Below are 72089 nucleotides of genomic sequence, written 5' to 3'. Positions count from 1 at the left end.
GGAATCGTTTTATTTTCCTGAACTATTAAAAAATACTATGAACGGGCTTGGGAACCATGAACATTAGGGAATATTTTCAGACATAGCCAAGTTCCTTCAAGACAAAAAGAAAAAAAAGTGGGGCTCTACAGGGCAATTATAACACACTTTCTCTCACATAAACTCACTCACATCCTCTCCCTCACTTCTGCATTAGCACAATTGTTTTTTCTTATCTAAATATTTTACAAACTGTAAAATATTTTTCTAAATATTTATAAACTGAGTTTGTGAGCTGAGGTGAGCTGAGTTGCTGTTCTTCCATTTTAACCTGATGCAATTTGCCTGCTCTCTGTGGAGCATTCTTTTTATTTTTATTTCTTTCTGTTATTTATCATTCATCTTTCACTCGTGATAAGAAAATCTTTTCACACTTTGCTATATAGAAATGCCCTTGTCTGGTATTCAAATTACGCTCTCCAAACCCAGTTGGGCATCTACTTGCTCCTGGCTTTTTTTGAAAAACATTCTGGAATGGAAACTTGAGGGGAAGATGAGAGGGACTTACTATACAACCCCCTGCCTGCCTTTCATCATGTCCCAGGTTGGGTTTTCTGGCAGTTGCAGGTATTTATAGCACAGCCAGTCAACTAAATCTTGATGGCAAAGTCAATGAAAACTGCTCTGTAGCTGACTCTTATCACAACATGTTAATTGGCTCAATTAGCATCCTCCCTACTCTTTGCAGCTTTCATTACCTTGGGACAAAACAAGGAAATTTTATAAGGTAAGCATCCTACAAATTCAGATACATACTGCATCACTTGTTGTTCTACTTTATGTCTCTTTGGATCACTAAGGAGATATATACAGGTTGTTTTTTTTCATATGGGCTATAGATGGGTAATTCATTCCTGGGAACATTTTGATTATCCTTACTAGAGAGAAACTCATTATTTATTAAGTACGCAGAACTGTCTGAGTCTAGGAGAATCCCCATTCACAACCCCATGAAGTCCTTCTTAATATTGTTTGAGTAAACCCAACATGAGAATACTCTGGACTCAATCTAAACAACAACTGTTATAAAATATTTTTACCATGCAAGGAAGAAGTCCCCCTCCCCCTCAGCCAAGCAAAAGGCAGACATCACACACAGCCATTTCAAAGGGGAGAAAGGACATGTCCATGCCGTACATCCCAACCCATCTGCTTGATCAGCAGGAAACAAACACTCAGAACAAACACTCAGAATTTCTACCGTAACTTTTAACTGAGCAGGTATAGAAGTGTATTAACTTCAACAAGATTAAATTTGATAGGCATTTAAGCATTTATTTTAATGCTCACTTTAATAGCATAATCCTGTTAAATTTAAGCTCCCTGAACCTTGTAGACACATGGCGTATGTAGATCTGGCTGATTAGATTATAATTATTGCAACACATGCAAGGTTATCTTTGGTATATCTAAAAACAAATGCAAAAGTACAGAAACAGCAATTAATATGGTATGCAGATCATAGTTCATCAACATTGCAAAAGGTAACATTTCAAATAGAATTTGTATACTGAAGAGAAAAAATGAGAAAGTACATTGTACAAGACATTTATTATATTTTCTAACAGGCTTTCTTTTTTTCTTTCTTTTTTTCTTTCTTTCTTTCTTTCTTTCTTTCTTTCTTTCTTTCTTTCTTTCTTTCTTTCTTTCTTTCTCTTTTTGAAGTCTCTTATCTCACATGATGCAAAAGTAAGCTATTGTTTTTCAGCAATTGCATTGTCAAAATCCCAGATCCCAGAAGGATTCAAAATGATTTTTATATTCTCTATGTCTATGAATCAGGTAAACACACTATACTTTATTTTGAATCAGAATGATAACTGTTTCATATCTTGCTTTTTAAAAAAAAAATAGCACTACTATTATTTTACTATCTGGTATGATTTATTTTTTAATGCTTTTTAATTGACCTTTTGATGGTTGTGGTATCTCAAATATATGTGTGAGCCCTTGGGATGGCTAGCAGCTATCATAAGATATAGGTATATGTATAGATGTATAGCTATATAGATATTTGTCATGGTTACTTGCCATCTCCAGGGCTCATACTTGATGATGGACAGATGGATTATTAATGTCTTAAATAAATAAATAAAACACCTCAGGGTCTTGGTGTATGAATTGATTAATGCCATGGCACATGGGCTTGTCAGCCCTGATAAATATCTTTAAATTCCATTGGCTGCCACTTATATGCCTTGCTATAATTATGACGTGGGAAAATGTCTAGCTTCAATAGAAGAAATTGATGCTTTTTGTTTAATTGCCATGCATGGTAAATCCCAAAGTAATCAAAACAAAACATTATTTTCTTTTCCCTCAAGAATTGTCTTTATGGAAGGTTGGCAGAAGAAGTACAATCTCTGAAGGCATTCAGCACTGGGATCTAGTTCTAGTTGCTTGAACCAAGAGATGATTTTCTTCTGAGGAGTGCATATCTCCATCAGAGAGAAAAATTTTAGAATAATAGAATCATGGAGTTGGAAGGACATTAGAGGTGTTCCAGTCTGACCAGTACAAGAATCCTCAGACCATCCCAGATAAATGGCTTTCCAGTCTTTTCTTGATTTTGCAAATCAGGTGTTTCATAAAAGTTTTTCCACCAGAGAAAAGCAACAGTAATAATAATAATAATAATAATAATAATAATAATAATAATAATAACAACAACAACAACAACAACAACAACAACAACAACAACAACAACGGCTTTGCTTTGTTGCTTAAAATGCATGCCTAGGAAACTAATACTAAAAAGCATACTAAAAAGCAGAGACATCACCCTGCCAAGAAAAGTGCGTATAGTCAAGGCTATGGGATTCCCAGTTGCAATGTATGGCTGTGAAAGTTGGACCATAAGAAAGGCTGAGCGCCAAAGAATTGAGGCCTTTGAACTATGATGCTGGAGAAGACTCCTGCAAGTCCCTTGGACTGTAAGGCAATCAAACCGGTCAGTCCTAGAGGAGATCAACCCTGACTGCTCTTTAGAAGGCCAGATCCTGAAGATGAAACTCAAATACTTTGGCCACCTAATGAGAAGGAAGGACTCACTGGAGAAGAGCCTAATGCTGGGAAAGATTGAGGGCAAAAGAAGAAAGGGATGACAGAGCATGAGGTGGCTGGATGGACTCACTGAAGCAGTAGGTGTGAGCTTAAATGGACTCCAGAGGATGATGGAGGAGAGGAAGACCTGGAGGAACGTTGTTCATGGGGTCGCAATGGGTCAGGCATGACTTTGCAACTAACAACAACAAAGAAACTAATATGGAAAAATAGTAAGGTTGACATAGGGAAGGAAAGGAGGTAGCAGGTAAGGAAAATAGAACATAAAGCAATATAATGTTTAAAATGTAAGGCAAGAACAATATCCTCGAAAGTTAGAAATCCATGTGTGTTTATTATGTCGTGTATTTTGTTTTAATAAGTAAACTCACAGGTTTATTTGTTTTTTTTAAACAAAAACAAAATTAGCTAGGCAGACTATCTCTTTCTCTCTTTCAGCTTAATATAGATGCTGTAGTGTGTATGACATGGGTTTCATTCTGTTTGGGGGAAGAAAAGACCAAGTGTGTAATCACTAATGAACTACCTCACCCTCTATATTCTGCCTGGCCTGTTGCACCAGATATCCAAGTTATGTACACAATAACTTCCTTCAAGAGGCCATATGGCATTGTGTGGGGTTTTTTTCTCCTTTCCATATTAGATTGTTGATAAGGAAAGACTATCCATGTGTGTTGCTTAATGTGGAAATAAGCAAGTTTTGCAGTGTTCAAATTAGTCCTAAGTGTATCTTCTATTTCAAATAACTCATTACCTCATTACTGAGCCATTAAGTTAAAACATATTCTGAGTAAACAAGCCTTTTTATTTTGAAAATGATATGGATTCTTGATTGTATTATTGTTCTAAGAACAATGGTGGAGTTTTATATTCCTAGCAAAGCTATGTCTCAGCAGGCCCGACTTGGAGTTCAGATACTAAGCAAGGTTGGCCCTGGTTAATAGAAGAAGGACAGTAGACTGCTTGAGAATTCTCATCCAGTTAAATTATGCTTCCCAAACTTGTTCCTTCATTACCCAAAACTGCTTATCAGAAAGTCCTTTTACCCAATATAGGTAAAACACTACAGTTTAAATGCCCCTCTTAGATTGGGTAATGAGTTCATGTGTCATTACTCAAAGAAAAAACACTTCTACCCAATTTGGGGTAATTTACCCAGGTTTGGGAAGCATTGTATTAAAGAGACTTGGGAGTTCTGTAATACTGCCAAGAAAAACAGCCATGGTGCTGTCACTAAGTGTAAGCTTGATCGGAAGGACTCAAACCTTCACATTTTTGTCTAACCACATTGGAGTAAGAAGTATTGAATTGATCTTAATATGAATCTTCTTTCATATTTTGTTATCAAGCTCAGTTGTTACTTTTATTACCTTATTGCTCCATCTGTCATGCTGTGTCATCATATCAACTCTGAAAATTCCAGTTACATATGTTTAAAGATAATCTGTGCTCCCTCTGCTGGTCTTAAAGATAACATAAATAAAAAAAAAACATTAAAAAAGCATTAATTTTACCAGAAAGTAGACTAGCACATTTGTTTTTAGAGAAAATAAGTTTGTGAAAAGATATTTGACCATCAATTGTACATGCATCAGGCCCAAAACACTAGATTCACACCTGAAGGTTCATTTAACTGATTTAATGCTAAAGGCCAATGCACAGGAATCTTCTCAACTAATGGTCAGCGTTTGGTTAGAATTAGATAAGGGTCAATAGTAGTCAAAGGGGATTGGACTTGGTCCATTTGTGACTACATAGTGATTCTAGGCTTATCCCTCTTTTCACCCCTTCCCCTAGGTCTGCCAGTCCTCCTTCTACACATGAACTGCTATAAAATTATATAGCTTCAAAAAAACTGCCAATAAAAATAATAGTAATAACAATAGAGGACAAACTTTGGAGGAAGAACAACATAGGCTGAATGACTACCTTAAGAAATGCCAAGAACCATTGCTGAAGGAAGTCAGAGAAAGCTCTTGAAAACAACAAAGGTGAAGGCTGAATATAGAAAAGAAACAGTTGGAAACTGATTTGTTAATTTGAAGAACAAGCCAATGCATAGTCAGTACTTGAACATGGAAAAGCTGGTAAAAATAGCTACTTTGACTAAGATCAGAATTATTAAAGAAAAAAGCTGAAGGTTTTACAGTGGTATCTCAATACTCATTGTTAATTGGTTCAGGGAGGTGTGATGAGTACTAAAAATGATGAGCATCCAACACATTTTCCCAAAAGGAATAATGTAGTGGGTCGCAAGGCAGCCACACTGACAAGCTAGCTTGTGCATTGAGTACCAAACAAATGATTGGAACAAAATTTTTATATCAAAACTTGTTGAGTAACAAATTTGATGAGTTTCAAAGCAATTTACTACCAAAGTAAATTTTAACAGTTCAAAAACAAGCTTTGCCAACAAATTTCATGAATACAAAAATTCAACAAGTCAACTTTGTCAACGGTAGAAGTCAATTTTGCAAATGTAAAAAACATTTCAACAGTAAATTGGAAACTTTGGATTTGAATGTAGTAGACTACTGAGACCATCAAGTTGAGGAGGTTTTGGAAAATTGGACTTTAAAATCCAACAGACAGGCATCCTGTTCATAAGATATAATTTTTGAAAAGAAGACAGTTTGATTCACCAATATTGCTATACTGGCTGATGCTAGGTTGAAAAAAAACAATTGGGGAAAAAATCACAAAATTTTGGGACTTGTGATTGGAGCCCTCGGAGCAATTCCTAAAACACTGTAATATCTGTAATTATTGAAATTTTCAGACATAAGCACCCTGATTTTACAAAACAACAACCCTGCTAGGAATTGCCTATATTCTTTGACTCTCCTTAATAATTCTTTGATCCCTGGTTAGAACTTGAATTATTAAGTTTCCACCATTCTAAGACTATGACTCTAACTATAGATTACCCATACATGTGGGTAATAAATGTGCAAACACAATGTTCTTTGACTTGCAATAAAATGAGTTTGGAGTTATTTGCTGAATGGCCAACATGAATACAATTAGCTATATTACTTGAAGAATATCAAATATAGTTAAAAGTGGGATTTAAATATATTCAACAAAGGGAAGTGAGATTTTATATCACCCAAAGCTGATACTTTAATCAGACCACATTAACTACAGAAGTATTTTCTAAGCAGTTTGATTGATATTTATAGCTAAAAGGTTGTCCAGAATTTTTGATTCTCTCTTCTTTTTTTCACATGCTGAGACTCAATATCTTCAACCTCAACTCCTCCCCACCACCAATGCAAATTTGCCTTCCTGTGTGATCAAAAATGTAGAAGAAAACATTCTCACCAGAGGTGTCTGCCAGGTATATAACAAATACCAGGGTGGCATCCAGATGCATATGACACACATTTTTAAAAAATGGGTAGAATTTTGATTGCACAATGACAACTGCCACTTTGACTTTTATAACTATGTCCTGAGGACAGCACTGATTCTCATTCTGTGCTGTATAGCAGAGGTCTCCAACCTTGGCAACTTTAAGACTTGTGGACTTTAAACTTTGCTGGCTGAGGAATTCTGGGAGTTAGTCCACAAGTCTTAAAGTTGCAAGGTTGAAGACCCCTCCTGTATAGCATCCTTTGGGTTTCCCTAAAAACAGTACAGTGGTCCGACGTTATGGATGGGCTTTGAAGAAACAGGATAAGAAGACACTTTCTCCAGCTGGTCAAGAATGCGGCTGCGCAGTGGTTATGGGCGCGACTCGGCGCACCCACGTAACACCCCTCCTGCACAAGCTGCACTGGCTCCCGTTGGTCTTCCGAGTGCGATTCAAGGTGTTGGTCATCACCTTTAAAGTGCTCCATGGCTTAGGACCGGGGTACATATGAGACCGCCTTCTGCCATCAACAACCTTCCACCGGCCAATACGCTCCCACAGAGAGGAGCTTCTCAGGATGCCATCGGCCAAACAATGCCAACTGGTGACACCCAGGGGGAGAGCCTTCTCTGTGGGGGCACCAGCCCTTTGGAATGAGCTGCCCCTAGAGCTTCATCTTAGCCCCGACCTGCGTACTTTTCGCCACGCTCTTAAGACCCTTCTGTTTCAGCAAGCCGGACTGGCCTAATATGAATTTTAAATGGGCGTATGTGTGTTTTAATTGAGGGCCAAATTTTATATATTTGATTTTAATTGGTTTTAAATTTTATAAATTTATGTGTTTTAATATGGCTGTACACCGCCCTGAGTCCCCTGGGAGAAGGGCAGTATAGAAATCTAATAAACTTTCAAACTTTCAAACTTTTGAACGTTTAGGTTGGAGAAGATTTCTGAGAATTATGTGGATGGCTAAGAAAACAAACCAGTGGATCATCAAACAAATCAACTCAGAGACACAAGTGACCAGGCTCAAGTTGTCCTAATTCAGACACATTATATGAAGAGTCAACTCTCTGTACAAGGCTCTCATTCTGGGAAAAGTGGAAAGAAAGAAAAGGATGAGCAGTTGCAAGGTGGATGGTCTTAGTTATATTGCTGATTATTCCACCTTTGAGAGACCTGAAACAAGAGGTTAGCAATAGATCATCATGGGGGGGATCTATCTATTAGATGCTAGGAGCCACAAACAACTTGATGATACATATTCAATCACATTATGGAATTTGAGATTTACTTTCTAAAGATTCATGTGAAGTACATATGAATGGGTCTGCAGTTTGTATAATTCATGTGACTCCTAGTTGAGTATTTCTATCTCTGACTCTTAAGATAGAATTGTGTGACTGTGACAAAATCCCTATCTGTTCCTCTAACTGTGTAGCCTGACAAAGATTTGCCTGCTTATCTCACCATACACATGCAAGATCACCAAATGTGGATTGCTAACTGCTCAACACTCTTTCAGTTCCTCTATCACACTCCTAAAGCGGAATGTTTTTATTATTCTTATGACTGTGGTGACATAAGCGCCATGACTTCCAGTGATGCTGTGTACCCACAGCTACAGGACAAGCGAAGCATTCTCAGAGAATCAGACCATATTTATGTACTAGATGCTTAAATACCATGCTGGGTGCTTGACTGAAGGGAGCCAGCTTGAACCTTTTAGCTAAACACTTCCCCCATTCCCAGGCATCTGAACTATTTCCACTTTCAAGTGGACCACTTTCTCTTGACACTTGTATCATTTGGCACCAAGCACCAGTGGCACTAGAATACATCTTCTGCACTCGGTTCCAAAAAGCAAGTGAGAATGCCCTGAAGTTGCAAGCCAAAAGATGGGCCAATCTCTTCCGCCTTCCTCCCCCCCCACCCGCCGCCCCCTCCTCCAAGTATGCAGTGGGTGTGTATTTTCAAGGAGTGTGTGTGTTTTGGATGAGGGAGAACATCAGCTGCCTGGTATCAGTGCTCTGGCTCCGGCTGGGCGGGATGGAGTCTGAGCAGAGCCAGGCTCGGGAGGGTCAAGTACAGGTTGCTGAGCAGGAAAAAGGCAGGGGGAAGGGGGGCTTGGGTCACTCCTTTCTGCCTTTCATTTCCCCCCCCTTCCCGTCTTTGCACAGGGAAGGGAATGTTGGGTCTATTCCATCAGTGTGGTATGTCTGTATAAACATCATTAGCCTGTATGAACTGACATGTCGTAGATTTTCATTTCTTCTTACAAATTGCTGCTCTCCACAATAAAAATACCAGTTGTATTAGATGGGATACAGTGGGGGTGGGGAGGAAGATGGAGATGTTTATTCTTGCTCCCTTTGATCTTGAGAAAGCTGGGCGCTGACTGCAGCCACTAAACACTATAGAGACAAAGGCGAAAACGTCACTGGCAGGTTCGGCATTGTTTTCTCCACATCAGTATGCCAAACAGTGGGTCCTGTTTTGAAGACAGGTAGGAGGTATGCCAGCTTGATTCATAGCAGGGTCTTAGGAACGATGTAATAAATTATGTAGGGCTAGGCGCAGTCTGGCAGCCGAAAGCAAAGTTGGATCCCATTTGCCTTGTTTCATCAATCCTCCTCCGTATAATCCTAATTTAGGTAGGAAGTTTAACTAATGGCTGTACTTTCTGAAGAACTTCCACTTCTTGGAAGAACTTTGGGCTTTTTAATCCTGAGTTGTTAAGATCCCTGCAAATGTTTGAGCATTTTCAAGAGAAGGTATGTTAGGGCTTGTCTCCTTGAGAACTTCCAATGCTACAGCAGCTTCTCCAACCAGGTTCGGCACACAATGTGTATGATCACCAATCACAGAATCCTTTGTGGGGAAAAATAGTTCAACCTATCTAGTGAGCCCAATTTAGGAAGACTATGCTATATAAATAACAACAATGCTGATAGTTAGAATCCCTGTGTCTTAGAAAGAGACATTAGTCCAGTGATATAAGGTGGCAATTTCCATTTCCAGTCCTATAATCCTTAAAATATGGTTTTAAAATGCTTTCATTTAGACTTCCATAGAAAAGAGAATAGAACAACACACCCACAGGTCTTCTTCCAGGAAGCCTAGAACACTGGTTGACCAGTTCAGTAGCAAAATCATTCCTCCCACACATTACAGCTATTAATCATTGAAGGCCTCTGCCTCAGTGTGTGAAATGCCAATGCTGGAATTACCGAATGAAGGGGAAATGGAAGGGGATTCTTTAAACAACCTTTTAAGACAGTGACACATCATTAATGTAGAAGTGCTGGAAAGAATTATTGTCCCGGATATTAATTGGGGTGTACTTGTACTTTTCTCTGTGTAGAAGAGCTGAAGGATCATAATTCGCTGTCCCTTCCTGAACATGAACATACATAATTTGCCACATGTCACAATGTGAATCCAGGCTTCACAATACTTTGCTCTGTGCAAGGAAGAAATGTAGAGAGATAAATAATTACACTCAGTTCACAGTAAAATAAAATACATGCCTGTTTTTGTACTTGTGTAACATAATGAGATTTTTAGCTTTATGAACATCAGACATTATATCTAACTTATACTATAAGATCTGTACACAGTTAAACTTTGTGTTTCATATAACTGGCTGTATCTCACTCATCACCTTACTTATTCTTTCACATACAGGAATTTATAATTACTGTGTGATTTTGAAGTTATGTTTATGCATTTCAGTTCTTTCTACTTTGATTTATAATTGAATCTCTCTACAATGTTTCACCAGGATGTATTCATGTGAAGAAAGAGTCATATGAACTGAGTTTTCAAGGAATACAGCTGTTTCTTCTCAAGGGCAGAGGCAACTCCTTAATTACTTGAACTGAAAATATTCTGGTTCTTGAACTATAAAAATAAAAGCTGATATAAAACATTGTCTGAACGTATATGTTTCTAAGGAAATTTGAAGAGTACTATGTGGCATAATTCTTTCATCAGACTTCTTGTAATCATCATGCCTGGCTTTCATATCATTTGGTATGTAGTGAAAGACAATAGCAAGTCTCAAATAATTGTCTCAAGGAAAATACAATCATTGTGGACCTGGTTATTCGCCTTATCATGGTCAGAAATCTAAGAATACACAATCTATGAATTCTAGGATATAAGGGTACAACACTGACCAAATCACTGATTTGGTTAATTTACGGTATATCTGATTTCATTTGGCTTTCTGAGACAATAGTCTACAGTTGTCATAGCCAAAGAAAGCTCATTTGGAACTGTCATCACGCATTGAGAAATCTGCTTAGGATTTCTGCCTTGACTTTACTTGCCTTAACTCCATTTACCTACCTGATCCTATCTGCTATGATCAATTTATATCAACAATTTACCCTGCTCTGATTTCAGTTTGTTAGATTCTATCAGCTTCTCCTGAAAGACTCAGGTACCAATATGAATAGTGAAAAACCTAAATAATAAAAACTAAGTGATATAAACTATAATTTCTATCAATTTATCTCTGGCAATTAATTGTTTGCTTTCCAAACATTGAAAAGAATCAGTTATTTTAAGGAAATAAAGGAAAAAGAGCTGTTAAGTACTCAGTTGTCAGCAATTAGCCTTTGATCTCCAACTCATGCAGAGAATTCAGAATGATTCCATGGTCCACAGTCCCGAAGACTATTTAAAGATCTAAAAGGACTTGGGGGAGGGGCTGTATTACCTCCATGTAGGTCCCAGTAAAGATAATTGACTAGAAAGATCAATGCTATCTTTGTCCTTTGCCCCAGATTGAATCTTGCCTAAAAGAGATCCAGATAATTCATTTGAAGAACTCTGCAACTGAATTCCTACAAACTACTCAACAACCTTCCCTAAAGGTTTATTCTGCAATACTGTTGTATGGCTATTTGAAATCAGGACTAATGCAGGAACAAAAGATTTAAACTTTTCTGCCAACCATGCTAGAACCCCTGTCTTTATCAGGCACTCCAGAAAATGAACAATATCACCTGTAATTCAGCTTTCACTCATCTCATGACAATTTGTGAGCTATTCCTGAAGGTGGGATTTGCGTGTTGTTCAGCTTTGCCTAACTGTGGTGTTACAAGAAGCAGGGAGAACTGATGGATGCCTCCTGTTCCCATTACATGTAATAGACATTACCTCCTTGTTTTCATTTTCACCTTTTTTGACATCAGAAGCTGCCTTGCAATTTCTTCTTCTTTTTTTTTTTTGATGAGTGCCAAGTTTATCAAGTTTTAACGGCTCACTTTTCATAAAATTTCATTCAGCCCTCCTCTTCTCTTGTTCTTTTCTTCCTTTTATCTTTGTTTTTATTAATGTGCTTATCCCTTAACACTGTTTGCTGGAACTAATACAACAATGTCGCAATGTTTCTCAGTGGTTATAAAGTGCTTGTCTCCAAATGAATATGGCTCAGCAGGAAATCTTACATCACTCTTGCTTATATTGGTGTGAGTACATGTGTGTGAAAGAGAGAGAGAGAGAGAGAGAGACTGAGTGTGTGTGTCTTAAATGTGGCATAAAGTGTTGTATGCTACTCAGGTCACTTCATGTGAGATGAAGGACTATGCAAATATGAGAAAGAGAGAGAAAGAGAAAGAGAAAGAGAGAGGAGAGAGAGAGATGATGGATGGATAGATAGATAGATAGGTAGATAGATAGATAGATAGATAGATAGATGGATGGATGGATGGATGGATGGATGGATGGATGGATAGATGGATGATAGAGCAAGTTTGTTATGTTGACTTTATAGCAGGGGTGAAATCCAGCAGGTTCTGACAGGTTCTGGAGAACTGGTAGCGGAAATTTTGAGCAGTTTGGAGAACCGGTAATGGAAATTTTGAGTAGTTCAGAGAACCGGTAAATACCATATCTGGCTGGCCCCAGGAGTGGGAAGGGAATGAGGATTTTGCAGTATCCTTCCCCTGGAGTGGGGTGGAAATGGGGATTTTGCAGTATCCTTCCCCTGGAGTGGGGTGGGAATGGAAATTTTGCAGTATCCTTCCCCTGGAGTGGGGTGGGAATGGAGATTTTGCAGTATCCTTCCCCTGCCACACCCACCAAGCCATGCCCACAGAACCAGTAGTAAAAAAAATTGGATTTCACCACTGCTTTATAGATAAGCATTTATGGATCATAAGCAGCAGGTGAAAATACTCATGAAGCCTGATGATATTACAGATATCCTCTTTGGGATCCTTTCCAAATTGGTGCCTTCAAGATATAATGGATGATGTGGTCTTTACAATTGCTGTTTTTCTAATAAAGTAATTTTAGGGTTTTTTAATCACCAAAAGTAAATGGAATGCTGGTTCATCCCACCTGGAGGACTCTCAATTGCAACCAGTTGAATGAGTTTTCTTTATAGCATCTCTGCAAGTAATTTGTTGTGAATTCTTCCTCTGTGGTTAGAACATATTAATAATTATCAGCAATACAATTTATTTAACACAACTTAATATTGTTATGGGAAGATATCATCCAATTTTATTGGAATATCTAGTTAATATTATCAAAGTTTCAAATTTCATCAGTATAAAATTTGCATCTATAGGTCTTGAAAGTTTCATTTCATTTCAGTTTGAAACTAAATATATTGCCTAATGGAAACAAAGTTCTAAGCTTGCTAGAAATTGGAGATCTTTACAGTACAGATTTTTGCCTAGAGGTAGTGCTGATTACAGTACTTTTCATATTACTCCTTCACTATCCCTTTTCAGTCTGAATAACACTTCCTAGATTTATGTTATCCTGGTGCTTCTTTAAAATGAAAGTCATTTTATTTGCTCCACTGTCAACTGCCTCCAATTGTTTAATTGGTTTTCATATAAATTTTATATTTGTGTGCAGTTTTACATCTATCAATCGGTATAAAAGCTAATGTTGATTGATTAGCTTTTCTCTATTCCCCTACCTCAGGATGCCTGTACAAGCATATTGTAAATTCATGCCTGGATGAAATAGACATTTTCTGGGCCCACATCTGGACACAACAGGTGTCCAGCTGGGCATGGGCCAGCTGAAATTGCAATGTTCAGTCCATGCACAGAAAATTTTATACATCCTTATCTATCCCCAAATTCGTAGTTTGATCAATACAGTCTGGGGCAGAATACATTCCATAATAATTCAATGTGGTTTATACTCCTAGGCACCCTTAAATCTTGTTCAGTTCTTCCAGCAATGAGATGGAGAGAGTATTGGGAAATGGTCTTCATTCTGATAGCCTACACAATGCAGATGTGCTGGAATTGTATCTCTCCAATTTGCTAGCCACAACTTTGTGAAGGCTAGAATGTTTCACCGACACAGATTTACTTAGCTTCATGGTTACTTAGCTTACATTTTCCAATTGGAAATTGACATTTAATTTATTTCTTAAATTAATTAACCACTAATCAGTTAGCTTTATATCAAGGCAGGCCATTAGTTTCTCTAGTCCACTGTTGCTTTTAGGGGCGGTGAGGGGTGGCACAGTAGCTCAGTGGTTAAGACACTAGGCTTGTTGACAGCTTGGGTTCAAGACCTGAATGCCACGAGTGCCACCTGATGAGGTGAGCTCCCATCCTTGCCCCAGCTCCTGCCAAGCTAGTAGTTTGAAAGCATGCAAATTCAAATAGATAAATAGGTACCACTTTAGTGGGAAGGTAACAGTGCTTCATGATGTCATGCTGGCCACATGACCATGGAAATGTCTTTGGACAATGCTGGCTCAATGGCCTTGAAATGAAGATGACCCCCTAAAGTCAGCAACAACTAGCGAAGTAAAATCCATAGGGACTCCTTTACCTTACTGTTGCCTACTATGATGATCAGTGACTTTGTCAAGGTCCCAAGCAAAGGCCTTGTTGCAGCCTACTATCTGGGATTATTCATTTTGGGCATGTAGTGGCACAGTGTTTCCTTATCCAGGAAAAGGGGCTTTCCAAGATGTTACTCTAGGGGTAGTTCCTCAAATAGGAAATTGCCCAAAGATCAAAGAGCAGAAAGGGAAGGAGATGCACACAAAAAGAATCCTGCCTCTTAGGCCAAAGATCAGTCAAGCTCTTTACTCTGTATCACACAGCAACCAGAATTGGGGGAGGGGGAAGGGGGGTTGCTTCCCACTATTGCTCCCTAGAACAAAAAAGAAAAAAAAGAAAGAAAATAAATAACAGCAGATATGTCTGTTGTACATTACATTAATACCCTTATTCTTTGTACACTGACCAAAGAATAAATATCACTGTATTAAGTGGGACGACTGAATAAATACCTATGGGCTTCAGTTCTCCACATTTTAGTGTAAGCTTCTGAACTTGAATATGTGTGTGCGGGTGTGTATTAAATTTTTTGGCAGCTTAAACTTTAAAACTTCAGCAAAACATTTAAACTTTTAAACTCTGAACCCATTTGAACTATGTTTGATTTATGAATTATTAAACGTGGCACTAGAATTGGCTGTCTTCTCTTTTCAGCTACAAGACGTTTCAGTTTAAAAGCTGTAGGCTTAAGAAAATCACTGTGTGTGTTGGGGTGGGGGTAGGGAAGTAGAAGACTGACCAAGCCAAGAGGCACTGCTCTAATTTGTTTGGCAAAATCTCAGGAAAATTCCAAGAGAGAAGATCTGGAGGAAGGAAGGAAGGAAGGAAGGAAGGAAGGAAGGAAGGAAGGAAGGAAGGAAGGAAGGAAGGAGGGAGGGAGGGAGGGAAGGAAGTTCAGTCTTAAAATTAAGTACAGAGATAAAGAGACATCATAGGTAGGTGGTGTGGAACTTGGTTGTTACAGATACATGTTCCAGGTATCTCCAACTACATTCAGCCCAAACTATATTTTATATCTTGCCAGCCATTGCCTAAATAAATAGAATTTCTTTAAAGCTTTAGAAATCTTTTTCTTCACAAAATCTGTTGAGAGTCTTAAGGTTGGGGTAGAAATGTGGGCAACCAATCAACCAACCAACTAATCAATCAATCAATCAATCAATCAGTTCTTGAAATATATTAGCATCTTCCATACATTTCAATACATTTTTTGTCTGGTATTCCAGATTTCACTTGCCCCAGCAGGCAAAAGATTTAAGTGGCAAAAGTAGTCCTCAACTAATGACCACACTTGAACCCAAAATTTATGTTGTTAAGTGAGACATTTGTTAAGTGAGTTTTGCCCCATTTTATGACTTTTCATGCCACAATTGTTAAATGAATGACTGTTAAATTAGTAACACAGTTGTTAAGTGAATCTGGTTTCCCCACTGATTTTGCTTGTCAAAAGCTGATCACATGACCTTGGGACACAGCAACGGTCATAAGTGGAGCCTTGGTTGCACTTAGCTGCCAGCTGCCTGCAATTACTGCAAGTTCAAATCTCACCAGGCTCAAGGTTGACTCAGCCTTCCATCCTTCCGAGGTAGGTAAAATGAGGACCCGGATTGTGGGGGCAATAAGCTGACTTTGTATAAAAAGAACACCGCTTTGGGGGGGGGGGGCATGAAAGCCCTACTAAGCAGGTATGTACAAAAGTATGAAGGCTATTGCTTAACGCATTGTAAGCCGCCCTGAGTCTCTGGAGAAGGGCAGCATATAAATCGAACCAATAAATAATAATTAATAAATAATAAGTGTGAATCAGTTGCCAAGCATCTGAATTTTGATCGCATGATCCTGGGGATGCTAATAGGTTGTAAGTGTGAAAATGGTCATAAGTCACTTTTTTCAGTGGCATTGTAACTTTGAATGGTCACTAAATGAACTGTTGTAAGTCAAAGACTATCTGTACTAAGTCCATCCCTTAAAATATACATATACGTGTTATATATTATATATGTTTTTTTTTAAAAAACTGCTATAACTAATATCATATAATCAATGCAGGATAGTCACAGTTTCAAGCAAAGGTCATGGAAGCTTTTTGAAATGTGTGCCTGGCAATTAATGTCTCACTTAATAATCAAGCATGTGTTTTTAACAGTGTATTTATTTTATTACTTTTAAAAGCATTACTTTTAAAATCATCAAGTCTTTAGAATCAATACTAAACCAGTACTCAGTAGTTAATATTTATCAGTATTTAGCACTAAATAGCACAACTTTTACAAAAGAAGGTGTCCTTCAAGTATAATCAAATATATTTAAAATTCTTAGTCTTCTATTGCAACCTTGGCAATGTGTTGAAAATGTCACAAATTGGCAAACAATCATTTCATAGATGAAGTAAGTGAAAATAAATGTGGGGCCATCCAGGGAATAAAATTGCAATTTAAAACTCATTTACTAGCCAGATTAATTTTGGAGAGCTTTACTTCTCAACAAACTTGTGTTTTAATAATTGCTTTAATGCCATGCTCAAATCCATTGTTTTGTTTTATGCAAAATGTAACAAATTATGGTGAAACAGGATACAGTCAGACATATTGTTGGATGGATCCATTACACTCCAGTATTATTTGATTGTTTGTTGTGGCACCTAGTCTGATGTGTGAACAGAGCCAGAATATAAAACATAGCTTGTTTTAAGACAATTTTTGTAGTTCTCACTTACCAACCACGGTGGGCACCGGCAACTCTGTTGTTAAGGGGCAGAGTAATTAAGCATGAGGTCACATGACTGCACCACTTACAGGATCACATCTGACTGCAGTCATGAAACAAATCATCCGTGGTCATGTCAAGTGACTGCACCTTGCAACTTCCTGCTGGCTTCCCCATTGACTTTGCTTGTCGAAGCGATTGTGGGGGTCACAAATGGCGCTTGTAAGACAGGGAGATCTCTTATGTCAAAATGGAAAAAAAAGGAAGATAATCATCCAGCCACTCTGGATTCCAGTTCTAGCCATCACTACTTGTGGGCCACAGTGAATTTCCTGTGAATCAGTTTTTTTAAAAAAGATCTTTAAGATAAGCTTGACTCCTCATGATTTCATTAATATAGTACATCCACACAGATCCCTTGGGAGCAATATGGAAGTTGTTTGTCACTGCCTTCTTCCAGAATGTCTTTCAGTCTAGTCTAAAACTCTACAGTTCCTTGAAGACTTATTTTCCAAATGCTAATCATCCCCAACCTTGCTCACTCCCCCCAGTTCCCACTCTCTCCACACCACAAACCCCTTTATGCAAAATTGGGTCTAAGTATCAGTTCTGATGTTTAAAATGATTATTCTGCTCCTCTTGCAAATCCTTTTGTCTAAATACATTGTTTTTAATTCTCCGTTCCCATTTCTAAAGTTGTAAAGTTGCTTGCAATATGGTGCCAATGTGGGTTCATAAACAGTGAAGATTCTAGTATGTTAAAATGGTACTCCACAACTCGTTAAGTCAGGACAATGCTCCTTAAAATAAGCTACTAGCCACCAGATGGAGCTCCAGCTACCCATAAAAACATACCAGCATAAGGAAGCACAAAAGAAACCCATTATCTCCCACTGATTTATTTAGAGTACATGTGCAACCACTTTAGCCTTGAAATCAGTGTAGGAGGAGAGTTAGTTTGTAGCAGTCTAAAACCAGAAATGCAGCACTTTTTCAAAACAACACATTTTATTAAAAGGCCAAAAGCTGTGTCTTTTTAATCAATTTGATTAGCCTGAAAGGGTGCTACCATTTTTGTGAGACCTTACAGTGGCTTAACTGAGCTATATTATAGTTGGTAGAGCTCGCAAAAATCTAGCTAATCTCAATATATGCAAGAAATATCAAGATAAAAAAATTAGTAAAATATTTTTCCTCAGAAAATTAAGTGTCTGCTCCTCGGGGCTTATCACTCATACACACAAACACAAACACACTTAAATACTTGGCTGGCTCTTGACTTTTCGACATATGCATAACACACACACACACTTTATTATAATTATTTTTATGATACTGCAGCTAACTGGAATTGGCTATGTGTCTTATAAGGCAGTTTCAGATCTGTTTTAAAGTGGAATTTAGGTGGTATACTACCCAATGCATCAACTGTGTAGGAAGAAACAAGTCAGAGATCTCCTACTGCTATTAGCACTGCAGACTTGAAGAGCTTACTTAAAAGAAAGAAGATACAATTTGCAAATTATATGCATATCCCTATGCAAACATATCTGGATACATATATGAATGTGTGAATGCCAGCATGTTCAGAGGACTCTAAGGGGAAATCTTTCTGCTGTTATTGCTAATCACTAGACAGGAGGAACTAACAGCCAGAGTTTGAAAAGAAAAATCTGAAATGTGCTGTCGCTTAAGAAAGAAACAGAGAGTGAAAAAGACATTTGCAAAGGAAAAAAGAGAGGGAAGGACTCAAGGTTTTGTTTGTTTGTTTTTCAATCTACTAAAAATGTGGCTTGAGTAGAAATGGAAAGAAAAAAAATTGCTGCTGTTGAAGTTTAAGTAGGCAAAATACTTTCATCTTCAGTATGCATTCTTTTTCACTCTGCTCCCATCTCCAACAATTTGTGACCTCTGACTAATTATTTAACACATATGGTGTCCCAAAATGGAAGTAATTGTTTAGCCCTGGATTGAATCCTCACACTAAATTTTTTAATTCACCAATTAGACCAGTAGCAATAGAAATGGATATTACTACACAACTGGACGTAAAAACAGCTCATTTCTGCTAACAGCTATGTTTCACTAGGCTTCCATTCCCTTCAAGTGGATTATTCATGATCAGCCTTTGACTCTCATCTCTATCCTATGATTTTGACTTTCAGATTCTATTCTCTGTGATGAACTGCATGCACTTTAAGACCTAAATAATCTAATGTACTGGTCCCTAACTTTTCTGACATCAGTGACCGGTTTCATGGAAGACAATTTTTCCACAGACTGGAGGTGCTGGTGATTTTGTAATGTTGGCAACTATATGTGTCTTTTAAATAAATAAATAAAAGATAATGCGGAGTGCTCCTGTCTGACATTTCATTCACTGTCCCTTGTATAGCCACCTCAGAGAACTTCAGTGAGTGAATGAATAAATGTATAAAATCTTCTGTAAATTCTAACACCCGTTTTGGCTAACACACATCAACTGTCACACAGTGACAGTTAAAAACAGAAATAACACACAAAAAAGAAGTAATTAACACAAATATCAATCTCATAGTTATTCCATCATTTTCATGTACATGTCCATATGTTGGAGAATTAATTTGTTTCCATTTTCCAATTTACCTCACTTAAAAAACGGAAAAGATAAATAGAAGTCGAACCATATGGACTATTTTTAAATAATTTTCCAGTAAAGATTCCTGTCAATATATTATGTATTCAAATATGGTACAGAAACAAGCTCTTCAGGCTACCGATGACTTAAGAAATTGGGTATCTTTCACTCCATGTAATGTCAACGATGTGCCTTTCTAAGAGCAATAGAAAACAGAAAATCAGTTCTTTTCTTCTCCTACCTTTTTTTTTTATGACCTCCATCAGATGCTTCTTTAAGTATTAGTGAAGGGAGAAGGTAACAATTGCTATGTGTGTTTGGAATTGTATTAGTTGGACATGTTGCCTGGGAATATTAGGACGTGTCCTAGTATATTGTAGGATCCTAGCCTGTGGAAACCAACTTTTTAGTAATATTCCAAAATGAATTGTTTGTAGACATCCTAAGAATTTGGATGATTGATTTCAAGTTCACAAAGTTTGCAAATGTGAAAATGTTGCCTGAGATGTGTTATTTTCTTATTAATTTACCCTTTTGTTTCATTTTAGACTTAGTTTTGGAATTCCCCAAAACTAAATAAAAAGACCAGGGATATCTTGAAGCTCAGAATACAATTCAAAGACCTTTAAATCTAATTAAATGTGCGGAATAGAACTTAACTTTAAAAGAATAATTTCAGTGAGCAACAGTGTGATAAAAGATGGAAGTGGTAAGGGGAAAAAAAAGATGGACACCAGAAAATGAAGATACCGCAATAATTTAAAAGGCTTTAACCTTTAATTAAAACATTTTTCCTCACTACCTTTCCTTATAGCAACAGTACTAAAGAACATCTCCCTCTTGCATTTTGATTTTTAAAGATGGATTTTATTACAGGTCATTGATTCTGGCGTCGTATTAATTATGGAAATACTGGTGTATGACTTCACTCAAAAAAATTAGATGCTGCTTTGATGCTATTGAAATTGTGCACTAAATAAGCCTGCTGAAAAACCTTGGATTCATCATCTGGAAAGGAAGATACTTGAAATGTTGATAATTTACAAAATTAAACATTAAAAAAATGCTATGTGGCATCTAAATGAGGTGATAGTAGAAACATGATATTTTCTTCCCAAATGCTGTGTTTATAATAGTGGCTGTTTAGTCAAATTCATTACTTTGACAGAACTCTGAGTGCAGGACTGAGTGTGTATACACACAAATGAAGCTAAGAATATCCTTAATATTTTAGCCACATGCCTATTCTCAGCATTTAAGAAATGTATTCAATGTATTCAAATAGACATAGATTTCCAACACAGTACATTTATTACTCAGTTACTATGTTAATACACAAGATTATTAAAATTGTGTTTAGGCTTTGTACTTTTACTACACATCCACCATAATATATTCTTGCTAGAAAAACTTCATTATCCTCTCCTACATCTTTATTAACACAAGCAGATATACAGAGATTTGGGGGATTATTGGGAGTGTAACTTCATGAAAATGAACAGTACAGGATATATAGTTAAATTGTGCTCCATCTCTCCTTGAACCAGAAGAAAATTACTCTGATGTAATATTTATTTTTCCATGAGGAATCCCCATCTGGCCATGGACATAATGCTGGGAAATGGTACTATCCTTATTTACGGAGCACAGTGCATTTTATAAGCAGAGCATGCTGAATTCTTTGTTGCCTTGCTTGTCTATCGAAAGTCACCAGGCAGTGGAAAAACATCCACCAATTATTCTTCTTAACATGGATTAAGGAGAGCTTGTTTTCTATAGCTTACTGTTTCTCTCAGTTTTTTGTAAGGATTTGGTGAGCATAGGAGGATTTCAAAACCAAAGCCAGGTACACTTACTGGCGGCGGGCATCCTGAAAGGTTGTCCTGCTCAGAAACAAATACCTAGATTGTAATTAGCTTAAAGAGAAATGTTCCAGTAACTACTGCCACCTCAGATGATCTCTACTGAGAATGATTTAGCATGGAAGAAGAAAGGAAGGAGAAAACCAGCTAACTTGGTTCCACTCATACCAGTTGATTAGCATTAATCATGGTTAAAGGCATAAAGGCAAGCTTAGGGAGACCAGCAGTGACCCTACTACTCTCTGGAAGGAGAATGAGTAGTGAGCTATGCTGGGACCACCTACGTAGAATAGAATAGAATAGAATAGAATAGAATAGAATAGAATAGAATAGAATAGAATAGAATAGAATAGAATAGAATAGAATAGAATAGAATAGAATAGAATAGAATAGAATTTTTTATTGGCCAAATGTGATTGAACACACAAGGAATTTGTCTTGGTGCATATGCTCTCAGTGTACATAAAAGAAAAGATACATTCATCAAGAATCATAAGGTACAACACTTAATGATAGTCATAGGGTACAAATAAGCAATCAAATCATATTAGGAAACAGTCAATATAAATCGTAAGGATACAAGCAACAAGGTTACCTACAGTCATAAGTGGGAGGAGATGGGTGATAGGAATGATGAGAAGATTAATAGTAGTGCAGTCTTAGTAAATAGTTTGACAGTGTTGAGGGAATTATTTGTTTAGCAGAGTGATGGCATTCGGGGGAAAAACTGTTCTTGTGCCTAGTTGTTCTGGTGTGCAGTGCTCTATAGTGTTGTTTTGAGGGTAGGAGTTGAAACAGGATGCGAGGGGTCTGTAAATATTTTCACAGCCCTCTTTTTGACTCGTGCAGTATAGAGGTCCTCAATGGAAGGCAGGTTGGTAATAATTGTTTTTTCTGCAGTTCTAATTATCCTCTGAAGTTTGTGTGTGTGTTGTGGGTTGCATAACCAAACCAGGCAGTTATAGAGGTGCAGATGACAGACTCAATAATTCCTCTGTAGAACTGGATCAGCAGTTCCTTGGGCAGTTTGAGCTTTCTGAGTTGGCCCAGAAAGAACATTCTTTGTTGTGCTTTTTTGATAACGTTTTTGATGTTGGGTGTCCATTTTAGATCTTGAGATATGGTAGAATCTAGAAATTTGAAGGTCTCTACTATTGATACTGTGTTGTCTAGTATTGTAAGAGGTGGTAGTATGGGAGGGTTTCTCCTAAAGTCTACCATCATTTCTACGGTTTTGAGTGTGTTCAGCTCCAGATTGTTCTGGTCACACCATGAGGCTAGTTGTTCAACCTCAGGTCCGTATGCGGATCCATCATTGTCTCGAGTGAGACCGATCACTGTTGTGTCATCTGTGAACTCTAGTAGTTTAACAGATGGATCAGTTGAGATGCAGTCATTGATATAGAGAGAGAAGTGGGGAGAGCACACAGCCTTGTGGGGCCTCTATGCTAATTGTACAGGTATCTGATGTGATTCTGCTTAGCTTCACCTGCTGCTTCCTGTCTGTTAGGAAGTTTATTGTCCCAATTTTACTTCCTAAAAACAATCCTGAGAACCCACCCTTCCAGGTTCATTTTATATTTCTGAAAAAGAAGGAACAACACTATGCAAATATGTACCCTTTGAGGGACCACACAAAATGCTTATTGCCAGAAATGTTGTTGAAGTTCCATGAACATAGGAGAAAAATCAGATGCAGTGCAGTTGCACATACGTTTAGATAAATCCTCAATCTGGGATAGGGATGTCATCTACAAGATTATAATCAATCAGTGATATCCAAATTTTTGGTGACCTTATGAAATTTAATTTGGTACTTTTAAATATTGCTAATTGCTTGGCTAATAAAGGAACAAATCATATTTTCCAACTGCATTCTGCACAAAAATTTATCTATAATTGGAGATGCTGTATTGTGGAACCTGATTATTTAAATACCTAGAGCATTCCCACCTATTGCCCTCTGGACACATTGGATTACAATTCCCATCATCCTCAGGCAACATTTCCAACATTTCGTAAGATTATTGAAACCATCAAGAAGGCTTCAAGTTATGGAAGGATGTGTGGGAAAAAAAGGAAACCACTCATGTAGCAAAATCAGTTCAACTATCCAACATAGTGTGAAGCTTTGGGTAGCTTTGATAATAACTTTATTTATCTTGCTTATTTAAAACAATTCCTTTAAATCCAGTGGGCCCTAAAGGCAATGCAGGTTTAATGTAAGGTAACTACATACCTAAAAAGTGAAGTAAAGAAACAAAAAAAAATGATGCTCAGAAATATGACTTGCTCAGAGCAGAATAATGAAGTTACCCAATCATGAGAATACATGCTTCAACTTATACACAAGGCTGCCCCTTGTCCTTTGATAGCTATCAGGAGACACGGTGGAACATATTCTTTCAGTTGGTTGCTACTTAGCTTCAAGGCTCAGTTTGATGTATGGATGCTTCCTTTTGAAGCTCCCTGTGACCAGGAAGATACATAACTCCAGATCTTTCCTTCCCAACCCTCACATTCTTCAGGTTGGGTCCTGTTCTCCATCCCTTCTCTTACCCAGCTTTTCCTTTTCCTAAGGGCCTTTTCCTGGAGGCTGTAAGATGACCTTTCTGATGAGATTTGGGACTGTTCCCCCCCCCAATACGAGCTTCCCAAAGGCAGTGAGGAACCCCAGTCATAGAAAGATTGCAATAGCTGTAAAAAGAAAAAAAACACATAGGAAGAGAAAACTCCAAAAATACCAGCTGAGTATATACAGCAAAAAAGATGGCATTAAGCCCAATATTGTTGTAAAAGTAGTTTTTTCTTAATGGATGAACAGGGCTAGTTGTCCAGCTGGGAGACATCACAGGAACAATCAAACAGTACTGTCCTACTTTAAGTGTGAACTGCCCAGTTCCATTAAGAGGTGTCAAAGGCATATAGTTTAAAAAGTCAAGATAGTTGCTCCAATAAATTCTTATTTATTGGAGCAGTATTTATTTATCAAGCTGGTTTCACATAAAAATAGGCAGACCTTCAACTGCACTGTCACAATCTCCATCCTAATCTTTTGGACCAAACCATGCAAATGTCCCATTTTTCCTCCCTGATATCACTGAGAGAACAGAATTCTCTCCAAGTGATCCAACTCATTTATTATTTGTAGAGCAGATTCACCCTTGTGAAACATTGAGGCATAAGCAATGTTGCAATTTAAAGATATTTACTGCATGACCATACTGCCAAAAGAGTTGCTATTGTTGATTTAAGTATATTACAGCTCATGTCTTCCAGCAGGTTTTTTGATTCTAGAAAATGGCAGAGTTCATGGTCCTATTAGAGCTTTGGTTTTCTTACCTTTGTTGTTTCTAAACTCTTGTTGCAAATCACCTAGTAATTCAGCGAAGAGACATCCACATGTTTGAAATAAATAGCATTCACTCATGCATCCTCCTTGCTCCAAGTCATCCATGCAGCTCATCTTGAGGTGAGCTCAAGATAAGCTGCGAGAGTCAAGTATTTCTTTTCTGCAAGAAGGTGGAAGAAAACCCTATGGAGATCTCTTCAGAGAGCCAGTGACCTGCTGGTCTTCAACTGGCCCACTTTTCTTTTCTGGTTGGAGACCTCTGCACCTCCATGGGCTGTTAGGTTACCAGAGATTTTGGACATATCATCCAGGCAGTCCATTTTCTATTTGTTTATTTGGTCATGAAACTACTAATCCTGAAGAAGATTCATAGTATGATAGCAGACTATGAAGCAGGTCGCTGTTCTCTAATCAGCTTCATTGTACCCATGTTCTTCAGAGAAGACAATCAAATTATTTGTATTAGTTTCTATACAAAGGTAGCTGTTCAAATTATGTCTTGCATGGCACAACTTTAATGACTGAATAGTGGAACCAAACTCTCTCTCTTTCTCTCTTTCCCCATACCTATGCCCAAAATTCTTCATTAGTAAATGATAAAAATTACTTAGAAGACAAGAGAACTGTGGGGAGATTCCTAGCTAGGCAGAGAAAGGGCCAACTCTATATTAGTAACTTCCTTCCTGTCATGGATAGTACTCCCTCCTGTATATAGAGCTTTGTTGAAAGAATCTATCAGGTGATCCCACTATGGTGAAGGACAAAGGAAGGAAAAGACTGCAAAGAGTCATTTTGTACACACTCAGAGGCAAAGAGGAAGTGTTAATAGCTTTGAACTGTTAATGGTGTGCCTCCGTTAACTGTTAACAGTAAAGGAGATGTATGTGAGAATTCCCTGTGTGTGGGAATTCCTGAAGTTCTGAAAACTCCTGGAGAAGTTAGTTCTACAGGCTCTTCTCATAGCCAGTTTTACCCAACTGGATGTTTTGTAATTAGAGGCAGTGGTATTTGCATCTGAAGCAGAATAACATAGTTCATCACTTTCTTTAACCATTTTTGTGATTGTGCCTCTGGAAGTACAACCATGGTCACAGAAATGTCTACTATCTCTGTCAGGGATATCCTAGCTCAAAGTAAGGAGATAGGCAGAATATACATGGAAATTCTTTCTATAAATAAAGCATTGTGTTGGTTACATTGTTTTGAAAAAAAATGGCATCAGATGAACTGATTGGAGCTTATATCAGATGTAGGATGAGTAAGGCCACAATGAAAAATTCAAACGTTTGTGTATTTTTGACAGGACCCAGTAATACAGTATACTGTTGTATATGGAAATTTACTCTAGCCTACAATGGATATAGTGCTCCAGTTCAAGATATAGCATAACTAAGATTATAAACTGGCAACTAAATTTAATTTGTGGACTTTAAATTCTGATTGTTGTTCATGGGCATGAATTCACAAAGTAACTTATTCTATCTCAAAGATACAGAGTTTCTGAATTCTTCTGGGGTCACTTTTGATAAAGTCATAACACCAAACTTGAAATGGAGCAGATCATGGTTAGTATTACTATTACCACTGGATATGTGATTACATTATTTTTTTGAGCTATTTTTGCTGGACCATCTGAATTGACCCTTGGTAATTTGAATGAGGAGCAAGTTGCAAGGCATTGCTCATAGTTGAAAGCAATAGTCCTTGTGGAATGCAAATATTCAGCGCATCAGCATACTGATCTTGTGAAAAGTGTCCTTAGGCCTAACATATTTCACTGTGGATGTATGTTGCTAATGTCTGAGCTCTATTTGCTTATTCCCAGATTATCAAGATCTAGATCTAGAAGAAGAGATGTGGACTGTAATAAGAAGACCGAAGACTGTGAGAGTCTGGCAATATGAGACTTTATGTCTGGCATTGCTTGAGAAGAAGGAAGTTTGACTTCCTCTCTTAAACACAAGAAAACATATGTGTACAACTAAAGAAAACATTTGTTATTTGCATGTCCTTTTCCCGTTCTTAAAGCTGATGTATGGTAAATAATTTAAAACATGGATAATACAGTAATCATTTTAAGAACATTTGAAAAAAAGGGAAGAGAAAAAGTGTCAGTCCCCTTAACTGATCCTTGTCAATTCATCTGAAAATATATTCCCCACTTTTCTGAAAAGTGAAGCATGTGAACCAGTCTTAGGTATGGCAAGCCTAGGTTTTACTCATGTCTTTTTCTATCTTGTTTGATATTCTGGGATACAGGGTAGAAACAACTTCTACAGTTTTCATAATGTCTCAAGAAGAAGTTACTAGTTAATTCTTTTGTTGGGTCCATGGTGGTCTCAGAATTGGGTAGTTTTCTTGCAGATGTTTCAGTGCCACTCTAGGTAACATCAACAGTGTTCACCTGGTTTGTTAATGAAACATCTGCATGAAAATCACCAAACTCTGAGAGAGCATCAAGGACCCTACACTTCAAACCTGAGATTCAAATATTCTCCTCTATCAGTTATTCTTTTGCTTCCGGGTTTCCTTGTGATAAATTACATTTCTCATGGAAAAAGAATTTGGTTCCCTATAACTTTCAGGAAAGTATACACCAATGAACAAGTAAATATATATTTTGCTTCCTAGGATGTCATTCTAATGAAAGTCTGAAGTGTCTCTTGTTGCTAGGATGAGCTCAAACTACTACCTTTTAATTGGCAAGATCCCAGTCTCTTCCAGCAGAGCTTTTCCAGAGAACACAGAATGTGCTCTTTCTACCCCAAGCCATTTGTTTCCTAATTTAATTATGAATCAGTTATGATATCTTAACTGCATATCTTGAACAATCATAAAACCTAATGTGCAATAGTAAAAATTATTGACTGCAAAGCTAGAGCCCTTAGAGGTTATCATAGCATGTTCTTAAGAATAGGTCAAGCTACTGGGTGCATGGAAATATCAGCAGCAAGAAGTATAGATGTCTGCCTTTCTTTATTAATTAGAAACATTGTAAAAATTAGATTAAGATGGACAAAGAAATTATTCTGAGGATGAAAGATTGAGAAAAACTAGATAGGATGATTGGTCTTGGTAACAATCAATATGCAGGTGGAATAGGACCAGGTAAATTCTTTGGTAAAAGAATTTCTGAATAATTCTCATGACCACAGAAAGTATACATGTTAACTACTAATATCTTCTTTTTCACTGAACAAACATCTCTTCAGTGATCTGCAGCCTTCCCTTACATCCCACCTTTCAATTAAATCTCAGAGAAACAGGTAATGGAGAACTCCTTCTATTAGATTATTCTAATAGTGGCACCACCATATATTCTGCCCTTGAGAAATTATTGGAGATTCTCAGAGAAAGAATTTAACCAGTTTCTTTGCTCACACAATTGTGAGAGATTTTAGAAATCCTAACTGAATATACCATTAGCTTCCAAATTTTAATGTGCTGTAAGTCATCCTTCTTTCGTTCAATAACAAACACCTTGTCCTTCAGAGCTCTCTCATAGCAATGTTACAGATTATTTCATTTTTTACAACAAACAGAACTTAACATGGTTTAACTATGACTTTCCCTACTGTTGGAGTAATTACAATTTTATATTCTTTTGCTTCCTCCTTGCTAATGACCTTCATTTCTGTTCTCTGGTATGGTCTTGGGTATAAGCCCAAACTTATTCCAAACCAAGCCTATAAATCTCTCATTTTAATAAAAGGAAGGACTTTAAGTGTAGTGTGTGGGCTTTTCTAACTGTTGGGTCAATGCTGGGCAAAGTACACATTTATTGGACCAAACTTGTGCAATAAACACAGCTCCAGAGACCTTTGCCCTATGGCTTCCTAACAGAATTTATGTTTTGTTTGCGTTTGGGGGTGGAGGGCATGTGGAAAAGGTAAGGATTGCTTCTTTCAGTGCCTTTATATTATACCACTTATGCTATGAAGGTAATCACAGAATAATATGAGTAAACCCTTTAAGAAAGAGCTGCCTGCCTAACACAGAGAAAATTTGCAGGAAAAATGTCAGTCCAGCCTGACAAGAATCTTACACAATATTTACAGCAAATGAGCGAGTAGAATCTTAGAGGGATATATTGCCATGTATAAAATTCTGATTTCTGAAATTAAAGCCTTGGTCACAGTTTACATCAATTTTGTTTTGAGTTACCTTGAGAGTAGCACCAAGCCCATGGTTTTTTTTTTAGAAAATATCCACCAATATTTCTGAAAATGGTTTGGGACAGGAGTGAAATGCTCCCGGTTTGGACCAGATTGCCCGATCCGGTAGTGATGGCAGCAGGTGGTTCGGAGAACCAGTAGCAAAAATCCCTGCCCACCCTCATGTCCAGCTGAGCTGCACAATCATCAGAGGCTTTTTTTTTACTTTTAAAAGCATTTTTTCTACAACCTCTTCAGCTGAAGGGGTTGTAGAAAAAAATGCTTTTAAAAGCTTCTGACGATCCCAGCTGAGTTGCCTGATCATCAGAGGCTTTTAAAAGCATTTTTTACAACCTCTTCGGCCGAAGAGATTGTAGAAAAAATGCTTTTAAAAGTAAAAAAAAAAAGTTGGCCACACCTACCCAGTAACATTACCGCCCACCAAGCCACGCCCACAGAACCGGTAGTAACAAATTTTACTCTTCACCACTGGTTTGGGATTAAATGGATCCCAGTTGATAATCTATACTTAAATTTAATAGAATCATAGGTTGAAAAGGACCTTAGTGGTCTTCCACTCTAACCTGCTCCCCAGGTCAGGAAGTTTATTACAAAGGATGCTATGGTGTACTTTATGAAATGCCCTACTAAAGTCCAAATACATTATAATTGCAGCATTCCCTTCATTGACTAATCAAATCACATTGTCAAATAAAATTAAAGCATTAAGATAACTCTGACATGATCTGCTTTTAACAAATCCATACTGGCTTCTGATAACAACTCTGTGACTTTCTAAATGCTCATCAGCTTATTACTTGATAATCTTTTTCTAGGATTTTTCCAAGTATTGGTTAAGATGATTGGTCTGTAGTTTCCTGAATCAACTTCGCCTTCCTTTTTTTTAAAAAAATGGAATAATATGGACTGTTCTCCAATTTACTGACACTTCCTCTGTGCTCCACGATTTCTCAAAGATTTCAGTCAGTGGCTCAGAGATGACATCTACTAGGTCCTTTAATACTTTGGTATGTAGTCCATCTGGTGCAGGAGATTTGGTCTAGTACACAAAATACTACAATCTAATCCCTATTATTCCAGTTTCAGAAATGGTCTACAGTACATAAATTCCTCATTCTTCTTCTAAATCTCTATTAAAAATAATGAAACAAAATTTGCCATGGGATTCCACTTGTTTCTTCTGTCTAACCAGAAACTATGTTTTAACAGACTATTTTGATCTGATAAATCTATCATTCACAGTGACCATGATTCTGTAATGACATCAGAAGTTAACTGCAACTCTGAGGCAAACACAATTATCCACACAATTTCATGGATGCAGGACGTGGTCCGGGTGTGCAAAGTTTGACTTTGGATTGCAATTATCCTGTATCATATTTCCCTGGAATTATAATCATTAGATTTGCAAATGGCTGCTTTTAATTCACAGAGATCTATGTTGGTTTAATACAGAAACCAAGCTCTGATCTTCTGGTTAATCACACTGCAGTTCTGTTGAATCTTAATAGTTAAAAATGCCTAAACAATTTAAAATAACTCTGTTCTATAACATGTGCAAGAGGGACACGGTGGCTCAGTGGCTAAGATGCTGAGCTTGTTGATCAAAAGGTCAGCAGTTTAGCGGTTGGAATCCCTAGTGCCGTGTAACAGGGTGAGCTCCCGTTACTAGTCCCAGTTTCTGCCAACCAGTTCGAAAGCACATAAAAAATGCAAGTAGAACAATAGGGACCACCTTTGGTGGGAAAGTAACAGCGTTCTGTGCGCCTTTGGCATTTAGTTATGCCGGCCACATGACCACGGAGACGTCTTCGGACAGCACTGGCTCTTGGGCTTTGAAACAGAGATGAGCACTGCCCCCTAGAGGCGGGAACGATTAGCACATATGTGCAAGGGGAACCTTTACCTTTATGACATGTGCAAGACTCTTATGTATAATTGTCCCCCAAAACATGAATTTAAAAGTTGTGAATAGAATTATCTGGTACATATTTATCTGTGTTACTTCCAGCAAGGGCCTGTAAATCAAAGCATTTTGAACATCTTAATCCCATGTTTGAAAAATGCTCTGGGGAGGAGAGGAGAAACATAAATACTTTTAGCTCTTGTGATATGTTGCAGTCTATCACTTCTCCCTGCTTCTGCTTTTGTTAAACATAAAAGGAAGGAAAATGGATTGAACGAAGGAAACAGCGCTATCACTGTCCCCTTTCTTCATTTCATCTTCCTCTCTTCTATATTCTTCTTTCCTTCATTTATTGGAAATGAAAGTGAAAATCCTACAAAGAAAAACTGCATTTCCTTTTACTGAAATTACAGTGGTGACAAGAAGTGAGGCATGTTAGAAAACTGTAGCTGCCTACGTTCCATTTGCTTTAGTTGTGTTCAGATTTTTATGACCTTTGGTCTGCTAAGACATATTCCAGAAGAAAGGACTTTACACCCATATGTGAACATTTTAAAAAAAACAAAACCCTTGGTTTTTCAAAGTTGGAAATCCACCAATGAGGCAAGATTCCACCCACCCAAACACCGTTTTAGCAAAAGCATTTAGCTTATTGCTCTTTCCTTCCTGCAATCCAGTGTAGTAACATCATCGCTTAGTACAGGCCACTCTCCATCTTCAAAATGACTCTACATCACCGCCTTTCCCAGGCTGGTGTCTCTGAGAAGTCCTGCATCACCAGTCAGTCTGTAGACAGCCTGGCTGAAAATGAGCTTTGCTGTCCAACAGCTCTGGAAAGCACCCATTTGGATAAGGCTGCAGGAAGGGCTGTTCTGAACTTTGCTCCTGGAGACATGTCTTCAGTTGTAACCATCTGTTTCTTCCTTTTCTCCTCCTGCAGTTTCAATGTGTGCATAAAAATAAACTTGCAACAAAGTCCTGAACTGAACAGATTAACAGAGTTGGAAGGGATATTGGAGGTCTTCTAGTCCAACTCCCTGGTCAGGCAAGAAACCCTATATCATTTCAGACAAATGATTGTCCAAGCTGTTCTTAAAAATCTCCACTGTTGAAGCACCCACAACTTCTGGAGGCAAGTCATTCCACTGATTAATTGTTCTAACTGTCATAAAATTGTCATAGGGTAATAGAGTTCTGACATTTCAAAAATGATGGATGATAAATTCCCTCGTACACGCATCTTTGCATGGTTACAGGTCAGCAAAATAATCTCCATTGAATGTGAGAACCAATTACTCTGCCAAGCACCATGTCTTTAAGGTGCTGAACAATTCTATCTGTGTTTGAACTATTTTACTTTCCATACAATCAGCAAAAATGTGCCAAGGACAAATTATTCCATGACATCAGACTCGTTTATCACACTGCTACTCCCTCTTAGTATACATATTTGCCCTTTGATACTGGTCAAAAAGTGTTTCTGTTAAAGAACACAAAGAATCAACTTGCCACTATGCTTGTCTTAAATTGAAATATTCAGACTCCTTGTATAATATGAAACCACTGATTAAAACAACCATGAGATCTGCATATGGCATGGATTGTTATGGACTGGGTGGATGGAGTGGTGTGGGGAAATCAGTTGTCTTCTCCTCAGAGTATTTCCTCTCCCCACAAACATTTAAGCCTTATGGGTTTAATGACTTACTTACAATGTGCCACCCATGCAAACTTTTTTCTTCACTGTCTGCGTATATAACAAATTATTTAATCTACAGCCTTCCTCAACGTGGCACCTTCCAGCTGAATTGGACTTCAACTCCCAGACTTTCCTAGCTGGCATTCAATTGCCTTTTGGCTTCTATTCACTTTAATAGCACCAATTACTTATTTGATAAAGGGGAGATTTATGTTTAGCTGTGAATGTTCATTTGTTGGTCTGTAGCTGAAACAATTTATTTAAAGGGGGGGGGAATTCTGTGATTCTGTAGAGTATCAATCTTTTGGCAAATGATATCTGCATCTTCAGAAAATAAGGCCTTTGAGAACATGAACTGGGGGATGCATTAGCTCAAGAGCTCGAGAAACTTTGTAGATTCCGGCCCTCTTCAGCCCACCTAGGATGGCCAGTGGTTAAGCATGCTGGCAGCTGCTGTGTACCATCTGGTAGCCACAGGTCCTTACCTCTTGGTACATGAATCTTTCTCCATCTTTTTTGCCAGAGAAGAAACTGGAGCAGAGCAGGCATAATTTCAGAACATAGTTTGGATAATAATCTAATAAATTAGTCAGGCGGGAGCAACAGGAGAAGCAACAAACAAGATCAGAGTGTTTTCAGAGTTATTGATGAAGTTTGGCAAACCGGCAATTAACTGGTTGCAATGATTGTTTTAGAGATCGGAGGTGTGTGCAGGAATAAAAGGTAAAATGGCGATGAACCAAGAAAATTGTGTAATGCTCCTCCTAAGGAAGAAAGAAGGATGTTTAATGAAAGTCCACAATGTGGAAGGTTTTGATTTCCCGTCTTATCCCCCATTTGAAATAGAAAAAAAGTCCCCCCCCCCAAAAAAATAGCTCAGTTCCACTGGAAATTTCAGAGTAGCAGCATACAAGAAAAAGGTGGTGATCAGTCTGTATTTTGTATAATGAGATTACTTCTGAAATTACTTTTAAATTCAAGGGAAGAAGCAAAAAAAGAGGCCAAACCTAGGAGGTTTGAAGCCAGACATCTAGCTATTCTATCAGGACCGCCCTCCTGAAGAGGGTAGATGTATCATTCCTCTAATTCTAGATGGCTGTTTTACACGTAAAGCCTATTTTCATGCTGTTTTACAGACGCTGAATATCTTCCCATATCTAATTTCAATGTATTTTATGCTCATTTGCTCAGCCAACGTTTACAGGCAAAACGGAGATTTCTAAATTAGATATACAGGAAAGGACCCCAACAGATAGCCCAGTAGCAGAAACTGGCAGTAGATTCTACACGGTTCCCATTGTCCTTAATGTTAAAAGCCAAATCACTGCAAAGTAGCCACCATACAACAAAAGGTAAGTTCTGCTGAAATCAAGGCAGGTTCATAAGACTTAATGAGTGCTTTTCACTAGTGATCACTATGGATTGAATTGACAGGACCTTCTTTAGAAATATATCTATCTCAATTTGATAAAGGATGGGGGGACCTGAAACCATAAAGCCCTTCCACTCCTTCTTTGGGGTCCACAATAGCTTCTTCAATTACACTTTCCAAAAGCTATAGGGACATTGTGAGATGAGAAGTGCACAACAATTGTAATATAGGCCATCAAATAGGCTTAATATACTTGGAAAACAAACAACCCTCCCCCTAAGCCAGGAAAAGAACAGAATGTCTTACGTGTATTATATGGCCTTATCAACTTCACTTTGTTGGCCTGCCCATGTAAACCTGCCACCCTCCCCAATTACAGTTTGCTCAACTTATCATGGAACATTTTAATTTGAATAAGTTGCAATGTTCATTGGCAATGAATATTTCTATTAAAAACGGAAAGCAAGGAACAGAAATGGCAATGGAGAGAAAAATTATTGGGAAAGGCATACAAGATTGAATATAGACTTCCTCCAAACCATCCAGCAGATCAGATTCCTAGGATTTCCTATCTTGTATCCCTTAATATCTATAAAAAATGTTGCTTTCACATTGCTCAAGATTCCTCTTTCTTTTCAAGATGAAACCCAAGGATTATTACAATAAATGTGGTTCTTTTTCTGCATAATGGATATCCTTTACATGCTATTCTAGAAACCTTGATTTGCTTTCATGGTATTCAAGCTGTTTGAAGCAGGGTGGATAAAAATATATATTTTTTATTTAAATCGGATTTTTTTTTATTTTTATCAAATTTATTTTAATAAAATGCTTTTGGAGTAAAAATCTATCTAAAGATAGTTTTCTATTCAAGATACATTAATAATTTAGTTTATTCAGCATGAAATGGATCTTAGTTATGTAGCATGAGGCTGTATATTCTGCAATATTGGGATTGTTGGTGAGTCAACAGCGGGTCAGAGGAGGAGCTGCTGCGGGACAGAGACGACAGTTGCTCTTTAAAAATCGACTTGATTTAAATAAAATCCACCCTGGTTTGAAGTTCCTGTTCCTGGTATTTTTGGAAATTTCAGCAATTCATTCCTAGTACCGTTTATTCTACATTTTCAAAATCATGGTATTTAAGAACAAGTTTTGGAACAAAAACAAAAATCTCAGTTTTTCACAGCCAACACTGTCCTGCTCTATTTTATCTTTATGATAGCAAACATTTGAAAAATTGTACTAAGAGAGGAAAAAAAAATAATTCAGTTCTCAGGATTGAAATAACTTTTATACAAAAGCTTGTCTCTTTATCAGTACACACCACTGAGAAGAAATGGAAAATAGAAATAAGCCGATTTCCTGGCACGCATAACATTCCAGTATTTCTTAATCGTTGTCGTAGCATCAACGTGTAAATGTAAGAATTTGGAAATTTGTAACTTGCAACAGGACAAAGATTTTCCTACACTTGAATCACCCACTTTGGTCTAGGTCTACCAATCAATCCTTAGTGTTGACAAAAGGGAATAAATAAGAAAACCTAATATTTACATTTATGAATGGAACAAGTCTGAATATTTTTTTAATTCTTACCTGAATTTTTTGAAAGCTCACAGGAAGATGCTTCTTGAATATGCTCCTTTATTTTGCAGTATATTAAAGAGAAATCACATATGGACAGAACACGTAATCTTTTTATTTTTAATCCTCTGGTGAAAACAACTTTCCACATGACATCCCAATATTGGCTTTTGCTTTGAAAAATTCATAAACCAACCTAGCTACAGGTCAGTCTATATTCTACAGACTGCATCCAATATTTGAAAATTGTTTCAAAATTCTGATGAAGTATTTACATATTTTGCCATTAGGTAGTAAAATTTTATTGCAATGGACACTTTTCTAGCACATACTTTATTGGTGGCAAGAGAGTAGGGATGACTGTGTATCTATCAAAGCTTATGACTAGATAAGCCAGCCCTGCTCCATAGGCCTAGCTACAAGTATTAGAATTCCCAACCAGCATCGATCTTCCATCATGCAGGGTTGGAGTTCTGGGTATTGCAATTCAACTCGGTTGGCGGCCAAGAGCTTTGTGGAAGGCTGGGTTAGACAGGTCAATCTTTTTTTTTCCTGAGAAAACTTTTGTTCTTGAAACGTTTGCTTGAAAATCAGAAACACAGACATCAAACATTTTTGTTGCAATAAAAAAAAACCCTATAAAGATGCCTAGTTTAACTTGTTTTCTTTTAAATTATTTATGTACCATTAAGTTAAAATGTTTACATTCATTCCATTCATTCATATAAAAACTGCGGTTAAATCTTATGCTTATGATTTAACACTGATTGCTGCAACAGAAATTGCACTTTTCATGAAAACAAAATTGTGTATATGCAAAAGGGATCTCTCTCTCTCTCTCTCTCTTTTTTTTAAGGCTACCCTGTTTACAAATTCTGACTGACTACATACAGTTCAGTCACATCGTAGACGCTCTACCTCTTCCATCACAGTATATACTTAAAAGACAATAATGCAAATATTTTAGTATACGTTTTTGTTAAGCAAGTTCTAACTTGAGAAGGGTGTACCAAATGTTTTCCTTCATTGGGCTTTACCGGAAGTTACTTCAGAAAAACTACCCAGAAAATACAGAGCAGAAGGCACTAGCTGGGAACACTGACCTGGGAGAATGATCAGAAACTGTCAAGTACAAGATATGCAGTTACACATATGGACAAGATGCACATTTGCATTGCTCTTCTACACTGCATTATCCGCTGTAATGTAAGCTTTGCCTACTTTGTCTACAAAAAGGAAAAAAAAATGTCAACATCAATCAGGTCTTGGATGTTGGTCACGTGGGAGTGAGACAAAGACACAATCCTCAAATACACAAGGCCAGCATAGATAGTCACGGTGAAGATCTATGAATAGTGCAGAAGGGCACTCCTTGTTGAGTTTAAAAAAAAAAAAAAGCAGTTCCAACTCCCTTGAATCTCTTGCAGATTGATGACTTGGAGAGTCAGTGTGGCAGGGAAGAAATGTTATCTAGAAGCAGGTCTGATGGGCAAAATGTCCCTGCCCTCACTGCTACAGCTTCTTGGGCTGCTTGATCAAGGCAAAAATATCCGACACAAGGGCAAATGACTGGCTGCAGCCCAGGGCAAATATCCACACCAGCGTTGATGTGCCACCAATTCACGCTAGAGCTAAGGCGCACCAGGAAGAATCTTGTCTCACAGAGGCTGTCACTTCTGCAGTGGAAGTCAGGCTGACACCGGAGTAGAGCCCTTCCTGGCCAGAATATTTGAGTGCGCTAGTCTCGGGACTGGTGCTCTCACCCCGGCTGGACATCACAGAAGAGACTGCCTGCAGCAAGAAAAACAAAACATTATTTTAATGTTCAGTAAAAAATAATCTCCAACTGAGATTAACTGAGGTGGGACAGGGAATTCCCAAAGAATAAACACCTGTTTACCTCTCTCTCCCCCTCCCTCCCTCCCTCCCTCCTTCTCTCTCTCGCACACACACAGCTGGTGCTGCTGCTTTTTCCACTGCTCAGATGCTCACTTTGGTGTGCAGCTACAGGTGACTGATCATCAGTCTGGGTTACAGACTACCCTGAGAATATTCAATACAAAGTTTCAGTGTAAATTCCAGAAATTGACCTTGTGATAACAGATCAGCCACTGGAATGGAAAAACACACTGACTGCTCTAGACAATACGTACTGAGTTGTTATGAATGATCATATCCTTGCAAATTCCAATTCTTTTAATCCTCACTTCTTCTTTAAGATGGTTAGCTCACATTTCACTATTTATGAGCTGCCCTTTTGGAACCAAGCCCACAATTTGCTAATAGGCTCCCAGAAGTAGCCATCTAAGAGACCAGACTGGGGCAAGCAACAAAGTGGGATTAAGTCCCACCCACCCCCTGCCCAATGGTGGGTTGCCCCAGTTCAGTCCGGTTCTATAGAACCAGTAGTAAAACTGGTGGGAGGCTCCATCCACCCACCACGATGTCATCATGGGGTCATCTGCGCATGCTAAACTGGTAAGACTATCTGAATAGTCTCCTCCTATTTGTTCCTAGGCCCTTGATGGAAGATGTTCATAATCTGGTGATTATTTTAAAATGAGCATAATCAGATGCCAGGGATCATTTTGAGTCTAAATTTACCTGCCTTCTTGCATACAAAAAAGAGGTTGTGCCTCAGTAACCCTCCTAAAGTTTTCAAAGTTTGAGTGAATTAAAGTGAGTTTCAGCTGAATATAATTGTTGTCTTTGTGAATTTTTGCTGAATCTCCACATTTTCAGTAATGCTTTTGGCACAGTTGTCTAGAAAAACGTAATAAATCATTTCTATCCCAGGAAAAGAATGTGTTTTCTTCTGTCCATTAACAACTTTTCCAAGAACTGAAAAACACTAGTGTCTAAAACTTCCTTCCTATTCAGTCATGAACATTATCTTTTAATTTGGAATTTTTCTGATTGGCAAAAAAAATACAGTGCAATATACAGTAAATGGCTTTCCCCAACCTGACTCCCTCCAATTATATTGGACTACTTCTCCCATTATCCCCATCTCCAGTTTGAACATCTGTTAACAATGGATAATGCATGGGAAGAATATCACACCTCCAGTGGCTGTCAGATTAGAGAAGTCTAACACAAAACACTTTCAAATCCATCTTACTCTATCTTCAGCAATTTATTCCTGATTGAGTGCCACTAGAATGAGGGATAGTTTGCAAAAGATCATTGAACACCATACATTTAAAATACAAAGAAAAACATCCCATTATGAAAGCAGCAGCAGAATTTAAAAGAGCTTTAAATCTAAACTAGGGCACTTTAACCGAAGTGAAATATGTGTATTTTTACAGTTATATGCTTTATATGCAACAAAGCACTTTTCTGTAACAAAATCTCTTTTGCTTTTCTTATAGTGCAATCAAGTGTCCGGATTAACACCATCAACTCATTTTCATAGGATGTGCATGAGCAAATACTTCTGACTTTTGGGCAGTGCTATTTCTTGACAACTGCTTTTGTATCTGAAAATGTAAAAATAGTTTTTGTACAGAACTGAGTTTGGTCAGAGGAGAGTTTTGCTAATATATTTGTAGACATTTCTAACAGGGTTGTGCAGAGATCTGTGCAGAGATCCAAATGGCAAAATTTAATTTTGGATGGGTCAGGCTGTCAAGAACTGTCAAGAACATCTTCAAACCAGATGTCTCAGGATCACAGAGGGCAGCTCTGTGAGTTGCTTCAGAATCTTTCTAGCAAGAAACCTAAGCATGCTCTGAATCATGTTTGCCCTTCAAGTTCAAATTTAGGTTTCAGCACAGTCCTAATTTCATCCTGCATTAATTGCCTGAATAATTAAATTACATACATTTGCCATTTCGAGTTACTTATAAAAATAATAAAGGCAAGTATGCAAACAAACAAACAAACAAATACAGATTTTTGTGGACAGTTCCATGGTTAATATGGGGGAGGGTCAGTGTGTGTCAAGGATGGAAAAGACAATGATGCCAAGTGGATAAGAGTATGTTCATGGACAACACCAAGAGCTTTATTTTACTATAAAGAGTTGGGTGGAGCTCTTTTGCTTTTTCATTTATGTTAACCAAATTTTAGAGATGAGACCTAAAGTTATTTTGTATTTTTTGCCTCAAATAATCTGAAACCTATGTTTCTAATTTTGAGCAATACTGACAGATTTCTGAAGATGAGTGAGGTTTTGAAGTGTAGTAGTCTATCTCTGCATTAAATTCTTATGAGAATGTTTCCTCCCACCCACCCACATGGCCAAAATGTCTAGAAGCCAAGTGATCCAATGCTTGGGAAGTCCTGTTGCGCAACATCTTGGCTTCAGTATTATCAGGCTAGGCATAATTTAAGAACGTATGACAAAAGTCAGTGCCCTGAAGTCAGTGCATTGGAAATTTATGAAGGTTACTCTTAGTTTTACCTTTATCTGTGCCAATAATCTGTGTGGGTCCCTAATCTGGGAGGGCTTTATATGTGGTTTTATTTTGTTATCCTGCCCTATCTCAACTTAGTTCTGTTTTCTCTGCCAGCACGTTTTGGCCAGAGATAAGGATTTTTCTGACAACAAATCCTCGGGGTCAATCAAAAGAAAGAATTTTTCTCTAGTTGAAAAGGATTTCAGCCAACTTGTGCCTCATCTCAGTCTACTCCAGACAAAGCACTTTTGATTTCAGGCTGCATGCTCAGTCTGTAAATTAATCAAATGCTCCTCACCATTGATACTTTGATTGAGTAAATATTTCTAACAGCTCGGACTAGATTTCATTGTTTAAACTGTATCAATACATACACTTAATGAAAGCATAGATAGCCACCAAGGAAGGAATGTTTCTTTTCTGGAATATGTCAAGGGGTAGGTAACATTCCAGGGATGGTATTCACTTACTTTCCCTACCGGTTCACAAATGTGCGCACAGGCCCCATCCAAACATGCGCCCGGTCTTCTGCGCATGCACTTTGCTGGCATGTATACCTTCCGCGCTTGCGCCTGGCCTCAAAAACTTGCCTAAATAGGATGGCATTGAGCCGGGGCGGTTGGGCAGGCTCACCCGTGATTGCCGCTACCAGTTCAGGTGAACCGGTCTGAACCGCCTGCATACCACCTCTGTAACATTCCCTCTTCATTTGTTGCAATCAATAAACCTCCCCCCTGATTTCCTGCAGGGAATTCTAATCTAACAAATGTGATCTGACATAATTAAGGGCATCTTAATTATGTTATTATTGTAGCAGGAAATAAAAGTGAGAAATATTGAAAATAATGGGATGAATCCAGAGAAATATAACTGCATTTTGATCCTACTGAAATTAATGGAAAAAGAAAAATCAAACGGAGAAAAAAAGACCCTGTTTGGTGTACTGGTTAAGGTGCTAGCCTAGAAACCAGGAGACCATGAGTTCTAGTTTCGCCTTACCTATGAAAGCAAGCTGGGTGGCTTTGGGCCAGTCATTCTCTCACACAAGGTTGTTATTGTGGGGAAAATAGGAGAAGGAAGGAGTATTATGTTCGACTCGAGATTTATAAAGTAATAAAAATCTAATAAATAAATAAATAATATCCATGGCTTTACTTAAGCTCTATATTTAATATATATTTAATATATTTGAACTAGATTGAATTCAATCTAGCAAACTTTCTGAAAATGGTTATTGATTTATCAGACAGAAGTCACCAGGGTAATGAGGTACTGAACTCTCGTTTTAAAAACAGACACGTTTCTAATTCTTGTGGAATGTGATGTATAATCCCCAAACAGAAAAGGAACAATTTGCTTTGTTAGAAATGGATGTTTTGTGATAAGTAATATATATTTAATATATTACTTGTCATATATTTCTAATATATTAATATAGTAAATATATATAAAATATAGGGCTTAAGTAAAGTCATGGTAATTTTATTTATTTATTCATTAGATTTTTATCCCATCTTGATTACTTTATAAGTAACTGAAGAAAGTAACTCTTAAGTATAATAAATCCTCAATGTATCTCCATAGAAATTAATGTGCAATTCAAATTTATATTTTTAATATGGAGTTAGATAGAGAATCCCATTGCAGAAAATTCTATAGCTTGTTCTGTAAAATGATGCTTGGTTTTGATACAAAGTGGTAACTTTAATAGGATCTTGTTAAATTGCTTTATAGTGGCTTCTCTTGCCTCAAAAGCCTTATAAATAGATATTTTGATAATATTAGAAAGTAGCACAGTACGAGAGATTGAATTACTACTAAGCTAAAAGGACATGGTGTGAGGTTCAGGTATTGGACAATGAATGGCAAGATCCATTGTCTCTCACTTTGAATGCTATCAGATGCTAAAAAAATATCTAGTTAAAATAAAAGTATATTTCTGGAAGGAATGAATGAGACTGAGATGTCATATGAATACAATTACTGTACATTGTTTTATAACTTTTCTGAGAATTCCCTCCTTGGTTTGCTGACTTTGAATGATTCTTGGTAACACTTAGAGAAAGGATGTTGAATGTGTACATGGACAATATTTTAGCCTATGAATCTTCCCACCTGGGATCAGAGCCAATGTCTACTAGACAACTTAGTACAATGTAATATATATTATACAACACAATATAATATATAATATACAATACAATATAATATATAATCCAATATAGTATCAATAAGATACGTGCCTAAAAGCAAACCTTTAATAAAGATGTTTGTAAAGTACTTTAGATTTACACTATGTTTGCATTTATAGGCAATTTCCTGAGAAATTTCCACTCCAGTATCAGCTAACAAACAGAACAGTTTATTTAGATTACTGTTATAATAGTAGATAAGATAAAAGTGGAGATAACACGAGCAATGGATATCTACTTGCAAGTATGGATTTTATTTTATCACTTACCCCTGAGGCTGTTTGTGTGCTTGGGGAAGCATTTTTTCTACAGTCATCTGAGTTTGTAGAAGATGTGGAAGTTGGAGTCATAGGAACAGCATTATTGTTATTATTACCTAGAAAGGTAACACCCTGCATTAGAACAATTTGCACCATAGAAAATTTTCCACCCCTGTTTAAACTCTTGTTTACCAGTATATTTACCAGAGCATGATTTTGTTTTAGCTATATTCTTTGGTTTTCGTTTCCTGGTTTGAATTCCCTCTTTTTTCATAGCAAGAGGTCGGGGCACCTAAGGGGAATGCAGAAACATAAAACATCAAATTTCAGAAATTATTTCCGAATTATTTCCTTTTATCAGCCTCCATCAGAGCCATTATGCCATACACCATTATGTTCATAGAGTGACCTTAGGCTTCAGATCCACTGGAAGATACCCTATTATTTATTCTCCCCACTGTTTCCAATTAGAATTGTTTTAAGGTTACTCTAAAGTTTAAAAATAAAATACATTAAAAAGCAAGAGTTCTGCCTCCCCCCAAAGCTTTTGGGATTAGTAAACCACTCAACATTTATGTCTCTTCCTCCTTTCAGGACTACTTTTTGAGTGTTCATATGTCCTGTATTTCATTAGATTGTATCTCCTATCTACCAGAAAGAGGATCAGGGCAACTAGAGTAAGAACTTTGGCCTTTTACATCAGGGAGAGAACTACCAGCTTGCTTCTGCCTCCTATGCTGGAGAGAACCTCAACACTGGATGACACTGGAATTAGGGAGCATTGCAGAAAGTACATTCTAGTTCCACCTGTTGTCCAAGATAACAAGAACAACATTCGAAGCACAACTTCAGGAAGAGATTAACCCACCTTGAATTGCAGATGAACACCATACTTTTAGGCTTTTAAGAAGACTCTTTGAAGAAATTTTTAAGCATCTATTTAGCCCTTTCCATTGTGAATTTTTTTCCTTTCCTTCCTCCCCCCTCCCCCCAAACTCTCCTTCTTTCCCATTAGATATAGGTTTATAGCAATAGCATTTAGACTTATATACCATCCAATCGCTCTATATACCGGCCAATACGCTCTCACAGAGAGGGCCTTCTTAAGGTGCCGTTGGTCAAGCAATGTCGGCTGGTGGCCCCCAGGGGGAGAGCCTTCTCTGTGGGGGCACCTGCCCTGTGGAATGAGCTACCTCCTGGAATACGACTGATCCCAGACCTCCGTACTTTCCGTAAGGCCCTGAAGACTTATTTATTCCAGCAAGCCGGCCTAGCCTAAATGGTTTTTTAATGGGAATTTTTAAATTTTATAGACTTGGGGTTTTAAATTGGGAAGCCGATTGATTTAATTTATTTTAGTTATCTTAACTTTTGTATTGTATGTATTTTAATTTTGGCTGTCCACCGCCCTGAGTCCCTTTTGGGAGAAGGGTGGTATACAAATTAATTAAATAAATAAATAAATAAATAAATAAATAAATAAATAAATAGGTCTTAACAGCACTCTCTGGGCAGTTTACAATATAGAACATTATTTGCATATTGCCCCCAACAATCTAGATCCTCATTTTACCAACCTTGGAAGGATGGAAGGCTGAATCAACCTTGAGCTCGTTAGGATTGAACTCCAGGTTGTGGGCAGAGTTTGTCTGTAAATACTACACTCTATCCACTGTGCCACCAGGGGTCCTTGGTGTAAATAAACAATATGTGCATGGATAAAAATAGACATTCCTTTTCTGAAACTTTCTTGTCTCTATATGATAAAAAGTGGACTCTCTCAATTAGTCTCCTTTATTATTTCTCATTTGTCAGCATTTAACAAGGAAGCTTATTTATTATTAGAATGTTTCTAACTGAAGGATACTTTAAAATGGAGAATAGTTCCTTTTCTTCTTATCATTCGCATTATATGAGGCCCGGCAATAGCAACAACTAATTACTTCTGTTTTGTATTCAGTGTAGCTTTGCTGAAACATTACACGAGGGGGATATAACAGAGAGCAATGCCATTTCTCTGTTGACATTTCACTGTATCTTTTAGCTCTAGATGCAACTGCAAACACATAAAACAAACAAGCAAGAAAAGCATTTTTATTCCTCTGGGATTTCTCCAGCAGGGTTGGATATGGCCTTCCATAAATCTTAATAAGCATTTCCCCTGAGGGTCAGCTGCACGTGAAACTGAAAGAGCTCGAAAGAAGCTGCTGCTTACCCCATGAAGCTTCATGTACAGGCCACAAGCATTGCACACTGGCTCTCCTTCTGCATTCCTGCGCCAGAGAGTGGTGGTTGTGGTATGACAGTTCGCACAGGACAAGCCCAATCGCCTTGAAGAAGGCTAGAGAGGCAAACACAAGAGAAGAGGAAAACATCAATGGCCCCATGTGTGACTTCCTCCCCCACAAGCAGCTGCAAAAATTTATAAAAACGCCTGTGAAAAGAAGAGGAGGCATCAGTAAATAACAGGTAGATAAGGCAAAGGCAGAGTCTCAGCATTTCTCAAGAATAAAAGTTTCTATACATAAAAGCATTGAAACACATCTTCAGGGGCGAGAATCATGTTGTGTCTTCAGTCACTGCTTACGCATTTGGTCCCAGAGCTTATCTGACTGATTTCAGACTACATTCATTGCTTTTCGTTCTCCTGGAAAAAAACAAGGCCTCAGCTGAGGCATGGTTAACGTTTCCCATTGACATCCTTTACAGTCAAGGAAAGGTATAAATTGTATAGACTACTAGAGATAATTAGCAAAAAAGAAAGAATCTTGTAGATTTTTCTGTTCTGGAATGGCCACAACCGCCCAAATTGTTTTGATATCTTCAAATAAAGAATATAGCTGTAAAAAAAAAAAAAACCCTGCAAAACCATGGGGGAATATCTAGACACATGTCTGACTTTGATAACCTCCTAACATAAAATTTGGGACTTTTTTATCACTTGTTGGTGAATTATGAATCAGGACGCAAGTTAAATATTGTTGGATAAAATAAATGCAACATTTAGATTCATTAGCTGCTATGTAGTAATGATAAGTTTAGTGAGGGGAAATGTTAATTCACATTAAATATTATACTTTGAGAAAACTGGCATAAGATGATTGATACATTACTCCACTTCTGGCTCCTAGTGGCTGCTAAAACAGTTCATTCTGTTAAAGTTGTTGAAAATGTAATTACCAGTTTTCCATGTTTGGTGGCACTATTATAAGCACAGCAATTTTAGAAAATGATGCATAATAGAATAAAACAATATTTTAAAGCTGAATGCCTTTTCCAATTTGCTGTTTTTAAAAATTGCATATTACTAAACCTTACATTCCCACAAACTATATTGACTTAACTTTGTATATGATAATGGATGCAAAGTTATTTTACATTTTTATTGGAAAGTCAACATGGTTCTTTCTGCAGAAAAATGGCTAATTAATTAAGCTCTAGTCGTATGCCTTGATAACCAAAATAACTTTGTATTTCAAAAGTGAAACTGTGAAACTTTTGAAATACAAAGTTATTTGACTTTCTAAAGTACACGATGCCCATACTTCATACCAATTAAAGAGATTATCTGAATCTCAGGGTTGAATTGCTGAGTTTTTGGTTTTTTCTGCAAGAAAACCACCAAACCTAGATTGGACAAACAATAAGAATACAATTAATTATAATTGTTAATCTGATTTTATGATTTATACTGCACTGATTATTGCTGATATATTATCCGGATTTCATAAATGATTTGTGATTTCTAATACATTATAGTATACTCAGTTATTTAAAGCTAATCAATGAAATACTGAATTTTTAATCTAGTTTTTTTTCAAGCTTTTCCATTTATTTCTGTGCTTTATTTTTTCCTTTTCTGTCTTTTTACTTTTCTTCTCTTAAAAATGTTTAATAAAAATATAATACTATAATGAAAAAAATATGATGAAATACACTTACACACTATGTTCTACTATATTTAAATAGCCCTAGAATATTTTGAAATATATTGTGTCACTGAAACTTTTATTTGTGTTCATATTATGTACATATTAAATGATATTTTTGCATCATTTTATGTTAATTCTTCTGCTCTCCAACTGTTCTTAGTTCCTTTCTAACCAGTATATGATCTGGTTATTAAAAAAACAAACACTTCCCATTTCCACAAAATAACAACTAAAAAGCAATAAGAGCCATGTCAAAAAGACAGTCTTTTGAGTTACGATGGTTTCAGGAAATTGTACCAAGTCTGCCCCCAACCCAAAATTGTTTTGGGATCATCCGAATGTATAAATCACTTCCCTCTAGACTGTGAGAGTTCTGTAAAATAAGTCACATTCCAAAATGTTTTCCAGAAGTGGGCTTGCCTTTTAGAGGGCAAGAGGGAGAATATCGGTAAACTCACCCAGAACAAAAATGGCCTATATTATAAACAAAACAGTTAAGACTGTCTTCTATGATGTTTGAAGCCAAGGAGAGGCAACTGTTCATCAGAAATAATGAAACAATTGTGGAGTTTATATCCAAAGAGGAGAGAATCCCCCTAAGCACATAATGTGAGGGTGACGGGGTTATAACATTTCTTGCAGCAACTGATCTCTCTTACATTAATTAGAGACAAGGAATTCCAGCTATATCATAAATCTGCTGTTTTGCAAAAGAATTGCAGCGTTAATTAAAAAAACACACAAAAATCAGTGTCTGAGGAGAACTTTGCAAGCATACAAACGTAGCACAGAAAATGACATTCCAGGAAGCTGCAGTTGCCTCCTTCAAGGTTATAAAAGAATGTGTTACAGCAAAAACCACTTAGCTTAGACAGCCTCGTACATCTTTCTGCAAAAGGATCCATTGGCTTACTAGAAACATTTCTGAAATGCTGGTTCTGTTAATCTTGCCAGCATAATAAAAACAAAATAAAACTAGTCTGGCTCTCCTTTCTTTTTTTCTTTTTTAAAAAATTATTACAGACAAAATCATAACAGCCAACTTTGACTCATAACAAAGAACTACTTTGTTTTATTTTTCTTTATAGATCACCCAGGCTCTGCTATGCAAGATAACCAACTATTTTTGATGCAGTTCTAGGATCTGCAAAGGCAATCACGGTGAATAGGTATCACTGGATAAAGTCTTAAAATGTTCTTTCTCCACCGACACCAGGGATGCTCTCTGTATATCTAAAAATGTAAGTTACGCCTCTACTTAAGCGTGTTTTGACAGATCATCTTAGCTGATCCAGAGAAAACTAAGCAGAGACAGGGCTGGTCAATATTGGAAGAGGAGGATATCCCAAGTCCCACTGATTAAACTGATAGCACCCAGGAAGTGAGAGGAGAGTTCACTGTTCACAACACCTATGCTCTAGAACAGGGGTCTCCAACCTCGGCAACTTTAAGACTTGTGGACTTCAACTCCCAGAATTCCACAGCCAGCAAAGCTGGCTGTGGAATTCTGTAAAATTGAAATCCATAAGTCTTAAAGTTGCCAAAGTTGGAGACCCATGCTCTAGAACAGAGGTCCACGTGTCCTTACCAGAGGTGAGTTTCAGCAGGTTCTGACCATTCTGGAGAACCAGTAGCAAAAATTTTGAGTAGTTTGGAGACCTGGTAGTAAAAATTCTGACTGGCCCCACCCCCATCTATTCTCTGTCTCCCAAGTCCCAGCTGATCGGGAGAAAAAAGGGATTTTTCAGTAACCTTCCCCTGGATTGGGGTGGGAATGGAGATCTTACAATATCCTTCCCCTGCCACACCCACCAAGCCACGCCCACAGAACCGGTAGTAAAATTTTTTGAAACCCACCCAACCCAAAAAGTGCTTTTTCAAAAGGCAACCAGACTTTGCTTTTTTTCTTTGAAGACGTTTTGCTTCTCATCCAAGAAGCTTCTTCAGCTTGAGCTTGAAAGCTCAAAAAAACAAAGTCCATTTGCCTTTTGAAAAAGCACTTTTAGGACAACCATGACCTGAATGATTATAACTAATGACCATAGACATTCATTAATTAATATGCTGCCTGACTGCCAGTAACATTGGGCAGTCTTAGCCTTGGCTTAGGGCTAAATTGACCCTGGCCTAATCTTTCATAGGGCTCTTGCAGGCTAGTTTGAAAGTTCACTTCTAGATACCCATCATTCTTTCCTTTGTTATACTGTTTCTTGCTATTGTTAATATCATTCACCACACAGAACCTTCATGGAGTCTGGCAACTCTATAAATGTGACAAATAAAATGAAAAAGCTGGTAGACTAGAGTGAGATTTAAGAAAAGATCCCAGAAGAAGCAAGCCAGTTCCATAACGTGGCCAAGGAAACACTCTGCACATATCTATTCCGATACTGGAGTCAAATAAACTAAGGGAGATTCCTTTTCCTCAAACAGTGCGGAGCAGGGAGTTGGATTAAAAAATCTCCAAGGTCACTTTCAACTGTTATTTTGTGTTCTTTATTCTGTACACAAACTCACTGGGATCTGCCAGAATGCAATTCTGCCTGTACTCAGTGGGTATCACTCAGGGGTGAAATGCTCCCAGTTTGGACCGAATCGCCCGATCCGATAGCGATGTCAGCGGGTGGTTCAGAGAACCAGTAGCAAAAATCCCTACACACACACCCCATGCCCAGCTGAGCCGTGCGATCATCAGAGCTTTTTTTTTTTACTTTTAAAAGCATTTTTTCTTCGGCTGGAAAAATGCTTTTAAAAGTAAAAAAAAAAAGCCTCTGATGATCACGCGGCTCAGCTGGGATCGTCAGAGCCTTTTAAAAGCATTTTTTCTACAACCTCCTCAGAGGTTGTAGAAAAAATGCTTTTAAAAGGCTCTGACGATCCCAGCTGAGTTGCCTGATCATCAGAGGCTTTTTTTTCTTTTCAAAGCAAAAAAAAAATGCTTTTAAAAGAAAACAAAAGCCTCTGATGATCAGGCAACTCAGCTGCGATCATCAGAGCCTTTTAAAATCATTTTAAAATGCTTTTAAAAGTTAAAAAAAAAGTTGGCCACGCCCACCCAGTCACATTTCCCCCCCACCAAGCCACGCCCACAGAACCAGTAATAACAAATTTTACATTTCACCACTGGTATCACTACATGAGAAACATGCTATACTGACTCAGTAGAATAAGGCGATTGATGCCTCCTAATTTAAGGGTGTTATTTATATTTTTTAAGGGTGTTATTTATATTTTTTTAGTATTACAGCTAAATGCTGTTATATTTTACACAGATCAATAAAATGTATCCAGTTAGGATAACAAAAATAAAGTAAACACATCCATTAAAATGTTGTTCTAATGGTAGTTATGCTGTATAAGCATAATATTTTTGGGAAAAGAAATAATGTGAATTGCTAGATATTCAAGATGAGAAGCAAATTGATCAGTGTTGTATTTTTTTTAAAAAATGGCAAACAATTTTGTAAATGTATACACTGATCTGGGTGGAAATCTCCCTTAATTCAGTCACCTGGGGAGTGGGCAGTCACAGAAATTGAACAATTAAACAAATATATATGTTTGAAGTTGCTATAGAGAGAATTTTTTCGGATCTCAGTATGACTAAGTTTGCAGGATTACACTCAGTAAATGTCACAATATTACTATGCTCTCAATTTTTTAAAAAACTCAACAGAATTTCATTTTCAGACTCCAAGAAACCCATTTAAACGAGCATACATTTCCTTAAATTTGTGAATGATATATCCCTTTCAACCCATTGCTATTGATAGTTAACTATTTTTAAAAATACACATTACTACCATGGAAACATATCATATTACTGTTCTTAAATGTTAACATGGACATAATTTTTCAGATATGAGAAATATACATCCATGATCCCTCTTGTCTACTTGTTTGAAATGCATGGACATAGTTTAGGGAACAGCACGCTATAGCTGTAATCTCTACAATGCAAGACAGGGCAAATGAATTGGAGAGAAAAAAACATGACAAAGCATTCAGTTCCCTTTATTCCTCCTAATTAGATTATGCTTCACTTAATGAAATTAGGGAGATAACCAATTGCAAAATCCTAGCAGTGATTAACTTTGAAAAACCTTGTGGTTTAAGGGAACTTCATTGTATAGATAATAATCTCATAAGGAAAGTGTGATTTTTAAAAATACATTGTCTCTAATTCGAGGGCATTATTTGCTTATTTGTCCTTCAACAGATTGGCAGAGATGACACAGCTTAAATAAATAAGAATGGAAACAAAGTGCTGATTATTTGTATTGCAACATACATTAAACAAAGTTAACACAATAATAGCTCACAGCTTGAAAAAACTGAAGTGAACTTGAAAGAGTTTGAGATAAAATCTGTTAGCTCTTTGTTGATAGCTTCATGTGTTTTATTTTAAGAAAATATATATAAAAGTTAAAATTTGCATCTATTATCCTGCTAGTATCAGCTCATTTTAAAAATACTGTTTAACAGCAAAACTTCAAATTACTGCTTCAAAAAGCTGCATTTTTAATTATTTTTTCTCAGTGTTGTCCTGCATACATTTTGCAAAGACATGTTTTTTTAAAAAAATACCAATATATAAAAACTTAAGTGATGATGCCATTATTATTCTATGGCCACCAGTAGCAGGACATGTAACTGATCATATATCCCAAACCTTTTCAATAACGATGATGACGTTGAGGCTGATGATAATAATGATAAAGTTTCACAAAATATCAAAATCTGGAAAAAAAATTATTTTGAAAGTCTATTGCATAAATCAGCAATCCAAGTGGTTATTGGCACAGTGGATGCCATACCAAAACATCTTCTCAATCTTCCATCTGTCAATTACAAAATGCCACATTGCTTGGATCCACACATATTCTAAACCATTGGCACATCCTAGGTTATTGAGAAGAACTTAATGGGTATGAAGGCCCACAGTAGCTAAAGAACTGGTAGCTGCGACTTCACATTATTGTTTATATTATAGTAACAACCATAAGAAAATCAAGAGACATGAAAGCAGTGGAGGAAATACTGGGATTAAAAAATTGGGGGATAAAGTACTGGGAGGTAAAGAATCCTTGGAGGAGGACTAGGACAATGGAGATGGAAGGTTCTCTTGCTTCTTTTCTTTGCTCTGAATGTTAATGTCCCATCTTTCACAGTGGCATTGGGGATTTTATCACCTTGGTCATCTGCCTTTGATACAGGATAGATCAGACCACTCACATGACTTTTAAAAAAGACATCCCCTTAAAAAATTACCATAAGTCTGTTTTAAATCCCTTCAAAACGAATGGCAACATTTAGGGTTTACCCATTTCTTGCATCAATTAATTTAGAAGGCATTAAAATAAAAATAGTCAGGAATGCTTGAAGTATGTTTTGCAGATAATCTCATTCTAAAGAACTGGTGGTTTCTAATCCTTATGTACATTGACATACTTTAAATTCTTTAAAACCCAGACTTAAAAATCTCAAGGCTCACTTGGTTGGGAATGAGCATCTCAGTTTCGGTTTCAAAAACAGAACGGATTGTCCCAATGATTTGCAAATGAATATTCATTAAAAGAACAATATCTATACTCCTACTAGAACAAAACCGGCAACAAGTCTATATGCTAAGATAAACTACAATCAAGGCCTTTTCCTTGCTCTCAATCACCTAAAAACTTGCACCTAAAAATGTAAAAAAAACAACAACACCATATTTCGAAAAGAGTTCAAGATAGTTTTGAAAGGAGGACAACCTCAAGAGAAAATAATAGTTTTAGAATCAAAGTCACACCTGGTGCTCCTTATCACAAACACTCCTTAGCACACCCACACCCACACCCACACCCATATGCTTGGACATATACTGTTCAATTCTCACTAAAAAGTAGACAGCAGGCTACTTCCTCAGATGCATCAGGCAAGTGAGGTCAGTTAACCAAAGATAAATAATGTGACCGCCCATTATTTGCCAAAGGATTTTCACTGCTACTACTCACCACTCTCTTCTGAGGTTTGATCAGGGGCCTACTGAGGCCATTCATCTTGGTGTACAACCCACAGGCATTGCAGAGATAGTTGCCAGTCCCATCTCTTCTCCACAGGGGGGTCTGGATGGAGCCACAGTTGACGCATTCCCGGCTCTCATTCAGATCATCCAGGAGATCTACAACAAAGGCAGGCAGGAAGGCTGGATTAGCATGGAAGTCAAGAGGGAGGCCCAGTTGAAGCACTGTTCAGCTATTTTACTTTTCCCTCCCCCCACATCCTCACCAGAACTCCCCCTCCAAATGCAAAGAGGAGTCTCCCCTCATCATCACCATTGCTTTATAGAAAACATTACCTTTATCTCCCAAATTGTTTCAATCACAGCCAAAATCAGTAGGAAAACCCCATGAATTTCCATGTCACCAAACTCACGAGATAACGCCAACCCAGCTATGTTTCCAATGTAGGAGCCCCAGTAGGAGCGCCTTCATGGGGCAACCTTATTCATGTTTTCCTAGGACCAAGCCCTGCTCTACACAATAGAAGTAATTGCAGCTAAAGATACACAGGCTTCCAGGCTGAGCTCTGTGGAACAGATTTCTGAGTAAATAAGAGGTAGAAGAAAGCTATTATTAGCCCTTGTTCACAAAGGTGCAATTAATTAGACTGTAATCTGGTCATTTGGATCACACGTTAATTTATTACATATGAATAGCAGAAACCATATTAAAATGTTGCCATATTCTTGCCCCTACCCTTGACATGACTTGATGTGATAGGAATTTCATTCTAATCCTGCTCCAGTTCCTATCAGACTTCTCTTCTATTCATTCCCCATGGAGATATTCTAAGAAACTTTCCCCTTTTTTTCCTTTCCACTTTTGCAACTATGAGATAATTATGCTGATACCTCCTTCAGCGTCACACTCCAAATTTAACTATGCAGCAGCAGCCCAATTTAGATATCTGTCTCAAAAACACTGGGGAATAACAGAATTGGAAGATTTATTTATTTATTGTTTATTTATTGGTTCGATTTATAGGTCGCTCTTCTCCGGAGACTCAGGGCGGCTTACAATGTGTTAAACAACAGCCTTCATACTTTTGTATATACCTGCTTAGTAGGGCTCCCCCCCCCAGCGGTGTTCTTTTTTATACAAAGTCAGTTTATTGCCCCCACAATCCACACTAGGACAGGGACGGTAGGCACTTTGGTGCCCTTAGGCACGCCCCTTACAGACTTCTTAGGAATGCGGTGAAGTCAACAGTAGACAAGGTTAAAGTTGTGGGGGTTTGGGAATGAAACCACAGAGTCAGGAAGTGCATTCCAGGCATTTATTTATTTATTTATTTATTTATTTATTTACTTATTTATTTATTGGTTCAATTTATATGCTGCCCTTCTCCGGAGACTCAGGGCGGTTTACAATGCATTAAGCAATAGCCTTCATACTTTTGTAGTGCTTAGTAGGGCTTTCGTCCCCCCCCCCCCCCCCCCCGCTTCCCAAGCAGTGTTCTTTTTTATACAAAGTCATCTTATTGCCCGCACAATCTGGGTCCTCATTTTACCTACCTCGAAAGGATGGAAGGCTGAGTCAACCTTGAGCTGGTGAGATTTGAACTGGCAGTAATTGCAGGCAGCTGGTGCTACTTAACAGCACTTTAGTCTGCTGAGCCAGACTAAAGGCTCTTTTAAGCATTGACCACTCTGTTGCTGAAGTCGTATTTTCTGCAATAGAGTTTGGAGCGGTTTACCTTGAGTTTGTATCTGTTGTGTGCTCCTGCATTATTGCGGTTGAAACTGAAGTAGTCATTGACAGGTGGGACGTTGTAGCAGATAATTTTGTGTACTACGCTTAGATCAGACCGAAGGCGGCGTAGTTCTAAATCGTCTAATCCCAAAATTAATTTAAAAAAAAATAATTTAAAAATTAATTTAAAAAATCAAAATGTAATAAATGCTGAGGGATTCCCATACCCAAAGGGCATAATTTAAGGTACAGACATAAGACGCTTCTTTCTCCTGGACTATCTGCTTTATCTCCGCGTTTTCAGGAACGGAGGAGGGACCCGATGAGTCACCGCGGGGAAGGGGAGGGTGTTTTTGGCCACGGAGGAAATCCCTTCCCCAGCTTTCCCTCCGCCGCCAGGCGTTATCGCCAGGAAATAGGAGGCAAGTCCCCCGTCCCCCGCCGTCGCCCCGGAGCCTCAGAGATCTTCTGAGCGGGGCTGCGCTCTTCTCCAGCCCAACCGGGAGGAGTTCTCGCCGTCTCTCCTTGCAAGCCGCCTGGGCTGGTGGGCAAATCCCGTCTGCCGACGCCGCGACGGGCTCCGATGGGCTTCCTGCCAAGCTCCGCTTGCTAAGCTGCTGTGAGCCAGCCGACCGACCGACAGGCTGCTCTTTTTCTGCCCCGCAGCCGTGACTGAGAGACCGGGATTCTCTCTTATCTGAGCGGGAGCTCGGAACTCAACAGCTGATGAGCCTTTGACTACTATGGGTGGCTCTTTGGTGCCACCGACGTGGCCTGATTTTCCAGAAATGCAGGAGGGTCGTCTGAAGAGAGTCCTCACCCCTAAGAGTCACCAAGTCCAAATCTAAAGCTGCTTTGCTTTAATAGGAAGGGGGAACAAATAAAGATCTTTTCCCCTTAAAGTTCCCCTTAAAGTTCGAATCTCACCAGGCTCAAGGTTGACTCAGCCTTCCATCCTTTCTGAGGTGGGTAAAGTGAGGACCCAGTTTGTGGGGGCAATAAGCTGACTTTGTATAAAATATACAAAAGGAGGAAGGCTATTGCTTAATGCACTGTAAGCCGCCCTGAGTCTCCGGAGAAGGGCGGCATATAAATCAAATTAAAAAAAAAAAAAACCAAACCAAAGGGGCTTCTAAATCCGGGCTTGTGGTGTCTACTGATCTGGGTTATGGCAGCCCCGATTTAGGAACCCTCCGGAAGCCGGCACCCTCCAGGGCAGGGGTCTCCAACCTTGGCAACTTTAAGCCTGGAGGACTTCAACTCCCAGAATTCCCCAGCCAGCTGGCTGGGGAATTCTGGGAGTTGAAGTCCTCCAGGCTTAAAGTTGCCAAGGTTGGAGACCCCTGCTCCAGGAGGTTTGGGGCTTCCTTGCTGTGGATTATGGTCCAGCATTCGGAGGTCACCAAGTGGATTGGGTAGCAAGGAGGGGGGAAATGGTCTCCAAGACCTGGCTTCCAAAAGGGTTTCCTCTCCAGAGGGCGGTCGCTGGACCTTGATTTCTGTCTTGACCACTCTCCATCTTGCCCCGGAAGCAGCTTTTGATTTTTCTATGCTCTGAATTGGTGGCCAGTTGCCTCAAAGCAAGCAAGAAGCCAAGCCAGAACATAGTGGTCTCATAGCTTGAAACCAAGATCGCCTCCACCCTGGGCATGGGCGGCTTATCAATACAGATAAAGAGGTTTACGCTCAGGAAAAGGAACCTGGTTGGGATTAGGTCCCACAGCCCTAGGGAGATCTGAGCTGCCGGGTGGGGGAAAGGGGTCTTTGCTTGAGTCTTCTCAAGCAGACTCAAGCCTCCATCACCACTCTGTGCTGGAAATCGTCCATTCATTCGCCATTCAGAAGAGGTCAGACCATTTCCCCCCAGTTGGCAGGAAGGCTGAAATCGCAGCAGCCCTACCCTACCTCGGAACAGGGTGTAGCGAACTCCCTTCCGTTACAAAGTGATGGGTTGGCTTAAATTCCAGTGGTTATGGGAACCCGCCAGGCAACTGGGTGGATTCAGCAAGCCAGAATCCGGTGAACCACAAGGGTGACCCCCAACCAAAGCTTCTGAGCTTTCCTATGGCTGTCTCTGGGGCTGCCAAATGCTAAAACTCCCCCCCCCTTTCCCCGCTTGTTGCATGGAGAACGATACTGGGAAGAGACTGGAACTCAACTTGAAGTCTGTTCCATTGATTTCAGGCTCCAGATGACCTCTGGTTTGAGACTCAGTTTGAATTCAGTAGCCTCTGGTGGAAGGTTTCCCCCAACAAACTCTGTTAAATCTTGCAAGAGGAAGCCCTAGAATCTCTGTGACTCATTTCCCAGCAAGCCTGGTCTGCAAAGCTTAGGACTCTCTTAGACACAAGTAAAAAAACTCTAATTAATTTCCTCGGAAAGGTATTTTACGTGGCTCTTCCCAAAGGCATAGACTCATTGGTGATCGTCACCTACTTACATTTGCAGAATAAATTTCACACAGGATCCAATCTGGGTCAGTCATTTCACACAGTTCACGGGAAGCGAGCACACACAACCGCTTATTTGCAACCTCATAACCACACCGGCTGAGTTAACCGAAGTGTGGTAAGTAGATATGTACACGAGTGGAGGAGAAGATCTAAATCCCAAATAAAACGACTGCACCTCGGTTTACTTAAGTGAATTGGGAGAAAGGCGAGAAAAAGTGAGTTTCCAGATGCACTTCAGAGCGGCCCTTATTTCTTATGGGGAAAGACTATCAATTTCCCCATCTTTTGATACACACCCTTAGGATCGGCAGAGCGGCTGAAAATATAAAATTTAGTCGGAAAAATGCTTTTTTTCCACCCTCAGCAGGCACGTCCTACTCGGAAAAGAGACCTGTCCCAGACTCTCGAGCCAAGGGCTCTTTTCATCCGAGGGCAAGCGCCTGGGCGCGGCCGGGCTCTCCATGGAGAAGAGAAGAGGAGGCTTTGGGTTCCGCCCAGGACTTGAGTCCTGGGAGATTCTCCTACAAATTCAAGGGCTGCGTTCCCACAACATGGCAAACCCTGGCTGATGGCGTCCCCCACCCTTTCTGGTTCCCTTGCTTTAAAAGAAGGCTGGCCGCTTTCGTGTATAAATAGTCGGTCTAGCTTGGCAGGAGCTTTGCCCCGAGGGAGAGCCGAGTGCCTGCCAGCACCAACCCTCTCTTAGGAGCCTCGCCGCCTTCTCTCCCCGTGCGCTGGTCCTGCCCCTCTTCCTTGGCGCGACAGGCGGCCAGGGCAGAGTTTTGGTTCGTCCCGTTTTTGAAATAGGTAGCCGAAGCCCCGGGACGCTTCCGCCGCCCCGCCCCAAGCGTTTGGCCTTTAGAGACGGCTCAGAAACGGAGGCAAGGACTCGCTTATTCCCTTCTGGGCTGCACTGCGGCCGCCTGGCGATCGCTTTTGCATTAGAAGCAACCGGGGTCAGGGCTTCCAGGAGACAGTTGGCGGAACTACATAAAAGTTTCTTCTGGGAAATAATTATTTCCGCTTTTGGATCATAGTAGCCGTCTGACAACTTTACATTTTGATCGGATTTATGTTCCCAGCTCTATCACTAAACCACCATTAAAATAAAAAAAAAGAACTTTACAGGGAAGGCTCCAGGAAGCTATTGCTGCTGAGTTTATTTTCCAGACTCCGCTATGTCAAGCTTGTAGCTCACGAAAAATAATGTCAGTTGCTTTTGAAGGGAATGGAATTGTAGCTATAAATTAATGCATATGCATTCCAGTACCCAACATACGCTATCCTAAAACAAATTAAATCTTTATTTGGGGTGGCATTTTTAAAGAGAAACAAAACAATGATTTATCAATAATTTTTAGTGCATGTTTTCTGAAACTGAACGTCTCCAGAGGCGAACCACATTTTCCATAGTCCGTTGTAATACCTGGAGGATCTGGACAACCGTTTTTTTTTTTTTTAATTCAGGGAAACCTGAATTAGAACATCCATTCCATTTAAAGGATTCATTTATTGCAATTCTGCAGGCTTTTGAAAAAAAAATCTGTTTTAATTATAGGGTGGCTTCTTTATTTTCTGAGCATTTCTCGGGGTCCTTGATTAGTGTTTTCCTATAACTTGATTAATCAAATAATGCATATTTTACTTAAAATCCATTTTGTAAGTGGTTTCAATGTTCAATTTATCCCATTTCTCGAGAGCATCTTAAATGATTTATTATGAATTATTCAGACCAATTAGTCAAAAATACCTTTCAACATCTGTAAGTTGAAGTCAATGTAGGTATTATTTTAGTTGTGGGCTCTGTAAGGTACAGCAGTGTTGACCTTAATTGCCTGGCTGATTTACGGCTTAAGAATCAAATCTGTGAAATGGCTTGTATCCTAATCTAAATAAATCAACACAGATCTTAATACAGACGCAAGTGAACCTAAGGGTCGCATCCTAAGAACTGCATTTACGAATGAAGGCGAATATACGTGTCCCAGGATAATGTTGTAGGATCCAGTCTGGGTTCCAGTGGCCGACCCAGATTGGAACTGAATTTAGTTAAAGCCAATCTTACCAAACCACTTTAAATCGTTTTTTAGAACTGCACTATTGGCGCATTTTAAAAGAAAAATATCAAGTGTGGTAGTGGATCATTATTGCTATTATTATATTACAAGATTTTACAGTGTTCTAAACTTACATCTACATGACAAATAAAAAGGGTTTTTTTTCCAACTGATGATCTCCATTAAATATTCTCTCTGTATCTATAGCAAACAATATATCTCAAATAGCTTGTCTGGCAGAACAAAAGGTATTTCATCGCTACTATCTATCATTACTTGATTTTCATATATTTCTCTGAAGGATTCAAAGGATTATCACAACAACATTGTTCTGTAGACCACTGTGATTTGATCATTCATTAACAGAGAAGAGATTCAGTAGATTAAGACCACTAATTACATTCACAATTCATTTTGACTGAAGCCAGGGCCTTTTGGCTTCAGATGACACTTGCCCATATACCATCCCAGCTACAGATATAACCCTGCCTTCTATTCAAATCTCACTACTTGATCCTTGGATCATAGCCTTGTATGGAGAATACCAGAATTATTTATTGTACCATGAATGAGGTCTTGTGGGTTAACAAGTGACTTGGCCAGATGCTCTGTGGTGACAAACACTTCTGAAAGAAAGAAAACATTGAAACTTCTAATTATTGTATGTCAGTACAGTGTAGGGCCTATAGCTGTTAAGAGTGAAAGATAAATAGTAAATGTCACTGTGACAGTAACAAACCACAGACTCAAGTTCTTGACCATTCTGGCAGCACTGAACCTCCCCAAGAATTTTCAGTAACACCACACTTCTATTCAGAAGTTTAGTAGCTGAGAAAATATATGTGGCAGCCAACCCCAAGAGAAAGTAAATCTATAGCTAAGTCCCTCCAGCTGATATATTACAGTTTAGATTCCTAAAAGTTTGTAGCCCAAGACAAAGATTTATTTTTCAGATATTTTCTAGAGCATGCTGTACCTTGGGTTGTAGTTTAAAGTGACAAATTCTGGGTGCTTTAGTAAGAAATGCTTTTTATAACGTTTCCAACTTGTGGAGTTGTTTTGTATCCTAATTGACTGAGTAAAGTGTTTAATAAGAATCCTCTCGTCCATATTTCTATGTTTCTAACTACTCTGAAAGATGAGGAAGTGGAGGAGGCTGAAAAATCCTAAATATTTCTAGGGTCTAGCATTTTTGGACACAGAATGGAACTGTGACCAGACTCCTGTGTTGTAAAGTATTTTCAAAGATAATGTATGACTCAAGTACCTTATTTATTTAAAAACTTTTTTTGTCATTTCATGCAGAATTATTGGTTGTTAATTATTTGGAAAATCATCCTGAAAGCCTTTTCTAAAAACCAAGCTTGGGCATTGAGAAAGAGCAATGTTTGTTTTAAAAGCTTACTCAATCAATCAATCTGCTAAAAAAGCAGGCGGTTCGCTCAACTGAACTTTAGCCAGTCAACAACAGCCTTAGGTTTTTTTATTTTATTTTATTTTTTTGGTTAGGGACACGTCGTCTAATTGTGGAAGAACTAATTAAGACCCCATCCCCCACACGCCAAGAACCGAAGTGGACATAAACGGGTTTAAGTGTGAAACCTTGTCGACTGCGACTTTCTGCGGCCCCTCAGCCAGGAAAACTCCTGCCTGGCTCGAAGCACAGACTTCGGGGAAGAAGCGAAGATAAATCTGGGGTTTTCAAAAGAGGATTACGAAGTCTTTAGGCTGAGCTCGGTCGCGAAAAGGGAAGCAGACGAGCCTTTCCAGAAAACGACTCGCTGCCGTCCTAGAACCAGGTTAAGGGGACGCGGGAGCCCAGGATTACGGCTTAAAGTCTCGGCCTTCGGCAGGACCACGTTCTGCCCAGGAAAATGGCCTCCTCTGCCTCCCGAGACGACCCCAGACGCTTCTTCGGGAGTTCGTGCCCTTGTCTTGTCCCAAAGCAAGGCAGTATGAAGCACAGGGACTCCGGGTTCAATAATTACCCCGCGGGCACAAAAAAGGCCATCCGGAATCAAGACGGATTGAGGTTTAGCTGCTCGAGCAGCCTATCTTTAGACGTCCCATATTCTTAGGCTGAGAGGTAATGTCGCGCTAAACTGCGATCAGATAAACGTGGTTTGAGCGCAGTTACCCCTGCCTAGGTGAGAATAGTCCTAGGGCATAAAGAGCGATCTAAAACCCAGAATTTCTTCTGTTGTTCTCAGCGCTCCGTGTAAACCCGGCTTCTAAGCCAAGAGGGCAAAAATGGTCGGCGCGGGAGACTTGATCTTGCCATTTCAAATCGCAAATGTCGGCATCGATCCTCTTAACACCCCTCCCCCCTCCCATTTTAGGTCACCTCGACGGCGCCTACCGCCCTGCGGCGACCTTTGCCGCGCTGTCGGCAGATCCGCGGACAGCTCGGCTTCTTCGCGTCTGTCCTGCGGAGCTGGACAGACCCTTCCTGCGCCCGGAGCCATCTGTTTGCTGGCGGAGGGGGCGTCTAGGAAACTGGGGAAGGGGAGACAGCAGGGATGGGAAGAAATATACCCCTGGTTTACTCTTTCTTTCTTTCTTTCTTTCTTTCTTTCTTTCTTTCTTTCTTTCTTTTCTCTCTCTCTCTCTCTCTCTCTTTTTCCCCTCCGTAAATATTTCTATGTTTATTTTCTTCCTCACATATTTCCCGAGGGGGAGGGGAGGGAATACCCTGGTTGCGGTAGAATTATTTTGGCAAGGAAGTCGGTGGGATTTTCGGTTTCGGAAAGAAATCCTTTAATTTCTCCAATAACGAAAAGAACTCGTTTCTGTGTCAATACAACCGAAAGTCGCGTTCTACCGCAAAGGTTAACGTTATTTTAACATCATATAATCTTGGGGGGGGGGGTGTCCGAAGTTCAATAATTTAGAAGTCTTGGAAAGCCCACCTGATGCATTGCTATATCGGATGCAAAATCCTTTTTAAAAATGCGAACTGGTGTGTATGTGGAAGTGTCATTTGAAGATTGGACTCCTAATTCCACCTTTAATTAACAATCAGCTCTTTTTCATTTCACACATCCAGTGTGAAATGCACTGGATGTACCATTTTCCAAACCTGTCTCCCCCCCCACAAAAAAAAACACATTTTAGTTTCTCATTTGAAAAGAGGGTGGAGGAGTGAATGCTGACCTTCAATCAGTAAAATATAGGGGTTGGGGCTGGAATAAATACAGGTCCTGGAAAGCAACAATGCACCTAATTATATATTACATATGATAGGAAGATTTGATTTCTCAAAGTATATTATTGGAACAAGCACTCTGTCCAAGGGCTGACTGGAAATATTCAACGTGTAGGTAGATTTAATTAAACTCTTGTTAAACACTCCATTTAAAATAATTGATTATCAATGAATGACAAATTGTAACCTGAAATTTCTGAAAGAAATTATACCCCATTTCCTTTTTTATTTATAAAGAGAAGGAAATTACAATAAGACATTTAACTTTGAACTGATTCCTCTTAAATCTATCCTAGTACCATCATTTGCATTATTGGTAGTAGGAAAAGAAAAGTAATGATGATATAGAATAGTAGTTAGGTACCTGGTTTTCAGATGCAGAAAATAAAATAACAGATTTGCCTCTGATAAAAACCTAAAGTGCCCCAGTAGTTTTATTAGTTCTCATTTGTATATTGTTCTAAAACTAATACCTAAAGATGCTCAAAATTATTCACGTTTTCTCCCATCTGGGATTTAAAAAACCTTCCTCTCACAAATTATTCAATTCTATTTAATTTACTGGCTTCTCTGTCTTAAAATAAAAGGACATATTCTAACAGATTCCTAGAATGAATATTTTCAATAACAGGCTAAACTTGAGTTAGCAAAACCCAATTGCTAATCTCATATAACAGGCTTTTGCTCAGACAAATAGAACACACTACAGTGCAGTATGGCAATGGCATAATGGGAAGTTCTGCTTCACACAACATGCTGAGCTGACATCTGAATTCCCACATCACAGTTCAACCACAAAATACCCAAACCCATTTTAGTCTCATCAAATCCCTTGTGTGAACCTCCCAAAGGTGGATTGTCCCATATTCCCACCTGTTTTTTGAAGACAAACAAGTTCAACTGAAATGAGTATACTTTTACTAAATCATTTGCAGCTTTATTGTAAGATTGCCTCCTTGGATATTTTCCCTCCATGCAGACAACAGGACTCATAATGCTTCTCCCAAATCAACTCTCAGAGACTTCAGAGTGAATGCCAAGGCATTTTGAATAAATTTAATGGGCAGCTTGTTATTTGGGAAAATAAGCAAAGCAAAGGCTAACCTATGCAATCACCTCCCCAACTCAATGGGGACCTTTTGTTGGGGGTGGGGTGGAGTGTCTTTTCTAATACAGTATTTGAAAGAGAAGCAGACCCACCTTGCTATCTCTGCTGGCTCCATGGAGGTGAATCAAGGGAGAATCCTCCTAAATTTGCTCCTCCCTTTGGTTTTAAAAGATCAGGTAAAATATTTTGTGTATTTCTGGTTCCTCCTTCCCCTAACTTTGGGGCTCACTAAAGAGCTGGCCTCCACAACTATTCACCCCCCCCCAACATTAGGATGTGTTCTGCAAACTTTATGGGGTAATGGGCTTCTTTGTGGTCTTCTCTCTGAAAATTATACTTCCCCTGTTTCTTTGCATTGAAGGTCAGGTTGGTAATCCAAGATAACATCAGGTTTCACATCTGTGTATGGCTGTGTGTGTGTTCTGTGAGGATAAGGAGTTTCACTCTTTCCCTGCTTTACCCCTTCCCAGATCATCACATAGAGAGAGGGTGTTTGCCCAGGACACAAAAGGGCCCACACTTCACATATTTTTCATTCACTTGTAAATCTCATTAAAAAAACCTTTCCAAACTCCTGTTTATTGGATTATGGACTTCAGTGAAGGGAAGAAAAGGGAGAAAAACTACTCTATAGTAAGAATTGTGAAGTTCAATTAAGCACCCTCCATCCTCCAGGACCTCTCAGGCTGGATGCATACTATGGTATACATTAAGACATAATTTGTAGCTTAGCGTTAGTGCATTAAGCGAAACCTATTTAATTATGCTTAACTATGCCTGAGGCAACAGCCAAACTCTTAAAAATCTCTTCCCTCTTACAAATACTTGTGGCTTTTCTAAATTTCAAACATTGTTCCCCTCCCACCTATTTTTGCTTTTTTATAGATATCATTCCACTAAAGGTTTTCCCAATGGCTTTGCTGATAGGAAGGGAATTTATCCCAATTACATATCCCCACTTCTGACAATCTAAATACAAGGCCCATAAAAAGGGATTCAAAATACTTACAGGCCTCAACCTTCTCTCACTCTAAAGAGACACAAAGACATGATCCAGCAACTCTTAAATACCTGCTTCCAATGTCACCAAGAAGAGCAAGGGGAACTAATTCTGAAGCCAGGATCCCTGAATTGAAATCCATCAAAGGTTGACAGCTGCCTTCAGGTGAGTAAAAAAGTGAACTTTTCCAGCTACTCTCAGCTATGGGTCTCCTCCGTAAGTGTTGAATGCAATGGGATCGCCACCAACTTTGGAGGCCTTTCATGTTGGGGTGCTTCATATTGGCACCACTCCATTGTGACTGTGCTGAACCCAGCACCCTTTTTCACACGGGAGTCACACGCTGTAATTTTTTCTGCTGCTCAAGTATTTAACAAAAACTGGTGGCACATTTACACCACGTTTTGAGCAGTTTTAAATCCGCCTAAATTCTCTGCGGATTTTGCTCAGATTTTTCCAGGCTTTCTACCACACCATGTGCCTCTCATTTATCCAGCCATACTCATAATACTCAAAACAGCAACATAACAACATAACCTCGAAAAGGAAAACAGAATCCCGAAAAGCAGCATCAGTCAAAAGAATCAGGCAAACCCAGTTTCTTTCCTTCTTCAGAAAAGTTTCGCCCAGCGAGCCAGGACTTTTCTCTGGGGTCCTGTCTGGGCAGTCTCGCCTGCCGGGGTTCTTACCTGCGCTGGACGGCCTCACGGCGAGGGTGGCGGCTCGGCTGGGCAGGCAGTGCAGCAGAGAGTTGTCGAAGGGACTTCCCCAGCCTGGCGGGCTGAACTGGGCGCCCACGTAGGGGCTGTAGTAGGATCCGTTCAGCGGCCGGAACTGCTCGCGCGGGCTATAGGCTGCCGGTTCCCGGGGGGCGCCGTTGGAAGCCGGGGGGCTGCTAGCTGGGTAGGAGAAACGGCCCGAGGCTGGATGGGCGCATCCCCCGGCACTGGCGCCATAGGAAGAGGACGGGCTTTCCGGAGCGCCCTGCGGGGGCCAAGCTGACGGTCCCCCGGCCTGTCCCGCGCCCGGGGGATTCTGGAGGTAAGGCAGCATGGACCCGACGCGGGTGGTCGGCACGTAGACGGGAGATCCGGCCGTGGAAGGCACGAAGCCGCCTCCGCCGCTGCCCGGGGACGCTCCGTCATAGGTGGCGCCCTGTAGGCTCTGGGAGTGAGGGTGGGCGTGCGGGTGGTGGTACATGTCCTCGACGATTGGCGGCGGTGGCGGCGCGGGATCCGGGCTCAGCTTGGCCGAGGCACGGCTTGACCAGATCAGTTTGTTGGCCTGATCCAAGTCCGCGAAAAGGAGCAAGTCCTCCCAGCTGGGCAGGCTCGAAGGCGCCGCCGCCGCCGCCAGAGACACAAAAGGCCCCAGCAAGGCTCGGCCTTCGGCCAGGCCTATCTGCGGCGAGGTCGAGAGAGCGCCTCCGGGCTCCTGCTTGAAGGTCCTGACGTTGGGCGGGCCCCCGCCCCCGTTGGGGGAGCAGCCCGAGGACGAGGACGGCGAGGGCGAAGGGCCCGGCACTTCCCGGGGTGCCAACGGACAGGGCGAGTCGTCGGGACCGCAGCGCTTCAGCAGGCACCAGCCGCCCTCGGCCAGGGCCATCCAGCCCCGCGGCGCTGAGCGAGCCTTTCGTCGTTCGGCTTCGGCGGCTCCGTCAAGACAAGCCTGTGCGAGAGGAGAGAAGGGGAGGAGGAGGAGGGTGGGGGGGGGGAAGGAAAGACAAGTTAGCCCAATCCAGCAGCCAGCCCAATCTTCATTTTCCACCGACACCCCCTCTCCCCCTCCCCCCCTCAGCCCAACCTTCTATCTGGTCACAAACAGGACCTCTGAGCATGTGTGGAATGCTTTGCTCTCACGATTCGGATCGGTAAACAATTCCTGGACCGCTCTAATAAAGCAGCTGGAGGGGGGCAAGGCGCTTAAGGTCCCTTGTGGCCTTCGCCCGAACGCCCTTATGCTTTAATTCAGGGCTCTCCAACGTTGGCAACTTGAAGCCTGGCGGACTTCAACTCCCAGAATTCCCCAGCCAGCAAAGCTGGCTGGGGAATTCTGGGAGTTGAAGTCCGCCAGGCTTCAAATTGCCAACGTTGGAGAGCCCTGCGGTTAATTCATATACATTGATGAGGCTGCCACAGTCCACGAGAAATCTCACAGCCCAGCTTGCATCGCCGAATCCTTTCTTGCCTCATTTATTTTTTTATTTTTATTTTTTTGGATAAGGAGAGTTCCGTTTTGTTAGCGCCTCTAAAAGTGACGCCGGTCTCGACCCATTCCCCCTGGGTAATCCCGAACGGTTTCCTCAGTCTTTTCTTTCCCGTCTGTAAAACGGCAGGCGGTCTCCTCTTTTGGAGCCCAAAACACCGAACACCCCCATCGATAAGGAAAAAAAACGCGGCGCCACAGCCTGGTTAAAAAAATCCCGATCTCGCCTTTTTCGCTTTTGTCCCAACCTCTGGATCTTCCAGGATCAAGAATTTGCCTCAGAACAGCCTCCGTCTGCCTCCGGACAGGCACTCCCCCTCCTTTGACGTAGTTTACAGAGCGAATGAGTGACCAAGTTTTTTTTTGGGTGGGGGGGGGAAGGAGGGAGAGGATGGCGTTGGGGCTTGGAGCGCCTCCGGTAAAGACAAGCCCCGCAGCCCCCCCAGCCCTCCCCCCCCCCCGTTCTGGCTGGGCTCTTTTCGGTTTCAGCTCATGACTCACTGGATTTCGTTCCAGAATTGAAAACAATTAGCAAGGCAAATAAAGGAGGCGGCGTTTCAAGGGTAGCCGGAGGGGTTGAAGTGTAGCGCCCCCCCCCCTCCCGACGATCAGGTAGAGGCGAATCTTTTCGGCGGAGGAGACGACACGTTTAGAGAGGAAACCAGCGATCCGGGCTGGTTCGGCTCTCCCAAAAAGGGCCGCTTTCCCTTTGGATCACAAGGGGGAGGCCTCTGGTGCCAGTCTGTTCCACGTTTCCCTCTCTCTCTCTCTCTCTCCCTGCCTCCAGGCTGACCAGGTTGACCCGATCAGCTCCAAACCCCGCCGCGCTCCGGCACACCTTAGAAATGGCAGCCGTCCATAATCAACACAGCGCCAGCCCCGCTCCTCATCCCCGCCGCCTTGCCTTGCCCTGCCCGGCCTGACCCAGCCCAGCCCTCACCCGCCGAGAGATCGCCCGCGTCTTGGAACACGGCGCCTCTCCCCTAGCGCGATCGCCGCCTTTTCCTGGCGCGATCGCCGCCGCGAGCCGGAGGGGGGAAAGGAGCGTCGGCCGAGGCGCCCGGCTCCCTTTAGCAAAGGCCCGCGTCGGCCGGGGTTGCACCCCAGAGCTCCGACTCCCCCCCCCCTTTCCCGGCGCCCAAATTCCACCGCCGGAGCCCCCCCCCCGGGCTTCTCGCGACCCCTATCGGAGCCGAGATAAGAGCCCGGCCGCGGAGATAAGGAGTCCTGGCGGAGTTGTAATACACAACACACCCACACAATCCGGGGAAGAAGACGGTCCGCTTCGTCCGCGGGCTGAAGGAGGGCTCTCGTGCCCCGGCGGCACTCACCTCTTGGGCCGCGGCTCCGGAGGCTCCTCTTTCCTGCGGCGGAGGCGGACTGCGAGCGGCCAAAGCAGAGCGCGGACAGGAGCGGCGCCTGACAGGGAGCGACCGACCGACCGAGGCGCCTCCTCCAACAGCCGCGCCGGAAAAGTGCAGCCGGCCAGCCTGATTGGCTCGAGGGGACCCTAAACAAACACCCGCGCGCGAGGGAGAGAGGCGCGCTGTGTCAGGCGCCAGAGGACTCTCGGCGGGGATGCCAATCCCAGTGTCAGGCCCTCCCCGGGAAGCCCAGCCCGGCCCTGGGAGGAGGGGGGGGAGCCACCAACGCGTGCGCGCGCCAAGCCAGGAAAGGGAGGGCGCTTTTGAAGCGAAATTCACCTAGAGGCGACGGCAAGGAGATGCCCCCCCCACCCCCATCCCCAGTTTCCACCCCATTGAGTGGATCATTCTTTTTTCTTTCTTTTTTTTTAAACAAAATGAGAAAACGGCCTTTCTGTTTGGGTTTTTTATTTTATAGCTTTAAAATTTCTGTATTTTTTTATTCCGTCTTTCCCTGTTCCTGCGCGAGTTTTCCTCATAAAACAAGCGGTTTCTTCTGCTCTGTGAATGGGTCAGTCAGCGAATCCCTCATTTCTTTTGTTGGGACTTTTTGCAAACGTTTTGTTCCACCAGCCCCCCCCATGCTCCTCTGTTGGTGCCTTTGGATCCACCTCTGATTATTCCCCAGACCGCAGGGCGTAATATCTGAAAGGCGGCCGAAAGGGGAGCAGGGGATCGTTTCTGGGGAAATGGGGGTCCCTCCTCTTTTGAAAGTTACCAGACTCTGAAGGTGAACGGCCCTTCAGATTTGTGCGTTTCGGAAGTAGATCGCAGCTGCAAGGATCCCGGTCCAGTCACCCCCTCAGCGGCCGGCCGGCTGGCCGGCCAACCAGCCCTCCGGTTCCTTGCCTGCGGGTCTCTCTCGTTGCTTTCCCCTCTTAACGGGCATCCAAACTGATACAGTGCTGGTCAGGAAAGTGCCTGGAAATTAAAAAAACTTATTCCCTCTGTGGCGATCAAGGACGTCTGTCTCCCAGAGCTGGTACAGAAACTGAGCCATTTTGTGTCCAGGGTCGGCCGGTTTTTCCGACCCGCCGCAAACCCGAATTTCGGCGAGCGCGAGTTTTGGGCGAGAGACGAAGTAGGAGAAGCTCGCCAGGTGAGTGAACACCATCTTCGCTCGCTCTCGGGCCGAGTCTGTTAAGAGTAACCAGCTAATAAAGGTTTAGAAATGGAAGGGATGTCATATGAAAACTGGACTGCTGCTTTTGGTGGATGGCGTGTTTAAAAGGTTAAAGTACGGATTTGTGACATTACTGCTTCGCTCAAAGAAATTATTGGCTTTGAAAACGAGTTGCACAAAAGTCTGAAATAGACCATAGGATGGCAGTCTTTGGGAACAAAAAGCACAGAAACATCCATTCCAATTGGACTCAGAAAAATAAGTTTTCGAAACCAAGGCTGGCAATATCTTTTATTAGCACGAAACCAAATAGGCAGGAAACAGCGGGCGCATTATCTTAATTTATAGCCCAAACAAAATGCCACAAAAACAGAGAAACTTTAGAAACTGCTGGAATAAACACCCAGTTTAAGGATTCATTTCATACGCCAAAACTGTATAATATTTCAAAATAATATCTCTCCCCTCGCCCCCACCACCGCCTCTCCTATGGCTACTCTGCCAAGGAGCAACCAGAGAAAGAAATGGAAGCTGAGCCGGCAAAATCGAGCAACCTCAGAGCCTCTTCTCCGTGCCACCTTGTCCCTACCTCGGAAGTAGTTGCTGAAACATTGGTCAGGGAGACATGGTTCAAGTCTATCTATAGCCCTGGAAGTTCAATAGGTGATTAGGGGAAGTCACACTTCCTTTTACACGAACTGAGCCTACCTCACCGGGTTGTGGACATAAATTTATTTATTTATTATTTATTTATTAGTTCGATTTATATGCCGCCCTTCTCCAGAGACTCAGGGCGGCTTACAATGCATTAAGCAATAGCCTTCATACTTTTGTATATACCTGCTTAGTAGGGCTTTCGGGGCCCCCAACAAACACTGTTCTTTTTTATACAAAGTCAGCTTATTGCCCCACAATCCGGGTCCTAAGAATTCTTTCCATAAGCTCCCTTAACTTCTGGGAGAAACATGGGATACTGCATATATTTAGGATAGAAATAGAAATGAACAATTTCCCCCCTTTAAAAATCAATATTGCAATTAACACCCCATTTCAGGTTCTTGAGGCTGAATCCCCACCTATGGTGGTCATTCATGGGATTGGTCCACCCTCCCACACTGATGGATGGTGTTCCTTGTACTTTCCACTTTGGGAAGGAAGGGAGGGAGGGAGGGAGGGGATTCTACTATCCTGGCTCAGAGGAAACTACTTCTGGTTTTTCTTCCCCCTGCTCCTGCGCAAAGGGCTGCCCTGCAAATAGTTTAGAGTTCTCCTGGCAGACGGGGCAGAAGGAAACTGTGCTGGGCTGTCCAGGTATCCGCCCCCAATGCAAGGCCGTGAAAGAGAAGGAATGAATAGAACTCTTCCCCAGCACTTTTTGCAGCTGAAATGAACTCAAGATTGGGTGGTACTGACTTATGTGCTCAGTGCAAACTGAGGCACACACCCATATGTTGAGCAGCCCTACTTAGGTGAGTCTGAGGAATGGTTTGTCAGTCTTGTCCACAAGTTATGACATTTTCTTTCCCCCTTTTCTTTCTTTTCTTTCCACCTTTTCTCAGGGTGGAAGGATCCTGAGATGTGAAAATGGATCATAGGGGCAGTCACTTTTCAAATTCTTTCTCTTGCAGGCTGGATTTTTCCCCCCTCTTATAATCAAATTTAATTTTTTAAAAATCCTTACAAGCATATTTTTTAGGGCTGTTGTTAAGTATTTATGTAAGATATCCAAAGGGCACTTGTCATTTTCCGACAATTAAATCAACGTTCTGGGTATCTTTCTGCTTTAGGCATCCCAGGTGGAGTTTTGAGAGGCCCCATTGACAGATATGATTCTTTCAGAAGCAAAATGGACACTCAAAAGTCTCCTGGGCAAACTGAGGTCAACCAGGGACCCAGACTGCATTACAATTAGAAATTGCCAATGTGCTTTTAAAATAGGAGTAAGCATTAGGTAACCTGAAGTTCTAGGACCGTATACAGCCCTGAAGGTCATCCATCTTCCTCACAAATGATTTATAGTATCTTGAGCCTCATCCAACTATCTAAACCCGGTCTTGATTACTAATCCAGCAGAACAGGAATACTGCAGTTACAAGAATTATAGAGTTATACATCATGCACGAAGAAATGCACCCTACATTGTACATCAATCCAACAAGGAGAAGGCAAAAAGAGGGGATCATAATTCCCACAATCCCAGTTTTTTCGATCTGTGATGCCTTCTGCTGTTTAGAGACACATCAAGTCCCTGTCCTTTTTCCTCCTGCATGTGCATATGTATGCACACAATCTCATCCATCCAGGCATCCATACAGGCATCTAGCTATGTAGCAGTTTGAAACCATAAGTGGAGAGGCAAGAATCAATGTCCTCTTGAAAGTTGAACTCCTTTGGCTTCACAAATTGCATGGTTTTGCAGCTGTGCACCAGATTGTGTATGTATATATTCTGATTTCACAGGTTCTTACAATAATTAAGCAACAGTGGATAAAAGCCCGCTCATATACAATTCCTCAAATGTCAATAAAGCATTTATTGATCAAATGAAAAACAAGCCTGATGAGATATTCAACAAAATCAAAAAGCAGATATGCATTTCAGTCACATGGCTATATGAATCTCTCATTGTAACCAGGAGACTGGACTAGCTTTCAAACCATGACAGGTTTTGTTTGTTTAGTGTTCTGGATCCAAATCAGGGAGAGAGAATGTTGTCTCAGACATTTTGTTCATTTTTCTCTCAGTGGCCTTTTCAAGGTTACAGTAGATAGGTTTATTAAATATATAAAACTAATGAAAAGCTTAGAGTTCCAAAGGGATATTTTTTTGGACACAGAGAGCAGAATGTTAGGTGAATTTTTAAAATGACACCTGGAAAGTTTTGAATTAAATCATCCTGGAAGGAATTCAGTCAATCATACAAACCTTCACCCTCTTTAAGGCTTATTAATGTAGCAGCAATGAGGATATCTCTCCAAGCCCAACACAGATGGGGTCAATGAGATGGTGCATTGCACCAAATTTGTGGTATACTGTATGTGTGAGATTGATGTCCCAAATTCTCTTCTCGATGCAGGTTTTCATGGCACTCCATTTCTAAATTCGATAACAGCATTCAGCAAGACAGGCTGTGAAGATCCCTCTGCGCTTGTTTGTCTGTGAAAAGAATCTTATTTTGCAAGGCTCAGAAGTCCTCTTCCATTTCACTTATCAATCTTTATCTTGTCTCTGAAATCAAATAGGTAAGGACTGATACAGCTGTTTCCTATGAATGAAAGGTACTTGTCATACATTTTGGGCACACCTGAGTAACTTAGGAATTGGAATTTTGCCAGAAAGGTTGTTTTAATACAATTTATTCTAGGGCCATTTAGGGCCAAAAATGTCCACTAAACATAGCAGGATCTTTTTTTTCCCTCT

At 39.9% G+C, this 72089-nt stretch overlaps 1 protein-coding gene across 3 annotated transcripts; it reads right to left on the bottom strand.

Moving 5' to 3' along the window:
- Positions 1-35663: 35663 nt before the first annotated feature.
- GATA6 (GATA binding protein 6) lies at positions 35664-67701 on the bottom strand. Of its 3 annotated transcripts, none has more exons than XM_034429587.3 (7): positions 67454-67701; positions 64607-65585; positions 52355-52521; positions 44639-44764; positions 42628-42715; positions 42433-42539; positions 35664-37359 (listed from the first exon to the last, which is right to left on the bottom strand). In XM_034429587.3, exons 2-7 carry the CDS (start codon positions 65520-65522, stop codon positions 37189-37191), a joined length of 1575 nt encoding a protein of 524 aa, XP_034285478.2. In that variant the 5' UTR covers positions 65523-65585; positions 67454-67701; the 3' UTR covers positions 35664-37188. The 3 variants fall into 3 exon arrangements, with proteins under 3 accessions (XP_034285478.2, XP_034285481.2, XP_087746629.1); XM_034429590.3 differs by having other exon boundaries at positions 67377-67628; XM_087890503.1 differs by lacking the exon at positions 67454-67701 and adding an exon at positions 66371-66583.
- Between the last annotated feature and the right edge of the window lie 4388 nt (positions 67702-72089).

This window comes from Pantherophis guttatus, chromosome 3, assembly GCF_059756535.1.
Source record: "Pantherophis guttatus breed Tessera chromosome 3, ASM5975653v1, whole genome shotgun sequence".
Lineage (NCBI taxonomy): Eukaryota > Metazoa > Chordata > Lepidosauria > Squamata > Colubridae > Pantherophis > Pantherophis guttatus.
Note: the sequence above shows the minus strand (reverse complement) of the source record. Positions and strands in the feature narration are given on the sequence as shown.

Excerpts from the sequence above, each read along its gene's own strand:
- GATA6 (XM_034429587.3), bottom strand. The coding sequence starts at position 65,522 with ATGGCCCTGGCCGAGGGCGGCTGGTGCCTGCTGAAGCGCTGCGGTCCC. Across the intron at positions 42,716-44,638 it reads TGTACATGAAGCTTCATGGG|GTGCCCCGACCTCTTGCTAT; the intron begins GTAAGCAGCAGC and ends CATTCCCCTTAG. Across the intron at positions 37,360-42,432 it reads GCACACAAACAGCCTCAGGG|GCAGTCTCTTCTGTGATGTC; the intron begins GTAAGTGATAAA and ends TTCTTGCTGCAG.